The following is a 72,089-nucleotide window of genomic DNA, read 5'->3' on the forward strand; positions in this document are numbered from 1 at the left end:
TACTCATTTGCTCATCTCCTTGGCTAGACTACTTCTAATCCTCACTAAGTAATCCCCTAAATCAAGATGGTGTACAACCCTCTCTATTTCTGGATACCAGGAGTACTCAGGCTTAAGACTTAGTCCAGGGTCAGGATAAACTTGACTGTTTTTCATGTCAATTCAACTGATTCTCACAGACTTATCCTTCCTAAATTGAATTCTAACTGTCAATTTCACCACTAGAATCTTCCACTTCTGCCACCAGTTCCTTAACTGAGAACAAAAAAATTTTAACTGAAATTATTTAGAAGAAAGTTTATTAGGTCACCAGAGGGAAGACTCTGTAAAAGTTACAAGTTATATTAAATAAGATAAATAAATATTAAATATAAAAAATCAAAGGAATAAATTACTTGACCAGCAAAGAACCAATTTCCAAATGGGTGATCAAGGAATTTTTGCCTATTTTTATCTCATCTTCTTGTTCCAGAATATCAGGGCAATTTTCCTTAATAATTTCTTATAGTCAAGAATTTCAAGGGAACTAATGAAAAAAGATCAAATGAAGGTGGCCTAGCTGTACCAGATCTAAAGCTATATTATAAAGTAGCGGTCATCAAAAACATTTTGTACTGGCTAAGAAATAGACTAGTTGGATCAGTGGAATAGGTTAGGCTCATAAAATAATAACTATAACAATCTAGTGTTTGACAAACCCAAAAAACCCAGCTTTAGGGATAAGAATTCACTAGTTGACAAAAAACTGCTAGGAAAATTGGAAACTAGTATGGCAGAAATTAGGCATTGACTCACACTTAACACCATATGCCAAGATAAGGTCAAAATAGGTTCATGATCTAGACATAAAGAATGAGATTATAAATAAATTGGAAGAACATAGGATAGTTTACCTCTCAGACCTGTGGAGGAGGAAGGAATTTGTGACCAAAGAAGAATTAGAGATCATAATTGATCACAAAATAGATAACTTTGTACAAAAAATTTTTAAGTTAATATAATCAAACAGAACTAATGCAGACAAGATTAGAAGGGAAGCAATAAACTGGGAAAACATTTTTACATACAAAGGTTCTGACAAAGGCCTCATTTCCAAAATACTTAGAGAATTTACTTAAATTTTCAAGAAATCAAGTCATTGACAAATGGTCAAAAGATGTGAACAGACAATTTTCAGATGAAAAAATTGAAACTATTTCTAGTCATATGAAAAGGTGCTCCAAATCACTACTGATCAGAGAAATGCAAATTAAGACAACTCTGAGACACTAACACACATCTCTCAGATTGGTCAAGATGGTAGGAAAAGATAATGGCAAATGTTGGAGGGGATCTGGAAAAACTGGGATACTGATGCATTGTTGGTGGAATTGTGAATGAATCCAATCACTCTGGAGAACAATTTGAAACTATGCTCAAAAAGTTATCAAACTGTGCATACTCTTTCATCTCTCAGTGTTACTACTAGGCTTATATCCCAAAATATCTTAAAGAAGGGGAAGGGACCCACATGAGCAAAACTGTTTGTAGAAGCCCTTTTTGTAGTGGTTAGAAACTAGAAACTGAATGGGTGACCATAAATTGGAGAATGGCTGAATAAATTGGGGTATATGAATGTTCCAACAAAATGATTTCAGGGAGTCCTGGAGAGACTTACATGAAATGATGCTAAGTGAAATAAGCAGAACCAGAAGATCATTATGCATGGCAACAACAAGATTATATGATGATCAACTCTGATGGATACGACTCTCTTTAACAATGAGATTATCCAAATCAGTTCCAATTGTTCAGTAATGAACAGAACCAGCTACACGCAGCAAAAGAACTATGGAAAATGAATGTGGACCACAACATAGCATTTCTACTCCTTGTATTATTGTCTGCTTGCATTTTTGTTTCCCTTCTCAGGTTTTTTTCTTTCTTTCTAGATCCTATTTTTCTTGTGCAGAAAGATAATTATAAATATAAATACATATATTGGATTTTACATATGTTTTAACATATTTAACATGTATTGAACTACCTACCATCTAGGGGAGGGGGTTGGAGAAGGAGAGGAAAAGTTGGAACAGAAGGTTTTGCAAGGGTCGATATTGAAAAAATACAGCTATTTTGTAAATAAAAAGCTATAATAATAATAATAATAAAAAGAAGTGGAAGGAAAAAGGGAAATAAAATATCTCTCTGTCTCTGTCTCTCTATCTTAGCCCATCTGTCTTGGTCTGTCTCTGTCTTTGCCTTTTTCTGTGTTTCTCCTATCATCTCTCTCTCTTTGCCTTCAAATACAAATTGTGCTGAAGGACATGGTAATTTTTAATTTTTGATGGCCTAATTCTAGTCACTCAATGATGCTCAAGAATAGAATAGAGAGAGCATAAATGAGAGGAAGAAGGGCTGGATGGAAATCAGAGGTCCTGGGGTCAAACTCTAACTCTGATACTTCCTACTTGCATGATCCAGACACTTCAAATAAATTCGCTTTCTAATCCCCCAGAAAATGTCAAGGCTACAGTATAAGCCAAGTCAAGGAAAATCACTAAATAATTGCCAAAAGATCTCTAGAGTTTGGAGTTCCACGCTTTCTGATCCAAAGTCTTTTCTTTCTGTTCTTCCCAAAGATGGAACTTGGAAAAGTCCCAGAGAAAATGTAGCCCTGAAGGGAGGCTAATGCTAGTTCATCTCAGACTTCTCAATAGGCAAATACAACCAGTCACAAAATCTCTGAGAATCATCTCTTCTTTCTTTTGAGCTACTGAATTCTGCTCTACTCATAGAATATAGCTTGTTCTTTGATGCAGGCACTCTAATTTCTTCTTCATTAATGGAAAGTTGTCTTTTTTCATTTTTGAGACTACCAAATTGATTTTCCTCTTTCCTGTTTCTAAACAAATTAACTAAAGGGAAATCTATTTTGTGCGTTTGTCATAAAATCAACTCTTGGTTTTATCTTAATTCAATAGTTTTTTCTTTTTACTGTCAATTTCATTAGTCTCTCCTTTTATTTTTAGAATTTCAAGTTTGATATTTGGAGGTTTTTAATTTGCTCTTTTTCTAGCTTTTTTAGTTGCAAGCCCAATTCATTAACCTTTTCTTTCCCTATTTTATGCAAGGAAGCGTCTAAAGATATAAAATTTCCCCTCAGATACAATAAACTGGGAAGACATTTTTACATTCAAAGGATCTTTCCCTAACAATCAGTATCTGGTAAACTCTTGCCATGGTAGAGGGAATAAAATATTCAACCAACAATTTCATTCTTTTGCAAGAGTGGCTGCTTCATAAAGCCATCACTCACTTTTCCTGATAATTCATCTAATAGATGAATATCTGGACACCTGAAAGTATTGCTATTATCTTCACCATTGTGCCTTTCAATTTGGGCTTTTCTCTGGAGACAAGATTGAATACAAACTTCCTTTTTTTTTTTTTTTTTTTGGTAGAACATTTATTTCTTTTTTAACTTTTTTACTATAGCTTTTCATTGGCAAAACATATGCATAGCTAATTTTTCAACATTGACCCTTGCAAAAACGTCTGTTCCAACTTTTTCCCCTCCTTCCCTCCACCCCCTCTCCTAGATGACAAGTAGTCCCATACATGTTTTTTTTTAAATTTTTATTTAATAATTACTTTATATTGACAGAATCCATGCCAGGGTAATTTTTTTTTTACAACATTATCCCTTGCACTCGTTTCTGTTCCGATTTTTTCCCCTCCCTCCACCCCCTCCCCTAGATGGCAAGCAGTCCTTTATATGTTGGATATGTTGCAGTATATCCTAGATACAATATATGTTTACAGAACCGAACAGTTCTCTTGTTGCATAGGGAGAATTGGATTCAGAAGGTATAAATAACCCGGGAAGAAAAACAAAAATGCAGATAGTTCACATTCGTTTCCCAGTGTTCTTTCTTTGGGTGTAGCTGCTTTTGTCCATCATTTATCAAGTGAAACTCAGTTAGATCTCTTTGTCAAAGAAATCCACTTCTATCAAAATATGTCCTCATACAATATCGTTGTCGAAGTGTATAATGATCTTGTGGTTCTGCTCATTTCACTTAGCATCAGTTCATGTAAGTCTCGCCAGTCCTCTCTGTATTCATCCTGCTGGTCATTTCTTACAGAACAATAATATTCCATAACATTCATATACCACAATTTACCCAGCCATTCTCCAATTGATGGGCATCCATTCATTTTCCAGTTTCTAGCCACTACAAATAGGGCTAGTCCCATACATGTTAAATAAAACATTTATTTCTTATATGAGACACTAAACACAACTTGTTTTGTCACTGAGAAATCATCGCAATTGGCATTTCTAATTTCCTCCTCCAGACATCTTGCTTCATTGAAGGAAAATAAGATTGTCTATATTTTATAATCAGTAAAATTTTTACAAAAGAATTACAAGGAAAACATTTAAAAATTGAAGTTAAAATCACAAAAGAGATAATATTTGTTTTCTGAGAAATTTCTCCTCCAGTGCCCAACTCACTTGAGGAAAATCCTGTCTATCTCATGCTTCAAAAGAAAAAAGAAAATGGTGATAGTGGATATAGTAGAGATATGAAGGAGTACTTCTATAGAAGTTTACCAGTCCACTAGGAATGGAACATCTTTATCTTCTGTGCAATTAATTCTGACCAAAGCTAAATAACATTAAGATATTAAGTAACATTACACTGAAGTGAGAAAATGCTATGACAGAGTACAAGTAAACTCTTCTGCACTCAAGTCCAGTATATAAGAACTCCTGCTTTTAAGAACCATATGAACAAAACAACTCATTTAAAAATTCAATTGGCCAAATGCAAAAAAAGGTAACTGACGAAAATAATTCACTAAAATCAGAATTGAACAAATGGAAGTGAATGATTCAATGAGATATCAAGAATCAAACAAAACCAAAAAAAAAAAAAAAGAAAAAATAGAAGAAAATGTAAAATATCTCAGTGGAAAAACAACTGACCTGGAAAATAGAACTAGGAGAAACTATGCGTTTTTCTATGACATCTATGATACCTGCAGTCTTTAAGCCAACAAATTCAGAGTAACCCCTCCATCTCTTTCATGAAAGCCTTATACACATCGTCCTTGGTCTGGACTGAAACAGGAGCAGAGGGGCCAGATTGAGGGACAGTTTTGGCAAGGGGTATAGTAAAATCCTTTTCCGATTTCCTTTGGGGAACAGCAGCAGTAGCTCTTTTGTTTTCTCGTTGAATCCTCAGTGCAGTAGGCACAAATCTGATCATTTCTACCTTGGGATTGGTGATTTGTGGCTTGGCACTGATGATAGCTGTGACTTTCTTCTCAATGGGACCTGCAGTGGTATCATGCATTTTAGGTCTCTGGATCAAATTAGGTGGAGGGCTTAAAATCTGTGCATTGGGCAAGGGAGCTGGTAGAAAAAGCCCAGGTGGAGCTGGTCCAATTTGGGGTGCAAAAGGTGGGTTTGTCCTCCCAGGAGGAGGTGGAGGGCTGGCGAGAGGTGCTGGGGGACATAGCCTTGGTGGTCCCCCTTGAGGAGAAGGGCCAGAAAGTAAAAGCTTGGGTGAAGGAGCTCTAAACCCTGGCATTCCAAGTGGTTTTAAGAAGGGAGTAGCTCTTGGGGGTGGACCAGCAGGGAGCCCAGGAGCTGGTAGTAATGGTGGAACAGGGTGGAGTCCTGGTATGGCAGGCAACTGTCTTTGGGCAGGAAGAACAGACTGTGGAGGTGGTTGCTGTTTCTGAAAAGCAGGAGAGGAGAATGTCCCATCAGGAAGAGATACTTCCTTGTGCTGCTGCTCTCTTGTGTCCTTTAAGTCCTCAGAATCCTCCTGGTCATCATCCTCTGAAAATACCTGAGCTTCTTGCCCCTCCTCAGGAATTTCCTGACCTGCTATTCTAAGCATGGTAGCTTGAAGAGGTGTTATTTGCTTCATGTTTTTCTTTTTCTTTCCCAATTCTCCAGGAACACCAGCAAATCTTACATTGAGAACTGAGTTTTTTTCCTCACTGTTCTCTCTCTCTTCATTATCAGCCATGAACTCTTCTTCCCAGGAGACATCTGACTTGTTGATGTTCCTGTCACAACTGCTGTCATCATGCTTATCTTGATCCATGTCTTGAGGACAATCTTCTTTTTCAAGGGTGCTGAAAGCATTGTCATCACAACCTCCTTGAGCAAGTTCTGGACTATCCTCCTGCTGCTGAGGAGGAACAACTTCTAGAGCAAAGCCCACTTTATGGCCATACATCTGCAGCACTTGGAAAGGAGGTGGCCCAGGGGGTGGGCCCGGAGGAATTCTGCCAGGAGGTAAAGGAGGAACACCATGTCCAGGCAAAGGAAGCAGAGAAATTGCCCTGGTGGGAGGTCCATAGGCAGAGAGATTTTTGAGAACAGTCAGTGACTGTGCACCAGGCAATGGTATTCCTTGGAGAGAGATGTTAGAAGGAACATGAGGCATGTCAGGCAGTGGGATGCTTTCCACTTCAACGTCCTGAGCCTTCTTTACAGCAGCAAAGTATTGACTGAGCTGGGCCCTCTTCTGCTCACACTGCACCTCTAACTTTCCAAGTTCTTTGGCAATACCTGGATTTTCCTTTTCATAGAGTCGGACAATTCTCTGAAAAGTTTCCTGAAGTTTTTTGCGTTTCCTTTTGATCACGTTTTCATGTAGCTGTGGCTGCTGTACTGGATTGAACTCCATCTCATCCAGTTTCTCCATGTCCCAGATAATTTTTTGGGGATCCTTCATCTTCAGTACTGCAGCTCGTACCATCATTCGTTGTTTCTTATTCTTTTTTAATTCCCTCTTCCGAGCTTCCTTTCGAGCCTGATCAGTGGGGTTCATGAATTTCCCACTCTTGGTGGGAGATGCAAATCTTCTCTCCATTTCCACAGCTTCTATAGCTCAGTCAGAGAAGGAGGGACAGAAACTTTTTCATCAAACCAATGCTCCAAAAGTATTATCAGTAAAGGCTAGATGCTCATCAGACTGAAAAACATCCACCTTTCTGCTGCTCTTTGGAGCCAGTGAGGGCCACAGGCCTGTCTTAGCAAGCTGGAAAGCCCTCCTTGATCTCTTCTGAGGGAGATGGGAGACCTTCCCCTTAGCCTGTTGCTGTGGGCTTTAGCTACTGCCCAGCCTCTGGAGATGCACCTCCTCCCTCAAGTCACTTCCCTTTTATAGGCACCTGGCAGATTTCACAAAGCTCATGGAGCTCCTGCAACCAGAGAGCCAGGCTAGGATCTGGAGAAACTTCCCAGCACTTGGTATTTATATCTCCCATGGTGAGTTAGCAAGTTTCAAGGAGGTAATTTTAATTTGATTGTGAGTTTACACCTTGGGAGGTTGAATCAAATAAAGGGTTCTCTTTCAGAAAAAAAAAAAAGGTTTTTTTCTCTGTTGGTGAAGTTTTAACAACTACTTTAAGGAAATGAGGTTAAGTGCCAATTTAATGTCACTTGGGAAGAGATTTTCTGGGGGAAGGGGGGTGGGTACTCCATGGTATCCCAAGGTTAAAGTTTGTAGATGAAGTTTAAATTACACCATTGTGATCATCTTTACTTCTCACTTCCCTCTAGTATCTCTCACATCAGGGCAAGGTATTTAAAGTTCCAAAAGTCCTGGTGTGTGTTTGTTTTTTGAGTTTTTATTTTTTAAGAAACTTTGATCCAGTCTTTCCTATTATAACCTGAAATACTCACTTAAGGATTTCAGTCATTTCATTTCAAAAGGAATTTTACCAGTGTAAAATCTAGTCTTATAATTAATGTTAGCAAAACTTGTGTGAGAAATACAGCTTCTAGGTAGGTACATTATTAGGTGTTAACTCTCCTGATTCTAAAAGAAAAGATAGGAGTGTGAGCTGGACTTTTAAGTTGGAAAAGTGTTTCTGTTAGTAGGCAGTCAAGCATTTGTAAATTGTTAATACACTTGGAAATCAAAAGGTGTCCTCCAAAAATTACTTAAGTTTACAAGTGATTTCATTTAAGATAAAGACAATCCCCTAATTAGCATCATTTACAGAAAGCAGTAGCTAAAGCTTCACCCAAAAGGCAACTTGCTCTTTTTACTGAGAGGGAAATCCCTTACCAGATTCCACTTCCAAAACTGTAAAGTCATAATCCAAAGAGAATCTCTTTCCATTTATACTTATTCCTTTTCAAATATTAAAACCTAGGGGAGTCTCACCCTGTTTCTACAGTTCTCCTCCTCTAGCAAATTTTGGTCCAATGCTAAAGAAAAAGACAAATCACAGACCAAAAAGTGCATGTAGAAATCAAATCAAAAATCTCAGTGGGAAAATGTGCTTTCCAGGACCAGGAGCTTTTATGAGTGTTGATAATCTCCCAGCTGACTTGTTTTCTTTAAGCTCTACCTACAAGAATCATCAACTGCTACCCCGAAGATAAATTCCCAGGAAAACCAGAATAGGGAATTGGAGAAGCAAAGTAGCAGTGGTTCAAATATTAAGGATCCTTTTTAGAATGCTTTTTCCACATCCTCACCAAGAGATCATTGAGGGTCTACTCCAGCAGTTTTGTTCATATATCATTACCTCCAAATGTTTTAGAAGCTTTTTACTTCAAGCCTACATCTGTTTTCCTATTCAGTGCTCCTAATCTGGGGCTGATCATAATGAGTCTAATCTCATCCAATTGACAGGTCCATAGATACATCAAGATGAGAACTATGCTTACACTAATTAGTCCTTTTTTTCCCATCTCCAGGACTTGACAGTGAACTGCAGTCCCTAACAGAAAATAGTCTTCCAGGCTGGTCTTCTGGTACTTCTGGCCTAGAATTTTAAATTGTACCACCTAACTATCTCCTGATAAAATCTCAGTGCCCTGCCTGGGTACTATGTAAGGCCATCACCACACAGTTTAGAAACTCCAGAAGCTTTATTAGGGTTCCTTGTTGTCGAATGCACAATCCATGGAAATGCCAGAAATCAGAGCAGCTGTTTTGGCTCTCATGGATCATGAAAATCGGGAGAAAGAAAGATAAAAAGACTCAGGTTCCTTCTAAAGCGAAGCCTAGTAATAGTGAAGATGAAGATCGTTGTCATTAACTGTACCCTTAAATGCTTTCTAACCCCAATGTTGCTAAGCAAACACAAATGAAAACAAAAAATAGATAAATCAGTCAGGGCATGAAGGGACTATGTGAAAGTTGGGTTCAAGGAGAAATTTTAACATTCTCAGACAAACTCTCTCTCCTCCTATCTGGCAGGTGGCTTATCATTCCTGCAGATCTGTTCCCATTCGTCTCAAGCATTTCTGCTCCCCAAACTTCCAGGCCACCCACCAGGCCAGTGAGCAAACTGAAGTGGGGGGTTGTGCCAAGACAGAATGACATGAATTACTGCAGACTGAGTGCAAATTAAGCAAATTAAGACAAGAATGCCTGGTAAAGGATATATATGTAGACATATCTATAGACATATATAGGAATACAGCAAGCAATGCACAGGCTAGGCAGATGTGACGTCATCACCAAGCAGGTGTGAATATCTGAGAGGTCACACCTTGTGTTGGGGAATACAAACTCTAGACAGAGATTAGATGATTCCTTAGTTTCCATAGAGTTTAAAATTAAATCAGAGAAATCAAACTTAAACCGGAGATATGAAATTGAAACCTAAAGGTTAGCCTGATGTGGAATAAAATTAACAAAACTTGTAGATATGAGTCATAAATTAGAAAAAGAAATACTTTATTAGATGTCATCAGGGATGAGGAGTCACACTCTTGAGGAAGAAACAGGTGCTCTGGATAGGCTGTAACTTTTGTAGTACCCAATCAAGGGAGAATCAGGGGAGCCACTTGAGTTTTGGGACAGGGTATAAAAAGTCATGTCTTATTAAGTTTACCCAATAGTTTAGATACTCATTCCTGCAAGAACACAAAATGAAATCCTTTTCTTGCTTTACAGTATGGGGGAGGGGGCTCTTCTTTGTAAGAAAATTGTCTCTTCCACTTTGGGAGTTTACCTGGGATCCAGACATCCTAAGTAAAAAGAACCTATATAATCAAAGGACATAGATTAGTCCCTTTGATATCAATGGTGTGGTAGATTGGCTCTATGTGTCTCAGCTCATTGATTGCTCAGGACCTTAGGACCATGTTGATGATCAAGGCACTTTATGAATCCAGAAAAAGGAAAGGAGACCATTGACTAGGAAACTGTGCACCAACGAATGGTGAGAAAAATTGCCTATTGCATGTTGCCATTGGAAGTCAGCATCTTATGAGGGAAGGGGGTCTGAGAGGTCTCAGACAAATAAAGAAGATGGAGAATAAGAAGAAATTAAAGGGTGCCAAGAACATTAAGAGGAGATAAGGATACCTCTGTGAATGACGATTTGCTCCAAATGGTCCAGAAGGGAAGATATTGAAGAAAACAACAAGGAGATACAGGCTGTATTAGATAAGAAAGATATGAGATTGAAAACTCAAACTTTTTTTTCTGTCAGCTAGAATGCAGGTGGCGCTTGGTGCCTCAAGCCAAAATGTATGTTTTTAAAGGTTCAATTTTCCAGAGATAAAAACTTAGCTTCCAGATTGTTTGCTTTAATTAGGTTTGCTATGCAAGACAATAGGCAAAGACTATAGTAATTTATTGTTTAATAAACTTATCGACTCCAACTTCTGGGATAAGAACTCACTATTTGACAAGAACTGTTGAGGAAACAGGATAATAAAAGTAGGCATAGACTAATATCTCACTCCCTATACCAAGATAAAGTCAAAATGGTGATAATATTAAAAATTAGGAGAGCTAAGGATAGTTTACCTGACAGATCTTTGGAGAAGGGAGGAATTTATGATCAAACAAGAAATAAAGATTATGAAATGCCAAATGGTTAATTTTGATCACATTAAATTTTTTTTAATTGCACAACCAAACACAATGCAACCAAGAATCTTACAGAAGCAGAAATCTGGGGAACAAATTTTATAGCCACTGTTTCTGAAAAAGGTCTTATTTCTCAAATATATAGAGAACCAAGTCATATTTATAAGAATACAAGTCACTTCCCAATTGATATGTAGTCAAAGAAATGAAAAGAATTTTCAGATGAAGAAATTAAACACATCTATAGTCATGTAAAAATGCTCTAAGTCAGTATGCCTTAGAGAAATGCAAATTAAAATAACTCTCAGGGGCCAACTCCACATCACACAGGGGTCACAGACTGGCGAAGATGACAGGAAACAATAATGAAATCTTGGAGGGAATGTGGGAAAACTGGTTGACAAATGTATTGTTAGTGGAGTTGTAAATTGATCCAGCCATTCTGGAGAACAATTATGCCTAAAGGGCTATAAAACTGTTCATATCTTTTGATCCAGCACTGCCACTATTGGGTCTGTAACCCAAATAGATCATAAAAGAAGGAAAAGGACTCACATTAAAAAAAAAAGATATATTAGTTTGTTTTTTTTTTATGGTGGCAAGGAATTGGAAATTGAATGAATGTCCATCAATTGGGGGAATGGCTGAATAAAATACAAAATATGAGTGTAATGGAATATTATTGTTCCCTAAGAAATGATGAGCAAGTTGGTTACAGAAAAGCCAGGAAAGAGATGAACTAATGCTGAATGAAATGAGCAGAACCAACAGAACATTGTGCACAGCACAGCAATATTGGATATAATCATCTCTGTTAGACTTAGTTCTTCCCAGCATTGCAGTGATTCAAGACAATTCCAATAAAATTGTGATCAAAATTCTATTCTCTTTCAGAGAAAGAATTATGGGTACTGCATGGGAATTGAAGTATATTCTTTTCAACTATTTTTTCTCTCATGGTTTTCCCTTTTGCTTTGATTTTTTTCTTTCCCAACATATCTAATATGGAACATATTTAAAATAATTGTACATATATAACCTGTATGATATTGTTTGCTGTTTTGAGGGAGGGGAAGTAAGGGTGGAAAGGAAAAAAAATTGAAACTTTAAAACTTACACAAATGTTGAAAACCATCTTTACCTGTAATTGACAAAGTAAAACACTATTGAAAAGTGAGGAGATAGAAAATAAAAGTGAGCCTCAAACTTTTCTTTCCAATAATTTATCAACAAATTGCAGGTGAGATAGGAAAAAATTCAATGTAATCTGTGGTATGTTCTTTGAAAGAATTCAGGATTCAGGCTTTATCCAATCCAGTAAAGGCATTTATTGAAATTGATTCAGAATCACACACTTGGGTGGGGGGAGAATATGCATCTTTTAGGAAGTTACTAGGAGTTAGTTATTAGCAGCCAACAACCCAGTAAAGCAAAACAAGATATTTAAGCAAATAGGTTATATCACCAGATAAGTGGATTTTAGGATTATAAGAGGAGTTTGCTAACATGGAAAGGTCTTAAAAATCTTGGGGAAACTAACCATGTGGTTACCCAGAATGCATACAGAAAAGCCCTAGTAGTGGGAAAGTATCAATATATAATAATGATATTATGATTAGCCTGCCTTCAACCTAAGTTCCAATAGACAGCAAATAAGAAGAGTGGACAAGTGCTATGTTGGTCAAATTAAGAAAAATCAATTAAAATGAGTGTTTTGAGGTGTTTACATCATGCTTTCTTATTGATTTCTATGGTATGTCTCCTCTCCATGGGTGACTGAACTATGGACTGGGTGGACCTGAATTTGTACCTGTCACCTAGTGACTGAAGATTTCTATGAGGTTTTGGCAGGGGGTGAGAGGAGCAGGTTTGAAGTGGGGCAATAATCAGAATCTTATCAAAAGAATCCATTAGTAATTGTTGCCTTTGTGCTTCAACTGTTAGAAAATAACCCTTGGTGCTTGAGTTTTGGGGGTTGCTTGTTTATGTTTTTTGAAGTCAAAACATGATACAACAATTAACAGTCTACAGTCAACAGTCTGACATCATAATTGATGTAAGAAGCAGTTTTTGAAAGAAACAAATCAATTTGGTAGAAAACTTCCCCAAACTCGATTCTTTCTCTCTCCATCATTCCTGGTAGCAATTCCCCAGGAGACCACAGGACTGTTTCTTCTTGGGCTATAACTCCACAGAGGGCAGTTATCACAGGACATTGTACTCCATGCATCTTGATGGATGTGCAGAGAAATGCTTTTGGCAAAGGATCATTAATCTCATCAAACCCTGAATATATTTTCCTTGTATCTCATCTTTTAGAATATGTGCAACATGCTTGGAAAGATCTTTTCATGACCAGTTCTGGCAAGGATGCCCACCATACTGACTCCAATTGGCCAGGGGGCATTTCCAATGGTCATCTGAAGATAAGCCTCGTTGGCCTTCACTTATTCTCTCTACGACATGAATTTAATAATTTCTATTTTTGATTCTTTGACATCTGCAGGAAGAGTCTTGTTGCAGCTTCCTGAAAATAGCCTCAGAGAAGATTGTCTTGTTTTTGACACAGTTTGCCCTTCCCACTGCATTGTACACGCTTGGGAGTTCAAACTCCAAGGAGAAACTTAAGGAACTTGGTCATGACACCCATGGCTTTATAATCATCCCTCCTTCCTAAGAACTGCCCCAGGGCAAATTAACTTGCAGTCCCAAGGAGAAGCGTTTTCTTCATGGACTTTTGGATCATTCTGTGTGTCTTCTGGTGCTTCACCAGCACCAGTTTCCTGCAAGTGCTGTTACTCAACTTCATCCAAAGTTGCCTTCAAGTGGTTGCTCAAATCCTTGTTAACCTCAGGCACGAGAATTTCTCTCTGTCTTCACAGCTGCACCATAGTCCCTTTCTCCAAACTATCTCACAGATTCTCCTTTGTCTCTCAAACGCCACACGATCTCTTGCCTGGAAAGATTCACTGGCAACTTTTCCCCTGTCGGGTCTAGTTATACCACAGGAGAGAAGGAAGTTAGTGCTCTCTTATCCGTCTCCCAGCCGCTTGCTGAGCTTTGAAGCACTAGAAAGCTTCTCCTTTCCGGGACCCACGGAGGGATCTCGAGCCACCGCATTCAATCTGGAGCCCAAAAACGCTCAGCTTGCCTCGTCCCCAGCAATGACCCGGAAAGGTCCGAGGCCCAGCTGTGCCTGGAGTTCAGTGTTGTCCTTGATGCTGGGAGATGAGCCACCTCCAGAGCCACCCTTGGGGCCGATGGCAGTTTCGGAGGCCTCTTTCTTCTCTCTCCTTTTTTGCTCCGCAGGCTCTTCCTGACCCTGCTGGATTCCGTGCCGGCTCCTGTTGCGATCATCGACTTCGCTCGGGATGTGACCGCTTCCCATACCGGCCGGGAACTCTGGCTGGGGTCCTCATCGCTCCCGCTGCCCAAGCCGTCGCTGCAGTGTTTGCCCTTCTTTTAAAAAAAAAGATCTACGAGGGCATGACCTATAAAATGAGATCTTCTGTCTCTTAAGGTTGTCAGACAGGTCTTCAACATGGGGGGTGTGGAGGGGGGTGGAGGGGAGAGAAAGAGGGGGAGGAAAAGTGGAGACATGATTTTAAATTTTAAAATTATTAATGTAATTTTAATTTTGAGGACTTATTACTAAAATTTGTACTCAAGGCTTTCACACACACACACACACACACACACACACACACACACACATTCTCTATCTATCCAGATAGATAAATGTAGATATATCCTAGTTCTCAGAGACAGCAGTCTAATCTTGTTGCTTTCTCAAAGTTTACTACTCCATTAAAAAAAAAAAAAAAACCTCTACATCTTTGCCCTACATCCTCTTTTAAGAATTTCTATGATCTTCATATCCTCATAAAATATAAGATGTTTTAAGGACCTAATCTTATACATGAATATTACAATTAGCACACAAATAGCATGCTTAAGAACTCATGCTTAGATGAAAAAGATGTTGAGCTGATCACAAATTCAGATAAAAATAGTAATATCTTACTATAATATATGCAAATATGAAACTCAGATGTTTTAGATTTAATCTATTAACTAGTAGATTTAATATTACAACAAAAACTTGTTCAATTTACTCAATTATTAGGAACTTGAAAAAATCATAGTAAAACAATCATATTCTTGAATTTCACATATAACAGGAATACATGATGGCTACTTCAAACTTTGATTAGATTATATCTAATATTATCTGTATGCAGATTAGATATGTTCAAATGGTCCTTCAAGGAGCTTTTTAGTATGTTATTGATAAAATCATTCCATGTTGCAAATTTATTTGTATACTTTCCATTAGTAAATATTCTATCTTGATACAATATAGTCTTTCTGAAATTAACATGAATTTCTCCAAAATGTTTATCCCTTAATGGAATTAAAAACCTTCTCAAATCTCTCCAAAACTCCAAACTCTTGATTTGCAAACCCTCTGGTTCGACTTTCAGTGTAAACAGACTCCAACTTTAACTTTGCACCATTTTTTCCTCTTCAAAATGGGTAGGCTTTAGTCAAAGATCAGTGGAAGTTCTTTCTCTGGAAGTGTAAAGAATCTTCCTTTATAAATGTTTTATAATTGATTTGAATATTCATACTGCTCAGAATAGCTTAGTCATTCACAGATACTCTTAAAGATACTCCTTTTTAACTACATACAATGGTTTATATATTTGCCATTTTTCATTTTTCATTATTTCATGCAAGTTTTTGCATGTTTTTTCCCTTAAAAATCAACCTTCTTGTCATTTCTTACAGCACAGTAGTATTCCATCACAATCATTAAAAAAATCTTATTCAGTCATTCCCCAATTAACGGGCATCCCCTCAATTTCCAGTTCTTTACCACCACAAAAGGAACTGCAATAAATATTTTAAAAGATATATAAGTTCTTTCCCTTTCCCTCAGATCACATGGAGAAACATAACTACCAATGATATTGCTGGATCAAAGTTTTATACCTCTTTAGGCATAGATAGTTGCATCAGTTCATAATTTCACCAATATCACTTTAGCATCCCAACTTTTCATCAACTCCTCCAATATTGGTTTTTTACCTTCTATCACGTAGTCAATTTGATAGAAGTAAAATAATATTTCAAAATTCTTTTAATTTTCATTTCTTTAATCAACAATGGTATACATTTCCATTAAAAAACATGAGTTTGGGGAAGTTCCTTGAAACTGATCTTTGATAATAGCTCTTATAGGTTAAATTTTCTATCCAGTCCAGGTTTGATTGACAGAAGGTTCTGAAAATCTACAAGTTTGTTGAATGTCCATTTTTTTTTCCCTCATCAAGTGTTATAAATAAATTTGCTGGATATATTTTCGTTGGCAAGCCTACTTGTTTTGATTACTGGTAAATGTGACTCTAGGGCCTGGGATCTTTTATTGTGGTTGGTAGTAAGGCCTGCCCAATTCTAATTGTATCTCCAGCCTATTTAAATTGGTTTTTTTCTTGTTTCTTGCAAGTTTTTCTCTGATCTGGGGGGTTTAAAATTTGGCAATAATATCTCTATGTGTTTTCCAGAAAGGATCAATTTGAGGTGGTGATCAGTGGATTTTTTTTCTATTTCTACTTTCCCCTCATTCTGTGCTTCCATGCTGGACTTCCCTATGAGGACATTGCCTTTAAGATTATCAACAGGGAGTGTGAGTATTCACAGAGACATGGCTTTTGCTGTCAGTTTGTCAATGGCATCTCTCAGCTTTGGTTCCACTTTAAGCGCTACTGCTATAGGTGGTAAGAGTACTCCTATCCAAAATCTGTTTCACTAGGTTTCTTTTCTCTTTTTGACATTTTAATTTTGTTTTACTGGTTACTATTGAAGCTTTGTATCGTTCAAAACATATGCATGGACAATTCTTCAACATTAGCCCTTGAAAAACCTTGTATTCAAGTCCCTCTCCCCCTCCCGTTTACTCCCTTACCCTGCTTCCCCCTACACCCTCCCCTAGATGGCAAGTAGTCCAATATATGTGAAACATGGTAGAAATATAGGTCAAGTCCAATACATGCATACACATACAATTATCGTGCTGCACAAGAAAAATTAAATCAAACCAAAATTTTTTTAAGCCAAATATAATGCAAGCAAACAAAAGCAAAAAACAGTGAAAATGCTTTGTTGTGAACCATACTCATTTCCCACAATCACAATAGTTCTCTTCATTATTGAAGAATTGGAAGTGGTTTGAGTCATCTCATTGCTGAAGAGAGCACCTGCACTGGGAATAAAAAAAAGACAAAAGAAAATCCATGCCTTTAAGGAGTGTATAGTCCGTTGTGGGGAAAAGGTACAAACAACCATGTACAAATAAACTCAACATAAGATAAACTGGATAACTGGGAAACGATTAACCTTAAAGGGGAACCAGGAAATACCTCCTGGAGAAGAGATGGTCTTTAATAAAGTCTTAATAAAGCCAAGGGAGGCGGGACATAGAAATAAGTAAGGATTACAGGTGTGCAGCAACTGAAAATGGCCAGAAGCTGGGAGATTTGTATCCTGGGAAGAACAATCAGCAGGACAGTATCATTGGATCACTGGATTGCAGGATACATATTAGTGGTGAGGGAAAACGGCTTAAAGGAAAAGGCTGGTATGAGGTGGGGGCGGGGGGAGGAGAATGTCGGGGAGAGATAAGGAATTGGAGGTTAGGAAAAGCTTTAAATGTCAAACAATTGATATTTAATCATAGAAGTGATAAAGAAACATTAGAATGTATTTAGGGGAGGGGTAAGAAAAGGACTCTTATTCTTCTAAATTGATGGCTAGTAAAAGTGATCGATTGTTATCATTAAATCTATCCTTGAATGCTTTCTAACCACAATGTTGTTAAGCAAACACAAATGAAAGCAAAAAGTAGACAAATCAATCAGTGTATGAAGGAACTATATGAAAGTTGGGTTCAAGGAAAAATTTTTAACATTCTCAGACAAACTCTCTCTCCTCCTATCTGGGCAGGTGGCTTATTGTTCCCGCAGATCCCTTCCCATTTGTCTCAGGCATTTCTGCTGCCCAAACTTCCAGGCCACCCACCAGGCCAATGAGGAAACTGAAGTGAGGATTTGTACCAGGTCAGAATAAAATGAATTACTACAGCCTGAGTGCAAATTAAACAAAGGAAGGCAAGAATGCCTGGGAAAAGACAATTTGGAATATAGCAAGCTATGCAGAAGCTAGGCAGGTGTGACTTCATCACCAAGCAGGTTTGATTCCCTAAGAGGTCTAGTAAGTGGGAGGAAAATGAGGCCTCAGGGGTTGTGAATTTTCTAAGTCACACAGGTGACAAAGCTCAGATGAACTAGGACACCATAACATTAAAGCCAGCATTCTTTGGCCTGTCCTACATGGTCCTCCTGGCTCTAAATGATTCTGGGTAAATCCTTTAACTTTCAGGATTCCCAATCCAAGATCAGAAGCAGGTGCTGTTGGAGGGCATTTCCTCACTGGTCATGATCTCCCAGTTTATGTCCAGATAGAAAACTATGTGATAGGCATTGGGGATGGATAAAAAATAAAGGCATAACTCCTAACCTCATGGAACCTTTAATTAAAGAGTGAGTGGAATGCATGGAAATATGACCCATTCAATAGACTGGCAAAACTATTTCATAATTACAGTGCAGAACTGAATTAGAGCATGAAACATACACAGAAGGCATTTGAAATAATGGAAAAGAAGTATCTGAAATTTTGAAATAGAATGGAGTTCTATTCTTACTTCACACATTTATTAGTTGTTTGAAACTGGGCAAGTAACAACTTCTGCATGCCTCAGATTGCTCATTTATAAAATGAGAATAAATGGGAATAACAGAGCCTCCCTCCCAGCATCATTGAGAGGATAAAATGGTCTATTTGGGGTTTTTTTGATATTTTTAAAATACAATAAAATATGTTTATGAAACAAAAATAGTTTCCCCCAAATATTGTCTTCATTATAAATTGAGAAGCAGTTTAAAAAATTGCTATTTCCTTTTTTAAAAATGATAACATTTTATTGACAGTACTTATGGATGGGTAATTATTTCACAACATTATCCCTTGCACTCACTTCTGTTCTGATTTTTCCCTCCGCCCCCTCCCCTAGATGGCAGGCAATCTTATACATGTTAAATATGTTATAGTATATCCTAGATACAATATATGTGTGCAGAACCATATAGTTCTTTTTATTGCACAGGAAGAATTGGATTCAGAAGGTAAAAATAACCTGGGAAGAAAAACAAAAATGAAAACAGTTTACATTCATTTCCCAGTGTTCCTTCTCTGGATGTAGCTGCTTCTGTCCATCATTGATCAATTGGAACTGAATTAGATCTTCTCTTTGTCGAAGATATCCACTATATAAGAATTGATCCTCATACAGTATTGTTGTTGAAGTGTTTAATGATCTCCTGGTTCTGCTTATTTCGCTTAGCCTCAGTTCACGTAAGTCTCTCCAAGCCTCTCTGTATTCATCCTGTTGGTCATTTCTTACACAGCAACAATACTCCTTAACATTCATATACCACAATTTACCCCACCATTCTTCAATCGATGGGCATCCAAAATGATCTATTTGTAAAGTGCTTTGCAAACCTTAAAGCACCATACAATGTTATTATTATTGTTCTTGGTAGCATTGTAATCCAAATCTTGCATTTTTACCATCCTGATGAGAACAAAAATCCTTCTAGATGACTGAACTCTCTCACTAGGTTCTCTCACTTGGACAAGAAAGAGAACATTTTTCAGGGATGAAAAGCTCCAGCCCAGTGAGTGCATATGGTGCATTCCACATCTAAGGTTCATATTTGTGGCAAGGTCCAGGAGTAGCTGTCCCTCCAAGCAAAGTACGTCCAGCCCTGTAGCTAACATTGCTTGGCTTTCTTCACAATGATGCCCTCAGCTGAGATGACTGTAGTTTTGTATCCACTAGCTCTGATTGTCACTGTGGCAATGGCTGGTAAGGGAGTTGTTAGAGTAAGGATGGTAGGCTGGGCTGTCCTGGTCCCTGGGGTAGCACAATCCCACTTGCTCTTTCTCTTCTGAGCAGCTGGAGCCCCGGTACTGGCCATGACTGGGGCATTGCTTGTGGTGCCCTTCTTGGGGCCTCTCTCAAACTCATTTTTTGTTCTCTCCTTCTTGGCTTTTTCCAATTTGTCCATCTCAATCTTCTGTGCCTTAGCTAGTGCCTCATAATAGGAATCCTCAGACCATCCAGAGGGATCAAAAATATCCTTGGGATAATTGGTGCCAAGTTCATCAATAGAACAGTACTGGATAAGCTTCTCATAGATACAGGGATTCCGAAATTCCTTCTTCCTCTGAATGAGGTCATTCATATCCTTCTTTTCCTTTATTTTCTGCTCATATAGTTTTTTTATCTTGTCCTGGAGGTGACTTGAGCACTTGCCAGGTGGCTCTGGGGGGATATTAATCTCATCGGGAGACAGGTTCTTGACGCTCTCCAGGAAAGATGCAAACAGCTCCTGGGGATCTCTCTTTTCCAGGTCTCTAAACTCCTTTAGAGCATCAGCCTGCGGCTTTTTGGTCTTCGAATCGGCACCTTCCGAGTGTCCGATGTTTTCTTCATCCCCTTCTTGGTAACTGTCTTGATCTCCCTCAAGTTGAGGAAAATCATCTGCGTAGGCTTCGGACACCAAGCCCCCTTTTTTCTCTGCTCCGGTCACCCTTCCAGCCACTTCCATTCCAGCCTCGCTGTCTGACTGGGACTCTGAATCCTCCGTGTAATCCACCAGCGACAACAGAACGTTCTTCTGGCCAGACATCTTCCTTCCTTCTTTACGGCCTCGAGCCCGTGCTTTCCCGAAGGACGCTGGGGCACTGCTCACTACTGAAGGAGTGCGAGTCTCTGGCAGGGAGTTAGCCGTCACCCTCGCTTTCTTACTTTCTGCCTTCCTCCCAGTGCCTGCGCTCCCAAAGGACGCTGGGACGCTCCTTCCTTCTGCTCCCTGTCCCTGCCCTATGGTGAAATTAGACCACCCTCGATTCCTTACTTCCCGCCTCACTGATTTTTTTTTTTCCTTTGAGTCCCTCTTCCCAGCCTTGTTCTTTAAAAAAGTTTTTTAATGGCTCCTTATTCTCCGAATGAAACAGAGAAAGTGTGAACTCTAAAGGCTAGAGATGACCATCAGACATTTTCAACAGACTGTGAAACATCCACCTTTCTGCTGCTCTTTGGAGCCAGTGAGGGCCACAGGGCCTGCCTTAGCAACTGGAAAGCCCTACTTGGTCTCTTCTGAGGGAAATAGGGAGACCTTCCCCTTAGCCTGTTGCTCTGGGCCTTGGCTGCTCCTGCTCCAAAGTCTCTGGAGATGCACCTCCTCCCTCAAGTCACTTCCCTTTCACAGGTACCTGGCAGACTTCACAAAGCTCATTGATCTCCTGCACCCAGAGAGCCAGGCTAGGATCCGGAAAAGCTTCCCAGCACTTGGTATTTATAGCTCCCATGGTGAGTTAGCACGTTTCAAGGGGGTAATTTTAATTTGATTTTCTGTCTTTTGATTGTGAGTTTACACCTTGGGAGGTTGAATCAAATAAAGAGTTCTCTTTCAGAAAAAAAAAAAAGTGAGTTAACAAGTTTAAAGGAGGTAATTTTAATTTGACTGACTTTCTGTTTCTTGATTGTGAGTTTACACCTTTGGAGGTGGAATCAAGTAAAGGGTTCTCCCAATTAAAAAAAAGTTTTTCCCCCTTTGGGTAGAGTTTTACAACAACTTTAAGGAAAGAAGTTAATGCGACTTAGGAAAAAATTTTGTTTTTATTTGGGGTTTTGGGGGGGTAGGGGAGGAACATTAGATAGCATTCCAAAGATAGTTTCTACATGAAGTTTAAATTACATCTTGGGGATCATCATTGCTTCTCACTTCTCCCCAGTACATCTCACACCAGGGCAATGTGTTTAAAGCTCCAAAACCTATGTGGGTTCTTTTGAATTTTTGTTTTTTTAAGAAAATTTGGTCCAGGCTTTCCTATCATAACTTCAAATACTATCACTTTAGGATTTCACTAATTTCATTTCAAAATGTATTTTACCATTGTCAAATCTAGTCTTACAAGTAATGTGAGTGAAAATTGTGAAACACACTTGTCTTGATCTGTATGTTATTAGGTGTTAACTCTCCAGATTCTAAAAGGAAAGAAAGGAAGATGAGTATGACTTTTAATTTGTAAAAACCTGTTTCTATTAAGTAGGCAGTCATGCCTAATTTTGGCAAAATGTTAACACACTTGAGTTATTTTTGGAAGGCATATTTTTATTCCCAAGTCTTCAGGGGATTGCATTTTAGGTAGTCTCATTTACATAAAGTAGGTGCTAAGCTCCATCCCAAAAGGAACTTGTTCTTTTTGCTGAGAGAGAAACTTATTATTTTATTCCAAAAGCTGTAAAGTCATAATCAAAAGAAAATCTCTTTCTACTAAAAATTACTCCATTTCAGGATCTCACCCTGCTTTTTCATTTACCCTTATCTATCAAATTTTGGTCCAATCCTAAAAGAGAAGTCACAGACCAAAAAAGCATGTAGAAATCCAAATTGAGATGCAAAAGCTCTGTTGGAAAATGTGCTCCCCAGAACTACATGGTGTCCTCTGGCTTTGATCATAATGAGTGTAACATGTCATCCAATGGACAGGCCTACAAATATTTCAAGATAAGTGGGAGAGTGACCCTTACTCAAAATTAAAATCAGACTCTTAAAGTTAAAAAAAAAAAAAGGATTTATTATGATTTCTCTAGATAGGGCAACTCCCAATAGACAAGGTATTATTTTTTTAAATAACTTTTTATTGACAGAACCTATGCCAGGGTAATTTTTTTTTTTACAATATTATCCCTTGCACTCAATTCTGTTCTGATTTTTCCCCTCCCTCCTTCCACCCCCTCCCCCAGATGGCAAGCAGTCCTTTACATGTTAAATAGGTTACAATATATCCTAGATACAATATATGTGTGCAGACGGAACAGTTGTTGTCTTGTTGCACAGGGAGAATTGGATTCAGAAGGTATAAATAACCTGGGAAGAAAAACAAAAATGCAAGTAGTTTATATTCATTTCCCAGTGTTCTTTCTTTAGGTGCAGCTGTTTCTCAGACAAGGTATTAGTAGAAAAGCGCAAATGCAAACTGCAAGACACCAGAGTATATAGATCCTAAGCAGGACACCACCACCCCCTCTGACATTTTTTCCCATTGCCTGGCAGAGTTCCAATTTGCTCAGAAACTGAATATTGACCCCAGGACACACTTAACCTATTAGGTACTTAAATGCTAATGAAAATGTGTGAAGGGCCAGAACAGGAAGGAAATGTTTGTTCATCTGAGATAATTGAATACCTGCAGCTTTTAGCTACTGCACATCCCCAAGTCACAATTAGGGCACAGATCAAGGCCACATCCTCATGAGAGGTCTTCACTCAGTTTATCCCGTTTAATCCCTCCTATTTCTTTATTAACCTTTGAAGACCTCTCCTCTCATAACATTCTTGATACATTTCCTCCAGAGGAACTGCTAAAAAGGGAACTTTGGGAGGGACTAGAACTTCCAGGCTGGCTAGATGCCGAAGAGCTAGACTTAGAGAGCCAGTGCTGGAGGTGGAAGTGGAGAGACCTGGAGATACTGCTACCACGGGAGGCACTGCACCTCTTATGAGCTTTGTCTCTTCCACAATCCTTTTCACTTGACATTTTGATGGACCCTTTCTCTTTAGATCTGGTACAGCTAGACCACCTTCATTTGCTTTTCTTTTTTCATTAATTCCCTTGAAATTCTGGATCTTTTGTTCTTCCAGATAAATTTTTTGAGGTCATTAAAATAGTTTCTTGGGAGTCTGATTGGTATACACTAAATAAATAGATTAGGTAGTATTCTCATCTTTATATTTGCTCTATCCAAGAGCACTTGATATTTTTTCAATTTTTTGGATCCGACTTTAATTGTGTAGCAAGTGTTTTGTAGTTTTGCTCTTGTAGTTAGTTCCTGACTGTAGACAATTATTTTAAATGGAATTTGTCTTTGTATCTCTTGCTGTTGGGTTTTGTTAGGGATGTATAAAAATGCTGATGATGTATGTGGATTTATTTTATATCTTGCAGCTTTGCTCAAGTTGTGGATTATTTCTAATAGTTTTTTGGTTGATTCTCTAGGATTCTCTAAGTATTCCATCATATCATCTGCAAAGAGTGATAATTTGGTTTCCTCATTACCTGTTCTAATTTCTTTAATCTCTTTTCCTTTTCTTATTGCCAAGGCTAACATTCCTAATACAATATTGAAAAGTAATGGTGATAGTGGGCAAACTTGATTCACCCCTGATCTTAATGGGAATGGTTTCAATTTATGCCCATCACATATGATGGTTGCTAATGGTTTAAATAGATGCTACTGACTATTTTAAGGAAAAAGTCCATTTATTCCTATACTCTCTAGTGTTTTGAATAAGAATGGATGTTGGATTTTATCAATTTTTTTTCCTGCATATATTGAGATAATCATATTGTTTTTGTTACTTTGGTTATTGATATAACTCTAAAACCTGACATCCCAAGTGGTTTTAAGAAGGGAGTAGCTCCTGGGGGTGAACCAGGAGGAAGCCCAGGAGTTGGTAGTAATGGTGGAGCAAGGTAGAGTCCTGGTATGGCAGGAAGAACAGCCTGTGGAAGTGGTTGCTGTTTCTGAGAAGCAGGAGAGGAGAATGCCCCACCAGGAAGAGATACTTCCTTGTGCTGCTGCTCTCTTGTGTCCTTTAAGTCCTCAGAATCCTCCTGGTCATCATCCTCTGAAAATACCCCAGCCTCTTGCCTCTCTTCAGGAATTTCCTGACCTGCTATTCTAAGCATGGTAGCTTGAAGAGGTGTTATTTGCTTCATGTTTTTCTTTTTCTTTCCCGATTCTCCAGGAACACCAGCAAATCTTACATTGTGAACTGAGGTTTTTTCCTCACTGTTCTCTCTCTTCATCAGCCATGAACTCTTCTTCCCAGGAAACATCTGACTTGTTGATGTTCCTGTCACAACTGCTGTCATCATGCTTATCTTGATCCATGTCTTGAGAACAATCTTCTTTTTCAATGGTGCTGAAAGCATCGTCATCACGACCTCCTTGAGCAAGTTCTGGACTATCCTGCTGCTGAGGAGGAACAAGTTCTAGAGCAAAACCCACTTTATGGCCATACATCTGCAGCACTTGGAAAGGAGGTGGCCCAGGGGGTGGGCCCGGAGGAATTCTGCCAGGAGGTAAAGGAGGAACACCATGTCCAGGCAAAGGAAGCAGAGAAATTGCCCTGGTGGGAGGTCCATAGGCAGAGAGATTTTTGAGAACAGTTGGTGACTGTGCACCAGGCAATGGTATTCCTTGGAGAGAGATGTTAGAAGGAGCATGAGACATGTCAGGCAGTGGGATGCTTTCCACTTCAACGTCCTGAGCCTTCTTTACAGCAGCAAAGTATTGACTGAGCTGGGCCCTCTTCTGCTCACACTGCACCTCTAACTTTCCAAGTTCTTTGGCGATACCTGGATTTTCCTTTTCATAGAGTCGGACAATTCTCTGAAAAGTTTCCTGAAGTTTTTTGCGTTTCCTTTTGATCACGTTTTCATGTAGCTGTGGCTGCTGTACTGGATTGAACTCCATCTTATCCAGTTTCTCCATGTCCCAGATAATTTTTTTGGGATCCTTAATCTTCAGTACTGCAGCTCATGCCATCATTCGTTGTTTCTTATTCTTTTTTAATTCCCCTCTTCCGAGCTTCCTTTCCAGCCTGGTCAGTGGGATTCATGAATTTCCCACTCTTGGTGGGAGATGCAGATCTTCTCTCCATTTCTACAGCTTCTATGGCTCAGTCAGGGAAGAAGGGACAGAAACTTTTTCATCAAACCAATGCTCCAAAAGTATTATCAGTAAAGGCTAGATGCTCATCAGACTGAAAAACATCCACCTTTCTGCTGCTCTTTGGAGCCAGTGAGGGCCACAGGCTTGCCTTAGCAAGCTGGAAAGCCCTCCTTGGTCTCTTCTGAGGGAAATGGGAGACCTTCCCCTTAGCCTGTTGCTGTGGGCTTTAGCTACTGCCCAGCCTCTGGAGATGTACCTCCTCCCTCAAGTCACTTCCCTTTTATAGGCACCTGGCAGATTTCACAAAGCTCATGGAGCTCCAGCAACCAGAGAGCCAGGCTAGGATCTGGAGAAACTTCCCAGCACTTGGTATTTACATCTCCCATGGTGAGTTAGCAAGTTTCAAGGAGGTAATTTTAATTTGATTTTCTGTCTTTTGATTGTGAGTTTACACCGTGGGAGGTTGAATCAAATAAAGGGTTCTCTGTTAGGATTCTTACAAAGTGCTAAATTGGTTGTCCAGTTTAGCATGGTACTTAACAGTTCTCCAATTCAGAGTTCACACCTTTCACACCTTTAAGAGTTCACAATTTTAAGAGCATATAAGAGGAGGAGCCCACTAGAGGAGATTCACAAGTCTAAGAGGAACTCCCACAAGCCCAGAGAGAACCCACAATCCCTCTCTGAGAGGAGGAGTTAGATTCATTCCATATTCCACCATTCTGCTGGCTGGAGGCTTTGGATTCAGAGTTGAGTTAGAGGCAGAAACTGGAAGAGCTAAAAAAAACTAGCAACAGGAGCTCTTGGAACCAAGGAAAGAAACTAAGAAAACTAACCGGCTCTTAGGGAAGAGGCAATAAAGGATACAAACTTTTAACAGCTAGGGCTGCATTTGAGGTGATTATTACTCTGAACTGAAACGAAGGCTACTTCCAGAAGTTCCCCAAGAAACCTGCTCCCAGAGAACATTATATTTTTAGAGAAGAGAACATTACAGTTCTCTTTCAGGGGAAAAAAAAATTCCTCTTTTGATGGAGTTTTAACAACTACTTTAAGAAAATGAGGTTAAGTGCCAATTTAGTGCCACTTGAGAAAAGATTTTCTTGGGGCAGGTCCATAGTATCCCAAAGTTAAAGTTTGTAGATGAAGTCTAAATTACTCCTGGGCAACCATCTTTACTTCTCACTTCCCCCTAGTATCTCTCACATCAGGGCAAGGTATTTAAAGTTCCAAAAGTCCTGCTATGTGTTTGTTTTTTGAGTTTTTATTTTTCAAGAAACTTTGATCCAGTCTTTCCTATCATAGCCTTAAATACTCACTTAAGGATTTCAGTCATTGCATTTCAAAATGAATTTTATCATTGTAAAATCTAGTCTTATATGTAATGTTATGAAAACTTGTGTGATAAATACAGTTGTCTTGGTCTGTACATTAGGTGTTAACTCTCCAGATTCCAAAAGAGAAGATAGGAGTATGAGCAAGACTTTTAATTTGGAAAAGTGTTTCTTTTAAGTAGGCAGCCAAGCCTTTGTAAACTGTTAATACACTTGGAAATCAAAATGTGTCCTTCAAAAATTACTTAAATTTACAAGTGACTCTGTTTAAGATAAAAGCAATCCCCTAATTAGCATCATTATACAAAGCAGTAGTCAAAGCTCCACCCAAAAGGCAACTTGCTCTTTTTCCTGAGAAGGAAACCTCTTTATCAGATTCAACTTCTAAAACTGTAAAGTCATAATCAAAAGACAATCTCTTTCTACTTATACTTACTCCTTTTCAAATATTAAAACCTAGAGGAGTCTGACCCTGCTCCTCTTCTAGCAAACTTTGGTCCAATGCTAAAGAAAAAGACAAATCACAGACCAAAAAGTGCATGTAGAAATCAAAGATGAGATGTAAAAGCTCTGTTGGAAAATGTGGATTCGCACTCTTTGGAGAGAAACAGGTGCTCTGGATCAGCTGTAACCTTGGTAGTACAGCGGAATCAGGGGAGCCACTTGAGTTTTGGGGACAGGATATAAAAAGGTATGTCTTATGAAGTGTACCCAATAGCTTAGACACCCATTTGTTGGAATCTTTACAAACTGCTAACTAATTAGAGTTGATCTAATCTTACAAGAAGATGTTTTGGGCAGAACCTGAAACAAGGTACTAAGTAGAACTAATTAGTACAATGCTTGTGTTTGCACCTTTACTCATTGGAGTTCACACGTATGCCAGCTTCGCAAAGTAAACTTGGTAACTTTGTGAGTTCACACCTCCCTTGAAGCTCTTTGGGCCAGAGAGCACTATGGGAGAAAACCCATAATCCCATTCTCTCAGAAGATTCACATATAAAGCCAGTGAAGAGAGAGCTATTCCAGAATATATTTTCTACTTGGCTGGCTGGTCGCAGAAGAGAGTTCAGCTGGACTGGAGAAGAGCACTCTGGTGCAGACAGAGAGCACTTTGAGAGATTTCAGCGGAATTACGCCAGAAGCCCTCTCTCCAAAGCAAGGCAGAATATTTTCCACTTGGCTGGCTGGTGGCAGAAGAAGAGTTTTCAGAGGAAGAAGCTACGAGTCGAGTTCAGTGGACAACCAGATTCATCTTAATCTCACACCACTGTGGTTGGTGGCTGGGCTCCTGCACTTCCCCCACTGAGACCAAGCTGGTCTGAAAGACTCATCAGACAGCTAGCCGAGCCCCAAGTGAAGGAGACAAGAGATGCATTCCATCTCTGTGCTGGTTGGAGGCTGAAGAAAGCAGAGGCAGAGGCTAAAGGACAGAATCTTTGGATTTGGAGACATTCGGAGGGCTCTAAGCTAAACCGGCTGTGTTCTAAGAAGAACAAGAACTCCAACATTTGAACTCTTACATTTTGGCACCCGGACAGGGACTTCCAAGATGGCGACGTCTCTGGGCTCCAACACCTACAACAGGCAGAACTGGGAGGATGCGGACTTCCCTATTCTGTGTCAGATGTGCCTTGGAGAAAATCCTTACATCCGGATGACCAAAGAAAAATATGGAAAAGAATGCAAAATTTGTGCCAGGCCGTTCACAGTGTTCCGCTGGTGCCCCGGTGTTCGCATGCGTTTTAAGAAGACTGAAGTGTGCCAAACCTGCAGCAAGCTAAAAAATGTATGTCAGACTTGCCTTTTGGACCTAGAATATGGCTTACCTATTCAGGTCCGTGATGCAGGACTATCCTTTAAGGACGACATGCCTAAATCTGATGTGAACAAAGAATATTATACCCAGAATGTTGAGCGAGAGATTTCTAACTCTGACGGAACTCGGCCAGTTGGTGTTCTTGGAAAAGCTACAGCTCCAAGTGACATGCTGCTTAAATTGGCTCGGACGACCCCTTATTATAAACGGAATCGTCCTCACATTTGTTCCTTCTGGGTGAAAGGAAAATGTAAAAGAGGAGAGGAGTGTCCATACAGACACGAGAAGCCTACAGACCCTGATGATCCTCTTGCTGATCAGAACATCAAAGATCGATATTATGGCATTAATGATCCTGTGGCAGATAAGCTTCTAAAACGGGCTTCAACAATGCCTCGCCTGGACCCTCCAGATGATAAGACCATAACCACTCTGTATGTTGGTGGTCTGGGAGATACAATTAGTGAGACGGATCTCAGAAATTACTTTTACCAGTTTGGTGAGATCCGAACAATAACAGTTGTACAGAGACAACAATGCGCTTTCATCCAGTTTGCTACAAGGCAAGCTGCAGAGATGGCTGCGGAGAAGTCCTTCAATAAACTGATTGTAAATGGGTGCAGGCTTAATGTGAAATGGGGAAGATCTCAAGCAGCCAGAGGAAAAGAAAAAGAAAAAGAAGGAACCACAGACTCTGGACAGGAACAGATTTCACCTCTCCAGGGGCTTAATTCCAGCCTATGGGTCCCTTGCCTCTGGACATAGTAGGCTTGACCATTTCACCTCCTGAGGGTGCTTACAAAACAGTGGCCATCCACACACTGATGTGGGAAAGTGGGGAATTTGTAGCTAATATCCCAGTCACTAACACAGGTAGAGAACCTGTGATTTATCAACCAGGAGAAGTAGTAGCATCAGGCTTACTGTTACATACCCCTGATAGACAATCTGATGATGGTTGCCCAGATGCTGACTTCAAGCAGCAGAGTCCAGGAATATTTTGGACTGCAGCTGTGACAGATGACCGACCTATGCTCACTATTTATGTGAATGGAATACCACGAAAAGGATTGGTAGACACAGGTGCAGATCATACTGTAATTAGAGGTGCCAGCCGGCCCAATCACTGGCCAAAGATTAAGGCAGACACCTATATGTCTGGTGTAGGAGGATCAATAGCAGCAGAAGTTAGTGCTGCCCCTATGAAATGGACATTTGAAAATGAAACAGGAGTTTTTACTCCTTTTGTGGTTGAAAAAATCCCCATCAATCTGTGGGGAAGAGACATTTTGCAGCAGATAGGATTATAATTAAGTACTTCGGCTTTTTAGGCAGGGCTGCTGTTGAAGGCCTGCCAGCACTCTCACCAGTTCCTATTCAGTGGAAAACTGATACACCAGTGTGGGTAGAACAGTGGCCCTTAACAAGAGACTTTAGAAATTCAGAACTCTGATGTCCTCAACCAACAGAAAAGCAATCAGGATTACAGTTGGGAAGAATACAGGCCTTTTAAGACAACAAGGCAATATCCAGTGCAAATGGCTCCAATGTAATTACCAGATGATGAGGAGAAATCCCAAATTTGGTAAAGAGAAGGGAATTAGGTTAACTACTTGGGGAAGAGGATCTGCTTATATTTCCACAGATGGGGAAAGAATCAGATGGCTGACAAGGAGACTGTTAAAAAGACTTTTAAAATCTTCAAGAATCATTGGATTCCTTAAGATGAAAAATTGTTGATGAGACTTTTTGCAATACTTCAGAGCTTACAGGAATTATTAGATTCCTGACACATGAACTAATGGACAATGGATTCCTTATGGACTATTTCTAGGACTTATGGACATGTGTAAATTTTCAGGAGGATTCATGTTATTTGTTACATTACTACTAGCCTGTGTTATATTGCTATGTGCTTATGTAAATTATGTATAATGCCTCCCATATTGATGGATTTATGTATACCATGTATATCTGTTACAAAGTTCTGGCCCATATTGATGGATTTATGTATACCATGTATATCTGTTACAAAGTTCTGGCCCATATTGATGGATTTATATGTACTTGTTTCTAGGGAGCCCCTTCAGAAACCCGCACTTCCTATTTCCTTTGGTGTTTTCATCTCCCTTCCTGAGGTGTCAGGGAAGGCGTGATCACCTTTTTTGAGGGGTTCTCACCTCCTTGAGAAATCAGGGAGGTCATGACCACCCTATGTTCTAAAACAAAAGGAAGGGGGAAATGTTGGAATCTTTACAAACTGCTAACTCATTAGAGTTGATCTAATCTTACAAGAAGATGTTTTGGGCAGAACCTGAAACAAGGTACTAAGTAGAACTAATTTGTACAGTGCTTGTGTTTGCACCTTTACTCATTGGAGTTCACAAGTATGCCAGCTTCACAAAGTAAACTTTGTAACTTTGGGAATTCACACCTCCCTTGAAGCTCTTAGGGCCAGAGAGCACTATGGGAGAAAACCCATAATCCCTCTCTCTCATATCCCACAATTCATCCCTCTTGTATAAAAGAAACAGACAGAGGCTCTCGGTGAGATTTCAGCGGAATTACGCCAGAAGCTCTCTCTCCGAGGCAAGGCAGAATATTTTCCACTTGGCTGGCTGGTGGCAGAAGAAGAGTTTTCAGAGGAAGAAGCTACGAGTCGAGAGTTCAGTGGACAAACAGATTCATCTTCATCTCACACCACTGTGGTAGGTGGCTGGGCTCCTGCACTTCCCCCACTGAGACCAAGCTGGTCTGAAAGACTCATCAGAAAGCTAGCCGAGCCCCAAGTGAAGGAGACGAGATGCATTCCATCTCTGTGCTGGTTGGAGGCTGAAGAAAGCAGAGGCAGAGGCTAAAGGACAGAACCTTTGGATTTGGAGACATTCGGAGGGCTCTAAGCTAAACCAGTTGTGTTCTGAGAAGAACAAGAACTCCAACATTTGAACTCTTACACCCATTCCTGCAAGAACACAAAATGAAATCCTTTCCTTGCTTCATGGGATGGGGGGAGGGGGCTCTTTAGCATTCTTTGTAAGAAATTTGTAAGAAAATTGTCTCTTACACTTTGGGGCTTTATCTGGGATCCAGACATCCCTAGTAAAAAGAGCCTATATAATCAAAGGACATAGATTAGTCCTTTTGATATCAATGGTGTGGTAGATTGGCTCTATGTGTCCCAGCTCATTGATTGCTCAGGACTTTAGGACCATGTTGATGATCAAGGCAGTTTATGAATCCAGAAAAAGGAAAGGAGACTATTGACTAGGATACCGTGCACCAACCAATGGTGAGAAAAATTGACTATTGCATATTGCCATTGGTAGTCAGCATCTTATGAGGGAAGGGAGTCTGAGAGGTTTCAGACAAATAAAGAAGATGGAGAATAAGAAGAAATTAAAGGGTGCCAAGAACATTAAGAGGAGATAAGGATGCCTCTGTGAGTGCCAACTTGCTCCAAATAGTCCAGAAGGGAAGATATTGAAGAAAGCAACAGGAGATACAGGCTGTATTAGATAAGAAATATATGAGATTGAAAACTCAAACTTTATGGCAGAAATTAGGCATGGACCCACACTTAACACCATATACCAAGATAAGATCAAAATGGGTCCATGACCTAGGCATAAAGAACGGGATTATAAATAAATTAGAGGAACATAGAATAGTTTATCTCTCAGACTTGTGGAGGAGAAAGAAATTTGTGACCAAAGATGAACTAGAGACCATTACTGATCACAAAATAGAAAATTTTGATTACATCAAATTAAAAAGCCTTTGTACAAACAAAACTAATGCAAACAAGATTAGAAGGGAAGCAACAAACTGGGAAAACATCTTCACAGTTAAAGGTTCTGATAAAGGCCTCATTTCTAAAATATATAGAGAACTGACTCTAATTTATAAGAAATCAAGCCATTCTCCAATTGATAAATGGTCAAAGGATATGAACAGACAATTTTCAGAGGATGAAATTGAAACTATTACCACTCATATGAAAGAGTGTTCCAAATCATTATTGATCAGAGAAATGCAAATTAAGACAACTCTGAGATACCACTACACACCTGTCAGATTGGCTAAGATGACAGGAAAAAATAATGATGAATGTTGGAGGGGATGCGGGAAAACTGGGACACTAATGCATTGTTGGTGGAGTTGTGAACGAATCCAACCATTCTGGAGAGCAATCTGGAATTATGCCCAAAAAATTATCAAATTGTGCATACCCTTTGATCCCACAGTGTTTCTATTGGGCTTATATCCCAAAGAAATACTAAAGAAAGGAAAGGGACCTGTATGTGCCAAAATGTTTGTAGCAGCCCTATTTGTAGTGGCTAGAAACTGGAAAATGATTGGATGCCCATCAATTGGAGAATGGCTGGGTAAATTGTGGTATATGAATGTTATGGAATATTATTGTTCTGTAAGAAATGACCAGCAGGATAAATACAGAGAGGACTGGCGAGACTTACATGAACTGATGCTAAGTGAAATGAGCAGAACCAGGAGATCATTATACACTTCGACAACGATATTGTATGAGGACATATTTTGATGGAAGTGGATTTCTTTGACAAAGAGATCTAACTGAATTTCAATTGATAAATGACGGACAAAAGCAGCTACACCCAAAGAAAGAACACTGGGAAACGAATGTGAACTATCTGCATTTTAGTTTTTCTTCCCGGGTTATTTATACCTTCTGAATCCAATTCTCCCTATGCAACAAGAGAACTGTTCGGTTCTGCAAACATATATTGTATCTAGGATATACTGCAACATATCCAACATATAAAGGACTGCTTGCCATCTAGGGGAGGGGGTGGAGGGAGGGAGGGGAAAAAAATCAGAACAGAAACGAGTGCAAGGGATAATGTTGTAAAAAAAAAATTACCCTGGCATGGATTCTGTCAATATAAAGTAATTATTAAATAAAAATTAAAAAAAAAAAAAAAAAAAGAAAACTCAAACTTTTTGTTCTCTATTTCTGTCAGCTAGAATGCAGGTGGCTCTTAGTGCTTCAAGCCAAAATCAATGTTCAGTTAAAACTTAGCTTCCAGATTATTTGCTTTAATTAGATTTGCTACACAAGACACAATAGGCAAAGACTATAGTAATTTATTGTTTAATAAACCTATTGACTCCAACTTCTAGGATAAGAACTCACTATTTGACAAGAACTGTTGAGGAAACAGGATAATAAAAGTAGGCATAGACCAACATCTCGCTCTCTATACCAAGATAAAGTCAAAACTGTGATAATATTAAAAATTAGGAGAGCTAAGGATAGTTTAGCTGACAGATCTTTGGAGAAGGGAGGAATTTATGCTCAAACAAGAAATAAAGATTATGAAATGCAAATGATTAATTTTGATCACATTAAATTTTTTTTTAATTGCACAACCAAACCCAATGCAGCCAAGAATCTTAGGGAAGCAGAAATCTGGGGAACAATTTCTATATCGTCACTGTTTCTGTAAAAGGTCTTATTTCTCAAATATATAGAGAACCGAGTCATATTTATAAGAATTCAAGACACTTTCCAATCGATATGTAGTCGAAGAAATGAAAAGAATTTTCAGATGAAGAAATTAAACACATCTATAGTCATATAAAAATGCTCTAAGTCAGTATGCATTAGAGAAATGCAAATTAAAATAACTCTCAGGGGCCACTCCACATCACACAGGGGTCACAGATTGGCAAAGATGACAGGAAACAATGAAATCTTGGAGGGAATGTGGGAATACTGGTTGACAAATGTATTGTTAGTGGAGTTGTAAATTGATCCACCTATTCTAGAAAGCAATTATGCCTAAAGGGCTATAAAACTATACATATCCTTTGATCCAGCAGTAGCACTACTGGGTCTGTAACCCAAAGAGATAATAAAAGAATGAAAAGGACTCACATTTAAAAAAAAAAAAAAAAAGATTAATATTAGCTTTTTTGTGGTGGCAAGGAATTGGAAATTGAATGAGTACCCATCAATTGGGGGGTGGGGGGAGATGGCTGAATAAAATATAATATGAGTGTAATGGAATTTTATTGTTCTCTAAGAAATGATGAGCAAATTGGTTACAGAAAAGCCAGGAAAGAGATTAATTAATGCTGAATGAAGTGAGCAGAACCATCAGAACATTATACACAGCAATATTGGATATGATCATCTCTGTTAGACTTAGTTATTCCCAGCATTTCAGTGATCCAAGACAATTCCAATAAAATTGTGATCAAAAATTCTATTCTCTTTCAGAGAAAGACTGTATGGGAATTGAAGCATACTATTTTCAACTATTTTTTCTCTCATGGTTTTTCCCCTTTACTTTGATTTTTTCCTTTCCCGACATAACTAATGTGAAACATACTTAAAATAATTGTACACGTATAACCAATATGATATTGCTTGCTATCTCTGGTGGGGGGCGAAGTAAGGGTGGAAAGGAGAAAAAATTTGAAACTAAAAATCTTACAAAAATGAATGTTGAAAACCATCTTTACCTGTAATTGAAAAAATAAAACATTATTGAAAAGTGAGGGGGTGGAAAATAAATAAAAGTGAGCCTCAAACTTTTCTTTCCAATCATTTATCAACAAATCATAGGTGAGATAGGAAAAACTTCTAGGTAATCTGTGGTATACTCTTTGAAAGAATTCAGGACTCGGGCTTTATCCAATTCAGTAAAAGCATTGATTAAAATTGATTCAGAATCACACACTTGGGTGGGGGGAGAATATGCATCTTTTAGGAAGTTACTGGGAGTTATCTGCAGTCAACAACCCAGTAAAGCAAAACAAGATATTTAAACAATTGGATTATATCACCAGATAAGTGGATTTTAAGACTATAGGAGGAGTTTGTTAACATGGAGAAGTCTTAAGTGTTGGTGAAAGTACCCATGTGGTTACCCAGAATATATACAGAAACGTCCTACTAGTGGGAAAGTAGCAATATATAATAATGATATTATGATTAGCCTGCCTTCAACCTAAGTTCCAATAGACAGCAAATAAGGAGAGTGGACAAATGCTATGTTGGTCAAATTAAGAAAAATCAATTAAAATGAGTGTTTTGAGGTGTTTATTTACAATCATGCTTTCTTATTGTTTTCTATGGTATGTCTCCTCTCCATGGGTGACTGAACTATGGACTGGATGGACCTGAATTTGTACCTGTCACCTAGTGACTGAAGATTTCTGTGAGGTTTTGGCAGGGGGCGAGAGGAACAGGTTTGGAGTGGGGCAATAATCAGAATCTTATCAAAAGAATCCATTAGTAATTGTTGCCTTTGTGCTTCAACTGTTAGAAAATAACCCTTGGTGCTTGAGTTTTGGGGATTGCTTGTTTATGTTTTTTGAAGTCAAAACATGATACAACAATTAACAGTCTACAGCCAACAGTCTTACATCATAATTGATGTAAGAAGCAGTTTTTGAAAGAAACAAATCAATTTGGTAGAAAACTTCCCCAAACTCGATTCTTTCTCTCTCCATCATTCCCGGTAGCAATTCCCCAGGAGACCACAGGACTGTTTCTTCTTGGGCTATAGCTGCAAAGAGAGTAGTAATCATAGCACATTGTACTCCATGCATTTTGATGGATGTGCAGAGAAGTGCTTTTGGCAAAGGGTCATTAATCTCATCAAACCCCGAATATATTTTCCTTGTATCTCATCTTTTAGAACATGTGCAACATGCTTGGAAATATCTTTTCATGACCAGTTCTGGCAAGGATGCCCACCATACTGACTTCAATGGCCATCTGAAGATAAAGATGCCCGTTGGCCTTCACCTATTCTCTCTGCGACATGAATGTAATAATTTCTATTATTGATTCTTTAACATCTGCAGGAAGATGCCTGTTGCAGCTTCCTGAAAAATAGCCTCAGAGAAGATTCTGTCTTGTTTTTGACACAGTTTGCCCTTTCCACAGCATTGTACACGCTTGGGATTTCAAACTCCAAGAAGAAACTTAAGGAACTCTGTCATGATACCCATGGCTTTATAATCATCCCTCCTTCCTAAGAACTGCCCCAATGCAAATTAACTTGCAGTCCCAAGGAGAAGCGTTTTCTTCATGGACTTTTGGATCATTCTGTATGTCTTCTCCTGGTGCTTCACCAGCACCAGTTTCCTGCAAGTGCTGTTACTCAACTTCATCCAAAGTTGCCTTCAAGTGGTTGCTCAAATCCTTGTTAACCTCAGGCACGAGAATTTCTGAATTCACTGCTGCACCATAATCCCTTTCTCCTGACTATCTCACAGATTCTCCTTTTCGTCTCAAATGCCACATGATCTCTTGCCTGGAAAGATTCACTGGCAACTTTTCCCCTATCAGGTCTAGTTATACCACAGGAGAGAAGGAAATTAGTGCTCTCTTATTTGTCTGCCAGCCGCTTGCTGAGCTCTGCAGCACCAGAAAGCTTCTCCTTTCCCAGATCCACGGAGGGATCTCGATCCATCCCATTCAATCTGGAGCCCAGAAATGCTCAGACAGAATAAGGGGTTCCAAAGCTGAAGCACTAGTGAGAGGGGGTGGGGTACAAAATAAATCCACAAAAGTCATCAGCATTCTTATACATCACTAACAAAACCCAACAGAGTTATGAAGAAAAATTCCATTTAAAGTAACTACTGATTGTATAAAATATTTAGGAATCTATCTGCCAAGGGAAAAATCAGAAACTTTATGAGCAAAACTACAAAACTCTTTCCACACAAATTAAGTCTGATCTAACCAACTGGAAAAATATTAAGTGCTCTTGGATTGGGTGAGCAAATATAATAAAGATGACAATACTACCAAAACTAAACTATTTATTTAGCGCTATACCAATCAGACTCCCAAAAAACTATTTTAATGACCTAGAAAAAATAACAACAAAGTTCATATGGAAAAACAAAAGGTCAAGCATTTCAAGGGAATTAATGGAAAAAAAAAATCAAATGAAGGTGACCTAGATGTACCAGATCTAAAATTATATTATAAAGTAGAGGTTACCAAAGCCATCTGGTACTGGTTAAGAAATAGACTAATCAATGGAATAGGTTAGGTTCAAAGGACAAAACATCCAATAACTTTAATAATTTAGTGTTTGACAAACCCAAAACCCCAGTTTTGGGGATAAGAACGCATTATTTGACAAAAATTGCTGGGAAAATTAGAAATTAGTATGGCAGAAACTAGACATTGACCCACACTTAACACCGTACACCAAGATAAGGTCAAAATGGGTTCATGACTTAGACATAAAGAATGAGATTATAAATAAATTGAAAGAGCATAAGATAGTTTATCTCTCAGACCTGTGGAAGAGGAAAGAATTTATGACCAAAGAAGAACTAGAGATCACTATTGACTACAAAATAGAAAATTTTGATTATATCAAATTGAAAAGTTTTTGTATAAACAAAACTAATGCAGACAAGATTAGAGGGGAAGCAATAACCTGGGAAAACATTTTTACAGTCAAAGATTCTGATTTCCAAAATACATAGTGAATTGACTCTATAAGAAATCAAGCCATTCTCCAATTGATAAATGGTCAAAGGATATGAACAGACAATTCTCAGACGAAGAAATTGAAACTATTTATAGACATATGAAAATATGCTCCAAATCATTATTAATCAGAGAAATGCAAATTAAGATGACTCTGAGATACCACTACACACCTGTCAGATTGGCTAGAATGACAGGGAAAGATAATGCAGAATGTTGGAGGGGATGTGGGAAAACAGGGACAATGATACATTGTTGGTGGACTTGTAAATACATCCAGCCATTCTGGAGTGCAATTTGGAACTATGCTCAAAAAGTTATCAAACTGTGCATATCCTTTGATGCAGCAGTGTTTCTTCTGGGCTTATACCCCAAAGAGATATAAAGAAGGGAAAGGGACCAGTATGTGCCAAAATGTTTGTAGCAGCTATTTTTGTAGTGGCTAGAAGCTGGAAAACGAATGGATGCCCATCAATTGGAGAATGGTTGAGTAAACTGTGGTATATGAATGTTATGGAATATTGTTGTTCTGTAAGAAATGACCAGCAGGATGAATACAGAGAGGATTGGCAAGACTTACATGAACTGATGCTAAGTGAAATGAGCAGAACCAGCAGATTATATACTTCAACGATACCATATAAAAATGTATTCTGATGGAAGTGGATTTCTTTGACAAAGATCTAATTCAGTTTCAGTTGATCAAGGATGGACAGAAGCAGCTACACTCGAAGAAAGAACACTGGGAAATGAATGTAAACTGCTTGCATTTTTGTTTTTCTTCCCGAGTTATTTTTACCTTCTGAATCAATTCTTCCTGTGCAACAAGAGAACTGTTCAGTTCTGCACACCTATATTGTATCTAGGATACACTGTGACATATTTAACTTGTATAGGATTGCTTGCCATCTGGGGGAGAGGGTGAAGGGGAAAAGTCGGAACAAAAGTGAGTGCAAGGGATAATGTTGTAAAAAAAATTACCCAGGCATGGGCTCTGTCAATAAAAAGTTATAATAAGAGAGAGAGAGAGAGAGAGAGAGAGAGAGAGAGAGAGAGAGAGAGAGAGAGAGAGAGAGAGAGAAAGAAAGGGAGTGGGGTAGAAGTGCCTAAGGCAAAGTGAATAGGAGCTAGGGGTTCCCATTCTTTCAGGTCTTTTGAGAAAAATATACCAGTTTCCCCAATGTTCTATCTCTTCCCCCTCCTTTTTTCCCCCCTCACAGAAAGGAATTATCAAATGATCATCCCATATATAAATCCCAAGAATGAATCAAAATCCCTATACATAATAGACTAGTACAGTGAATTTCCTAAAAATCCCTCAAACAGTAATAGTTACACAGTTTTAATAAATCCCATCCCAAATCTTAAACACACAGTAATAGGTGACTCAGACTAGTTTAACAGTCATCCATCAACCATTCCCAAAGTCCTCCATATCAGTCCAAAGTGCGCTAGAAGCAGGGTCCATGGTTTCATTTAAAAACTGCTGCAGGCTAAGAAATGGTCAGAGGCTCTCATTCCATGCAGAGAGTGTGTGATGCTGTGCTGACAATCAAAGCTGGTCAAATTCCCAGAAACAAGCCAATATCTGTGATTTGACACAGATCTAACAAATAAAGGTTAGAACAGTCTGAGATAGAAAGACTGGTCCACAAGACTGCTACAAAATGTGAAAAGATGATTGCTTTGGACTGACAATCAGCTGTAGTCTCACGTCTTAACAGTAGTTAGGTCTCACAGACCACCGTTAATTGTCTTCTCATCATTTAGAAAACAACAAAAACAAAAAATAAATACCAAACAACAAACAGATGACCAGGCTAAATACTTATTTGCCTAAGCATTTAGGATACAATGATTACATATAATCAGACTGAAAATAGCAAGGTATGACAATTGAATTGCATTAACAATTCTATTGATCATTGCTGTGACCATAGAGATCAGTTACAGGAGGAAAAATTGCAAAACATAATTATAAAATAACATAAAAAGTCAAAACTCAACCTTCAGCACATACAGGATAAAATAACTTTAACGCAGTTTTTATTGTAATCAATTGTTCCACTGTCAGAAAGTGGAGCTTTAAAACTTCCAAAAAGCATTAACTAATTAACTATAAGCCCAAGAAATTTTACCTCCAATAGTAGGTTCCATTAATCAAATTTCTAGTAAATCCTAAACAAATATTTATTATAACCTTATAGTGATAACAGTAAGAAATTTGTCCCAATAAGTTCACAACTTAAACAGTTATCCAAGTAGATGTTTCATAAGTGATTATACATACAAATCAGTTTGCTTTTAAAATACCCAATACATAGAAAAATATCCCAAATTTCATATTTTCCATAACAGAAACATAAAAGTAAGCCTATCCCTTTAAATCAGTTTACTACACTGGCAATAACTTGATTTTTTTTAAAATGGCTGGAACACACTTAGAGGGGCGAGAGGATGAGAGGATTCCATGTGGCCACCCTTCCCCCACTCCTGTACTCCTAGACAAAAATTTCCTCAGGTTTCCCACTCAATTTCTTATATAGGAATCCTTCTCAAGATGTAGCCCATCAGGTTCTTCCCAAGTCTACCAGATTCCCAACTTTCTCCTCCTTTCATGCTACATACTTAAACAATCTCCAACAACTTTCCTAACTAGACATTTCACTGCGAAAATAGCAGGAAGTAGTGGGGGGGGGGGGAAGGAAGGGGAGGAGGAGGAGATGAGTTGAATCTTTACCTTTGAAGACAAAGGATCCTTTTCCCATTTCTCTCCCTCACCTCGTTCTGCTGCCAAAAAGCTCTTACTTCCTAAAACCATACAAAGCTTTAATTGTTCCTATAAATCAATCCTTTCTAAATCACCTGCATTCCTCTTTCCTTTTTACTTCAAAACCTGCAAGATTCACACTATATAGCAAATAGCTCAAAACACCACAACACCTACAAAAATCCAGCAGAGCTGGATTTAAAGTATAACTTACATTAACAAATAAACAGAATCAAACCAAAATCTCTCTCTCTCTCTCTCTTTTTTTTTTTTTTTTGCCCAAATGTTTGAGAATAATTGCCGAATGCAATTAGCATCTCACTTTTATCTGTCCAGGCAGAGCTTGAATTTTATTGCTCTTTCCCTTCCTTTCTAAATCAGGCTACTTTTTTTTCCTTCTTTAGTAATAAAGGTATCAATATTTAAACAAATTCCAAGATCTTATCCTCAGAATAAACAGATCTAGCATGCAAAGGCAATAGCAAAATTATTTCTCAAAATTTTCAGAATCATCCCAAAGTTCCTAATCAATTGTTTTTCTTCCTAAGTGTCAATCAGATAAGGTTTTATTGCCCTCTACTCTAGCAGGCTCTGCTTTAAGGGAAAAAACCTCCCTGTCAGTGTAAAATAGCCAAGTTCCATTTACTTTATCAGACCAGAGACACCCAGGCATCCTGTGGAGGTCAACAAGGGCATTCAGCACTGCATCCAGCTTAGCCACTTGCTACACATACAGGACTACTCACCAGACCAGACAAGTGACTGCAGGATAATTAGGCAGCTGCAGGGGGTCCCTCAAAATCTTATTAACCAGAACTGGCTTTTAACCCAGTTTTATATGATGCTCTGTGCCAATTTTGAACCGAATTAAAAAACTTGGGTCTCACTTGCCTGGTCCACAGAAAGATTTCTGGAAACTGGGGCCAAGGAATGTCTCTTGGTGGCCACCCCCTAGAATCCATAACCTCTTTCACCCTTCAGGGAAAGGGACTGACCATCAGACCGAGCCAAAGACTTATCTCGGTGGAACCTCCAAGTGAGATAGCCAAGGCGTTTGTAATTTAGAAATCATTTATTACCGGCCAGGACAGAACTCTCAGTAGAGTGCCCTCCTGAACAGAAGTAGAAACAGGCTTATAAGCATCCTCGTTCAGCCTTATGGTTACAAAGACTCGACTTTCCACTTACAAGGGGAAAAATAGGGGGCTTACAGGATGTCTGACATTGTTAGGCAAGCATTCTGTCTGAATATAGTTGAGCAAGCACTTTGTAAAAAGATTTCCTTTAATTTAGTTTAAGCAACATTTTCCTATAAGCTTGAGGCCTCTTGACCCAGGGATGAGGGGGCCATTCTTTTGTCCATTTCAAATGCAATTTTAATTTTGAGGACTTACTACTAAAATTTGTATTCAAGGCTTTTGGAAGTATACACACACACACACACACACACACACACACACACACACACACATACACACACACACAGATATTCTCTATCTATACACATAGATATGTGAAAGATGTAGAAGACCCTTACCCAAAATGACTACTCAGAGATCACTTAGTAGAAGGCAGAAAAGTGATTTATTGAAAACCTCCAGAGGATGCCATCCCATCACGAGATAAGAAAGAGAAAGCTCGCAGTAGGAGATCTAAAGAAATAGTAAAGATACATAGCTTTTATACAAGAAATTACATCACAAGTAAGAGAGCATTGAGAAAGGGAGGGGGAGGCATCTAATTGGTTGTTGCTATTTGGGGAGATTGGAATGGAAGGTTTCAGTTTCTCTGAAATCTCCTGATTTCTAGGAAACAGAAAATCAGGCCTTCAGGCTTAATCAAGCAGACAGTGGTCCAGCTGATAGACTAAATATCGATAAATGTCAAATACCAATAAATGTCATCAGCTCAGGTTAAGTAAATATGTTTCTAGCTGGCCAAGGCTCAAGTAGATATGAGCCTGCACATATTATACAGGTCATAGGGGAAACACAGAAATAATGAAAATAAAATACAGAAAAAGAATTCATACATTCTCGTAAGTTCTTCACTTTATTCCCTACAGATAGATAAATGTAGATATATTCTAGTTCTCAGAGAAAGCAGTCTAATCGTGTTACTTTCTCAAAGTTTACTACTCCATAAAAAACAAACAAACAAACTTCTACATCTTTACCCTACATCCTCTTTTAAGAATTTCTATGATCCTCATAAAATATAAGATGTTTTAAGGACCTAATCTTTACATGAATATTACAATTAGCAAGCTTAAGAACTCATATTTAGATGAAAAAGATATTGAGTTGAACACAAATTCAGATAAAAAATAGTAATATCTTACTATAATACATGCAAATATGAAACTCATGTTTTAGATTTAATCTATTAACTAGCAGATTTAATATTACAACAAAAACTTGTTCAATTTACCTACTCTGAAATTATTAGGAACTTGAAATAATCACAGTAAAACAATCATTCTTGAATTTCACATATATCAGGAATACATGATGGCTACTTCAAACTTTGATTAGATTATAACTAAGATTATCTGTATGCAGAATAGATATGTTCAAATGGTCCTTTAAGGAGCTTTTTAGTATGTTATTGCTAAAATCATTTCATGTTGCAAATTTATTTATATAGTTTCCATTAGTAAATATTCTATCTTGATACAATATAGTCTCTGAAATTAATATGAATTTCTCCAAAAAGTTTATCCTTTAATGGAATTAAAAACCTTCTCAAATCTCTCCAAAACTCCAAACTCTTGACTTGCAAACCCTCTGCTCCCACTGTCAATGTAAACAGACTCCAACTTTAACTTTGCACCCATTCTCTCATTTTTTCCTCTTCAAAATGGTTAGGCTTTAGTCAAAGATCAGTGGAAGTTCTTTCTCTGGAGGTGTACAGAATCTTCCTTTATAAATCCTTTGTAATTGATTTGAATATTCATATTGCTCAGAATAGCTTAGTCATTCACAGATACTCTTAAAGATACTCCTTTTTAACTACATACAATGGTTTATATATTTGCCATTTTTCATTTTTCATTATTTCATGCAAGTTTTTGCATGTTTTTTCCCTTAAAAATCAACCTTCTTGTCATTTCTTACAGCACAGTAGTATTCCATCACAATCATTAAAAAAATCTTATTCAGTCATTCCCCAATTAACGGGCATCCCCTCAATTTCCAGTTCTTTACCACCACAAAAGGAACTGCTATAAATATTTTAAAAGATATATAAGTTCTTTCCCTTTCCCCCAGATCACACGGAGAAACATTACTACTAATGGTATTGCTGGATCAAAGTTTTATACCTCTTTGGGCATAGTTCCAAATAACTCCCCAAAATGGTTGCATTAGTTCATAATTTCACCAATATCACTTTAGCATCCCAACTTTTCATCAACTCCTCCAATATTGGTTTTTTACCTTCTATCATGTAGCCAATTTGATAGAAGTAAAATAATATTTCAAAATTCTTTTAATCTTCATTTCTTTAATCAACAATGGTATACATTTCCATTAAAAAACATAAGTTTGGGGAAGTTCCTTGAAAGTTATCTTTGATAATAGCTCTTATTGGTTAAATTTTCTATCCAGTCCAAGTTTGATTGACAGAAAGTTCTGAAAATCTACAAGTTTGTTCAATGTCCATTCTTTTTCCTCATCGGCTGTTATAAATAATTTTGCTGTATATATTTTCGTTGGCAAGCCTAGTTGTTTTGATTGCTGGTAGATGTGATTCTAGGACCTGGGATCTTTTATTGTGGCTGGTAGTAAGGCCTGTCCAATTCTAATTGTATTGCCAGCATATTTGAATTGTTTTTTTTTTTCTTGTTTCTTGCAAGTTTTTCTCTGATCTGGGGGGTTCAAAATCTGGCAATAATATCTCTATATGTTTTCCAGAAAGGATCAATTTGAGGTGGTAATCAGTGGATTTTTTTCTATTTCTACTTTCCCCTCCTCCGCTTAGTATTCACAGAGACATGGCTTTTGCTGTCAGTTTGTCAATGGCATCTTTCAGCTTTGGTTCCACTTTAAGCACTACCGCTATAGGTAGTAGGAGTGTTCCTATCCAGAATCTGTTTCACTAGGTTTCTTTTCTCTTTTTGACATTTTAATTTTGCTTTAATTAAAGCTTTGTATTGTTCAAAACATATGCATGGACAATTCTTCACCATTAGCCCTTGCAAAACCTTGTGTTCCAGCTCCTTCTCTCCCATCCTGCTTCCCCCTACACTCTCCCCTAGATGGCAAGTAGTCCAATATATGTTAAACACGGTAGAAATATAGGTCAAGTCCAATATATTCATACACATGCAATTATCGTGCTGCACAAGAAAAATCAAATCAAACCAGTTTTTTTTAAAGCCAAATATAATGCAAGAAAACAAAAACAAAACAGCGAAACTGCTTTGTTGACAACCACATTCATTTCCCACAATCCTCTCTCAGGGTATAGATGGTTCTTTTCATCACTGAAGAACTGGAAGTGGTTCGAATCATCTCATTGAAGACAGCACCTACTATACAGATTATTGCCATAAGCACTGGGAATTTTAAAAAAAGAAAAAAGAAAATCCCTGCCTTTAAGGAGTGTATAGTCCTTTGTGGGGAAAAGGTGCAAACAACCATGTACAAATAAATTCAATATAAGATAAATTGGGTAACTGGGAAGGGATTGACATTAAAGGAGAACCAGGAAATACCTCCTGGAGAAGAGATGGTCTTTAACAAAGCCTTGAAAAAAACCAGAGGAGCCACGAAATAGAAATAAGTAAGGATTACAGGTGTGCAGCAAATGAAAATGCCCAGAAGCTGGGAGATTTGTGTCCTGGAAAGAACAATCAGCAGGCCAGTATCATTGGATCACTGGATTGCAGGATACATATTAGTGGTGAGGGAAAATGGCTTAAAGGAAAAGATTGGTATAAGGTGGCAGGAAAATGGGGGAGAGGGGGAATTGGAGATTAAGAAAAGCTTTAAATGTCAAACAATTATATATTTAATTGTAGAAGTGATAAAGAACCATTACTATTTAGGGGAGGGGTAAGAAAAGGACTTCTAAATTGAAGGCTAGTAAAAGTGATCAAGATTGTTCCATTAAATTTACTTAGCAATATTATGGTTAGAAAGCATTGAAGGGTAAACACAAATGAAAGCAAAAAGTAGACAAATGAGTCAGTGTATGAAGTATGACTATGTGAAAGTTGGGTTTAAGGAGAAATTTTAACATTCTCAAACTCTCTCTCCTATCTGGGCAGGTGGCTTATTGTTCCTGCAGATCCCCTCCCATTTGTCTCAGGCATTTCTGCTGCCCAAACTTCTAGGCCAGCCACCAGGCCAATAAGGAAACTGAAGTGAGGATTTGTACCAGGTCAGAATAACATGAATTACTGCAGCCTGAGTGCAAATTAAACAAAGGAAGGCAAGAATGTCCAGGAAAGGACAGCTTGGAATAGAGCAAGCTATGCAGAAGCCAGGCAGGTGTGATTTCATCACCAGGCAGGATTGATTCCCTAAGAGGTCCAGTAAGTAGGAGGAAAAAGAGGCCTCAGAGGTTGTGAATTTTCTAAAGTCACACAGGTGACAAAGCTCAGATGAACTCAGGCAGTATAACATTAAAGCCAGCATTCTTTGGCCTGTCCTACATGGTCCTCCTGGCTCTAAATGATTCTGGGTAAATCCTTTAACTTTCAATATTCCCAATCTAAGAGCAGAAACAGGTGCTGTTGGAGGGCATTTCCATACTGGTCATTATCTCCCAGTTTATGTCCAGACAGAAAACTATGTAATAGGCATTGGGGATGGATAAAAAGATAAAGGCGTAAGTCCTCCCCTCATGGAACCCTTAATCAAAGGTTAAGTTGGAATGCATGGAGATATGACATTCAATAGACTGGCAAAACTATTTAATAACTACAGTGCAGAACCGAATTAGATCATGAAACACACACAAAAGGCATTTGAAATAATGGAAAAGAAGTACCTGAAATTTTGAAACAGAATGGCATTCTACTCTTACTTAACACATTTACTAGTTGTTTGAAACTGGGCAAGTCACTTAACTTCTGCATGCCTCAGATTGCTCATTTATAAAATGGGAATAAATGGGAATAACAGAGCTTCCCTCCCAGCATCATTGAGAGATAAAATGGTCTATTTGAGTTTTTAATTTTTTTTTTACATTTTTAACATACAATAAAACATGTTCTACCCAAAATTAAGGAGCTTGTTCCTTGAGGGAACAATATCATTAATCAGTCATGCCTTTCAGAGATTGACTGACCTTAATAGGCGTTGTGCCTTTATAGAAAATAGACAGAAAAATTAACTTATTAATGACAATTTGATATTAATTTCTTTCAGGAGCTGTATCTTTTTTTATAGAGCTATCAAAGGACACTAGGCTTACTGATTCAATATAACTGTAATTTTTGTAGGAGCATAAATTAATCTCAGATTTTGGCCCTGTCCTTTCAATTTTCATAGACAGTCAACAAGAAAGTTTTCTTTATGTATTTTCCACCTAAATAGTTCATGGAATAGTCTGTATCAAACAGTGGGGCAGCATAATGGGGGTACAGAAGGAGATCAAAAAGAAGGCAAAGGGTATGAAGTAGATGAATGTTTCTAGCTGGACTGCTTGCCTCAGCACAGGAACTTCAGAACTAGTGAAAGGAAGGGCAGGTTAACTTGAACAGCAGCAGAGCATGTTGAAAGATTCTAGAAGTATAAAATCAATAGCTCCTGGAACTTAGAGGTCCAAGGACATGCTAGAAAGTACAGTACTGCCTCAGCAGGTGATGATATCATTGAGTGGGGTAGGGGTTACACTCTAGGGATCGTGGATCTCATAGTCCTACAGCAAACAAATAAAATCCCCTTTTCTTTTCACCAATTTCTTCATTGATAAAATAGAGACTGTAAGATCCTACAGCCAATATAAGAAGGATTTTCAGGCATTTAATATCTATTAAAATATGGGTTCCTTAAGAAGAGGAATGCTTTTCTTTTCATCACCAGTGTTAAGCAAGGTACACTGTACATAGTATATCCCTAAAAGTGTCTTATTCATTCACTCATGAGCTGTGAGACCCGGTGACTTATCTAGATACTAAGTAATCTATTGCTTCTTGACTTTCTAACATCCACTTTTGCTATATTTCTTAGGCTTTTCATCAGGAATTTTTTTTATAAGACTACCAGCACTTTCACTATACTAGATAGTGTTTTCCTCCTGTGAACAAAATTTGTATTGCCAGCTCTGAGGGTTTTATTGTTTTTCAAGTGTTCATTACCACCCTTAGCTACTATGAGTTCCCGAGTTCAAATCTGACCTCAGATACTTAACACTTCTTAGCTGTATGAAGCTGGACAACAATTACTTCACCAAAAAAACAAAACACAACAAAACAAAAGCAGGTGAGAGACTTTCACTGACAAAGAAAAGCCAAATCCTTAAGTGTAAAGCAGAATTTTTCCTTTTTCAACTATTGTTCTGTTTGTTGTTGTTGTCTATATGTGTTTCTTTGGCACTAAATCTAGATCTCTGGCTATCTTGCTCCTGTGTGGGTGGGTGTATGTGGGAGAGACAGAAACAGACCAGCAGAGTGTGCTTCTCTCACTTTGCAAGTCTCCCTATGTGTCTTTTTCATGGTGTTGCTGTGTGTTCCTTTCTTGCTGTGTACATCTCTCTTGCTCTGTGAGGCTTTCCTTTTGTATCTCTTTCTTACTGACTTCTAATACCTTAGTCATTTTTCTTAAGACAGATAACTGATGTACACTCTCTTCATTCAGGATACTGATAACACTTCCTCCCATGACTTCACCAACCTCTGTAGAGCAGGCTTGCCTGCCCAATGTTTCCTTAAACCTGGAAAGTTTACAAACATGCTTTATTAAATGTCATAAGTGACATTGCCATAGAAGCAGTAAACATATGACTACTTCACAATGGCCATTCCCTTTGTAACATCTAAAAAAACCTATATTTAAGCAGACAAAATAGGAAGCAGAATTTGCCATATCACGAGTGGCAAATATGAAATAGAGCTGGAAGAGCAATAGGGTGATTATCAAGGAAAGGATTTTGGAAGAATCCATTAAAAAATATGCCATGAGGCCCGAGTTTGACATTGATTGGCAGGTTAAATCCATAGAGGAGTTTAACAGACTAACTAGAGTTAGAAAGAGTAAGAAGAAAGACACCATAAAGGGAAGGCAATGTAAGGGTGAGAGAGTAATCTCATAGTGATCTCAGTTCTGAAAAGGACTTGGCTAAGATCTTGATTATGAGAGATCTTTTGTAGGGAAAATACAGCCTTAGGGGCTTTTCAGAAAACTATAAAAGTAAAGGCAGGAAATTAGAGGGAGGAATCAAGAAACGAGATGAAATGCATCTGGTAGACCAAGTCGTAGACCTGTCTAAAAATAGGCTAATCAGTATCTCAAAAAGTTGTAAGATACAGAGGGAGATACCACTACATATTTCCCAGCTTGGCCAAGATGACAGGAAAAGATGATGAATGTTGGAGGGGATATAGGAAAACTGGCACACCGATACATTGTTAGTGGAATTGTGAACGAATCCAACCATTCTGGAGAGCAATTTGGAACTATGTTCAAAAAGTTATCAAACTGTGCATACCCTTTGATCCAGCAGTGTTACTACTGGGCTTATATCCCAAAGAGATCTTAAAGGAGGGAAAGGGACCTATATGTGTAAGAATGTTTGTGGCAGCCCTCTTTGTAATGGCTAGAAAGTGGAAACTGAGTGGATGCCCATCAATTGGGGAATGACTGAATAAGTTATGGTATATGAATGCTTTGGAATATTGTTGTTCTGTAAGAAATGGCCAATAGGATGATTTCAGAAAGGCCTGGAGAGACTGACAGGAACTGATGCTGAGTGAAATGAGCAGAATCAGAAGATACAGAGCAACAAAAAAAATTATATGATGATCAATTCGGATAGAACTGGCTCTCTTCAACAATGAGATGATTCAAACCAATTCCAATTGTTCAGTAAAAAAGAAAATCAGCTACACTCAGAGAGAATGATGGGAAATGAGTGTGGAGCACAACATAGCATTTCCACTCTGTTATTGTTTGCTTGCATTTTTGTTTTCTCAGGTTTTTTTTTCCTTCTTTCTAGATCCAATTTTTCTGTGTAGCAAGGTAACTATATGAATATGTATATGTAATTTGGATTTAACATTTAATATGTATTGGACTGCCTGCCTTCCAGGGGAGGGGGTGGAGAAGAGGGGAAAAGTTGGAACAGAAGGTTTTGCAGGGTCAGTGTTGAAAAATTATCCATGCCTATGTTTTGTAAATAAATATATATGTATAAATTATATACAAATATTATATATACATATGTATATGTACATATATAATATAAATAATAAAAAAATTTTTAAATGCACAGAGGTTAGGGGATGGATAGACAATGGAGGTTGATAAAGAGTTCCATCCTCACAATCACTCTATACAACCTGATTGGGCTTTTTCCTGACATGGGAAGAGAATAAGTCCAAATCAGAAAGACATTTAAAAAAAGAGAAAGAATGACAGTTTCCCACCTCTGAGGAGCTCCTAAATCTTTCTAGATGACAGAAGAAGTACACCTAAGAAATAACTATCACTACCATTCAAGAAATCAATACCAAGTTATTTAATTGATCTTTCAGTCCCATTACCACTCCCATAATAATGGCTACTAAAAATTACTTCCTTTTCTCTCTCATAAGGATAGCATAAAGATCAAATGAAATAACAGATCTAGGAGAGCCATGAGAGATTATATAGTTCAACTTCAGGGACAAATGACTTTCCTAATCTGGGTCTTAAAGACAGATAAAAATATGTCTGAACATATTAGATATTCCTCCAAGCTTTGTCTCAACTGAATATCTGATTTTTAAAAATGCCATCTTTGCAAACAATTCCTAAGAGAGAGACTTGTCTGAAGTCACAAAGACAGGAAGCAGCAAAGTAATGAATGATTCCCATTTGGCTCTTAGACTCCAATCCCAGCACATTTCAATACCTGATCCTTCTTTATGAATGGAATATTGAAAGAAAAAGGCCAAAGGAAGAATTGAAGTAAAATTATGTGATGTTTTCTTAAAGCACACAAGCAAAATCCATGAGATCATATCTGATGAGATGTTTTTTGATCCATCTATTGATTTATGCAATAACTAAACTAAATATCTAATTACCCAGAGAATACATAGTCTTCACATTGCAAAGAATAATGTAAATTCATTGGCAATCCAGCCAAAACTCCTGTAGTAATTTTTAAGGTCCAACAAAACAAGAGCTGTTTCTTTTTTAAACTCTCTTTCCGGCCCTGTGAAGGACAAATGCTTATTGAAGTGAATATGAATTGAGAACAGATTTGACACTAGCCATGAAATCTTTCCTGAGCACTAAACTAGCAACTATTCATTGCAATTCACCTGGGAAAATAGTAAGGGAAATGAACTAGGGTATGTGTGCTTAAACATTAGTTTCTTCCCTTTTTCCTTTTTTCTTTTTTTACATAGTTTTTCAATTAATAAAAATCATTTTTCTTTCTACCATACCCCATTGTACTACAAAATACTTGTAAAATACACAGTCAACCAAAACAAATTCTTAAAATGGCATATCCAAAAATATGTGTTCTCTGCTACATATTTAATCTATTAACTTCTTGAAAAGAAATAACATTCTTCATTGTAGATCCACTAGAATAATTTTTGGTCATTATGTTGGTCAGAGTTCTTGTCTTTCAAAGTTGTTAATTTTTCACATTATCATTATCTTGGTTCTGCTCACTTCATTCTGCATCAGTTTATATAAGACTTTCTAGGTTTCTCTCTAATCCTACTTTTCACCATTTCTTGACACAATAGTATTCCATTTTACCCATATGCCATAATTTGTCCTACCATTGCCCCAAATCATAATAATTTAGTTTCTTTTTTTAATTTTTTATTATAGCATTTTAATTTTCAAAATACATACATGGATAATTTTTCAACATTAACCCTTGCAAAATCTTGTATTCCAATTCCATTCCTTTCCCCCACATAGATAGTAAGTAAACCAATATATGTTAAACATGGTAAAAATATGTTAAATCCAATATATAAATACATATTTACACAATATTTTGCTGCATCTATTTATTGCTTTCTTGGCAATTTTCATTTCAATGAAAATGTTTCATTTCATCTCATTCTCCAGCCCATCCCTCCCGACCCCCAAGCTAAACTTTTCAGTTTCAGCAACAATTAATGCCCAAAGAGGGACATGAGGTAGAGGACCTCAAAGGACAGTACAGAGTGAGACATGGAGGAATCAGGATTTCCCTGTGAGCCCGAGGTGTGTCCTCTTAGGAGGAAGATAAAGGAAGAGCTAGATATAAACCAGTCATCACGGGTACATTTTCAGACAAAAAGAAAGCACTATGGTAGAGGAGGGGAAAAGGTAGTTTCACTTTTCACTACAGTCCAAGTAGAAGTAGAGGAACCTTTCCAGTTCATCAGGCAAATAACCTAGGGAAGATAAGCCAAGTTTACATCAAAAACTCAGAACAAACCAGAAAAACTTACTTGAAAGTACTCCAAAAAGTGATAAAAAAAAAAAAGATGATCTCACTACTTTGCAATTCCAGCTGGAGCAGTTTCTAAAAATAACATACTTCTTCTCCTTGGTTCCCTAAGGAGGGTACCTTGGAATTGAGAGATGGAAAGGAATTAGGGAACAAATGACAGTGTATTACAAGCAAGCACATTTTCCTCTGCATGCCTTTGTGTTATACAACATCATTGAAACATGCATGATATCAACTACTACCCTTAAGGAAATCAAACAGTTTTTTTGCCATGACCCAGTATGGAGAACAAGTGGAAGAAGAGGTTGAATCTTTAGAGTAATGAGAAAAAAACAGGGTCCCAAGCAGCTGTGATATGAAATAAGTCTCATAAGGAGGAACCTGACAAAGAATGGCCATGGCCCGCATCATGACTTAATTATCCCTGTCAGCCAATGTGTCCACCACACTCAAATGCACCTTGATACAGCCCCCTCCCTCAGTAGGCAATTCATTCCCCACTAGAAAAAGCATTACAAAAGGCAAGAGAAAAAGATATTGTATTGTAATGGGCTGAAGCTCTTGAGTCACACTGAGGTCCCAAGCAGTTGGGGCTAATTAGCAATTGGACAATACCCTATGAATATATGCTTGGAGAAAGATTGGCCCCACCCACGCTCTGTGCAAGTTTGATATGTTGTACAGGAGATTGAGAGGAGGATTTGGCAGGTAGAGTGTGAGAGCCAGAGGCACTGCTAGCTGGATTCATATCTCTATTGCTCTCACATCGTATCGCCATTCCCCTTCACCTCTGCAAAGAATAAAAATCAAGGATTTCCCCTTATTTGGATTCTGGCTGATTTTAATATACTCTGGGGTGCTAAACGCAGTCATCACATTTGGTGCCCATAATGGGACCAAGGACCCTACTTTCACTGAAGAAGTCCAGGAATATAGGTGACCAGGATATAGGTGAGTATTTTAAGAGACAAACAGGGAACTTACTTCGTTAAGGCTAAACTAGTAACCTTTTCTGGCTGAAATGGGGCAGATGTTAGGAAAAGATTCTTCTCCATCCCCACCCCCACCCTGAAGTGACACTATAGAAAGCATGCTTAAGTTGATTGAGGAACAAGGCTTAATTATAACTTGGGAATAGATTGCTAGACTTCTGGGTACATTAAAACACACCTTCCCTTGGTTCTTAGAGGAAGAGCAAATCTCTCCAGACAATTGAAGATTAATAGGACAACAACCCTATACATATTACAACAAAAAAAAGGTCCTTCTTAAATTTCCATGGAAGCATTCTATATATACAACATAACACAGTTGGCCTTAAAGAATCCTGCAAGTTATAGAAAAAAGAAAAGTTCTAGGAATAGCCAGATGAGGAAGTATGAGGAAAATGAGGAAAACAATGAACAACTTAATGACCATATCCCCACAGAGCATAAAGATTTAAATGAGGCTCAAGGGTGTGGTGACTTTCCATAATAGGAGACAGCTTCAACACAGCCTATGGAGCAGATAATTGACTCTTCTCCTCCATCAACTCCACCTTCTGGGATGGAGGGAGGAGGAGTAGTGGGAGGGGCAGTGACACCACCAGCACCTCCCCCCCAGCATCCAACCATTCTTATGAGTAGATTGCAAAGGGTACTACTCAAAGCCACTGAGGAAGGGAAGGCTGTAAATGAGTTAAGACCACAGATTTATCCTGTGATTCAACAGTTTAACTCTTCAGGTCAAGAAAGTAGAAAATAATGCTCCTTTTGATATAGAAATCCTCAAAGACCTGAAAAAGGCTTGCATTCTTTATAGGGCTACATCAGCTTATGTTAAGATGTTATTACAGAATTTGGCTTATGAAATCTTAACCCCTAGTCACTGGAAATCTATAGCAAGGACATGCTTAAAACCTGGACAAAACTTGTTGTGGCTTTCTGAATATAGTAAGCTCTGTAGGATACAAGCCCAACAAAATAGTCAAAATGGAGTTCATACTCCAATCACCTATGACCAACTAACAGGTGTAGGTTCTTATGTAGACATCGCAGTACAGATTAATTATTCCATAGCAGTATATGAGCAAATTGCTGCTGCTATCAAAGCATGGACCTTTCTCCTCAATAAAAACAACAAGAGTGAGGCCTTCACAAAAATAACACAAGGGCCAAATGAACCCTTTGCTGATTTTGTGGGACGTTTGCAGACAGCTATCACACAAACTAATGGTGAAAATGCAGTAACAGACATTTTGATAAGGCAACTTGCTAAGGAAAATGCTAATGAGGTTTGCAGAAGAATTATACTAGGATTATGCAAGGATGTTCCTTTAGAGGAGATCATAAGATGCTGTGCCACAGTGGACATAAATGCCTTTTACAGCTAGGCTATGATGCAGACTTCTCAAGATCCCAATATGGGAAGACAGGGTCCCTTTTGGCAAGGGACTTCCAGTGATACTCGTCAATGCTTTCAGTGTGGTAAAATAGGGCACCTGAAAGCTCAATGTTGGTATAGACACAGAATGAGAAAACAGGGTGTGAGAACAAGACCTAATACCCCATGTCCAAAATGCAAGAGAGGCTTCCAGAATGTAGACTGATTCAGGGAAACGGGATGAGGAGCCCAGCTCCAAGGCCCCAGGCAAAAAACACTTGGGGCATGATGGCAGCCAATGGTGCACCCAGAGAGTGCCTAAAAGTCCAGTACCCCAGATATGACCAATCAGCCAGGAAGCAACTTGATGGGAGAAAGGGATTACAGTGGGGGAGAATGGGATTACAGTGGGGGAGAATAGACTTGTATGCAGCTGGGACAACTGAGATAACCCCTGGAGAAGTAAAATCTGTTCCTCTCTAGCTATGGATCCCTTGCCTCCTGGCACAGTAGGCTTGACCATTTCACCTCCTGAGAATACATACAAAACAGTGTCCATCCACACCCTGATGTGGGAAACTGGGGAATGTGTAGATAATATCCCAGTCACTAAATCAGGTAGACAATGTATGACTTATCACCCAGGAGAAGTAGTAGCATCAGGTTTACTGATACAGACTCCTAATAAGCAATCTGGAGATAGTTGCCCAGATTCTGACTCCAAGCAACAAAATCCAGGAATATATTAGACAGACAACAGCTGTAACAGCTGACTGACCTATGCTTATGATCTATATAAATGGCACACTGTTGGAAGGATTCGTAGACACTGGTGCAGATCATACAGTCATTAGAGGTGCCAACTGGACCAGTCACTGGACAAAGATTAAAGCAGACACCTACATGTCTGGCGTGGGAGGAATAATAGCAGCTGAAGTTAGGGGACTTCACTATGAAGATGGACTATGAGATGAACTTTTGAAGGCAAAACAGGAGTTTTTACTCTTTTTATAGTTGAAAAATCCCCATCAATCTGTGGGGAAGAGACATTTTACAACAATTAGGGTTAAAAATGAATACTTCAGTTTTTTAGGCAGGGCTCCTGTTGAAGGCCTGCCAACACTTTCACCTGTTTTTATCCAATGGAAAATCGATACACCAGTGTGGATATAACAGTGGCCCCTCGGTAGCAATAAAATTCAGGCCTTATTAGATATAATACAGGAGCAACTTGACCAAGGACATTTACAACCTTCTCTAAGTCCTTGGAATTCCCCAGTATTTGTTGTAAAAAAAAAAAAAAAAAAGGAATCTGGAAAATGGAGGATGTTGACTGATTTAAGAAAGGTAAATGAACAGATGGAGGCTATGGGAACTCTTCAGCCTGGACTTCTATCTCCCACTCAATTGCCTAGAGAATGGCCTCTTTGGGTTATAGACATTAAGGATTGTTTCTATTCTATCCTTCTGGATAAGGAAGATATGAAAAAATTTGCCTTTTCAGTACCCAGCATTAACTCAGCTGAGCCATATAAGAGATATGAATGGACAGTTTTGCCACAGGGAATGAAAAACAGCCCTACTATGTGTCAAAAGTATGTCACTGTGCTCTTACTCCAGTAAGAAAAGCATTTCCAAAAGTAATGTTATTACATGTATGATATATTGGGATGTGCACCTGAGGAACAAATGTTAGAAGCATGTCTACAAAAGACCATAGAAACACTAAGGAACTACAAATTGTACATAGCTCCAGAAAAAATTCAAAGACATGCTCCTTTTCAATATTTAGGATATGAAGTATACCCTAAGTTGCTTACAGTACAAAAACTGTCCTTAAGAACAGAGAAGCTAAACACCTTAAATGATTTTCAGAAATTGATAGATAGTGCCCAGTAATAGGCTTATCAATTGCAACCATTATATGACATTTTAAGGGGAGACAGTGCTTTAAACACCATGCCAACTTACAAAGAAGCTCAAGAGGCTTTGAGAGAAGTTGAACTGGCTTTATCCAATGTGGTTGAAAGAGTTACTCAAAAACCCTTGGAAATAACAGTTTTTGCTATACAAAAGGCACCCAGAGCAGTTCTTCATCAAGGAAACAGTGTGATAGAGTGGGTGAACCTCCCAGAACAACCAAAACAAAGCCTTACTCCTTACCTACTGCTTGTGGCTAGAATTTTATTAAAGGCCATTAAGTGAGCAGTACAATTATCTGGGACAAGACCTGACAAGATATACACCTTTTATACTAATACACAAATTAATGTGTGCTGTGAGACCATCCCAGAGTGGCAAATTTTATTAGCCACGGCTCCAAATTTTGCACACGGGTCTCCATTAAAGATAACCCGACTATTACATAATTGGCGATGGATTCTTGAAGAAAAGGTTTCTAAAGTTCCTTTTAAAGGACCAACTATCTTTTCAGATGCATCCAAACATAATATTTGCACTGTATACTCTCATGACTTAACTATAAAGAGAGTAGTCAGAACTCCTTTTCAGTCCATTCAGCAGAATGAATTGTATGCAATCATTCTAACTCTTACTTATTATCCAGGAGATATATCTGATTCGGCCTATTCAGTAGGTGTGGTACAAAGAATTGCCACAGCCCTAATAAAATTTGTAGCCTCTAATACAGGAGTCCTCAAACTATGGCCCACAGGCCAGATGCGGCAGCTGAGGATGTTTATCCCCCTCACCCAGGGTTATGAAGTTTCTTTATTTAAAGGCCCATAAAACAAAGTTTTTGTTTTTACTATAGACTGGTCCTCCAACAGTCTGAGGGACAGTGAACTGGCCCCCTATTTTAAGTTTCAGGACCCCTGCTCTAATATATATCAGCTCTTTAAGAAACTTCAAGAGCAAGTGAGAAAGCATCCAGATAAGATTTATATTTTGCATGTCCACTCTCATAGTGGACTTCCAGGTCCTATTTTTGATGGTAATTCAAAGACAGATAGCCTTTTTTTTTTTTTTTTTTAAATTTTATTTTATTTAATAATAACTTTGTATTGACAGAATCCATGCCAGGATAATTTTTACACGACATTATCCCTTGCAATCACTTATGTTTCGTTTTTTCCCCTCCCTCCCTCCTCCCCCCCCCCAGGATGGCAAGCAGTCCTATATATGTTAAATATGTTGCAGTATATCCTAGATACAATACATATTTGCAGAACCGAACAGTGACAGATAGCCTTCTAACTAAGTTGGTCAATGCTCCTTTATTTCAAGAAGCCCAGGAATCACATTGTAAAAATCATCAGGCTGCTCGAGCTTTCTGTTTACAATTTGAAATAAGAGAGGAAGCTAGGAGCATAGTAAAAGCCTGTACAGCTTGCCTTCCTTTCCACACTCCTACACTGCCTCCAGGGAAGAACTCTCATGGTTTGAGACCTAGTGAAATTTGGCAAATGGATGTGACCCATTATAAGTTTTTTGGTCGCCTGTCTTTTATTCACGTTATAGTAGACACCTTTTCAGGATTCGCTTTTGCAATACCAGCAGCAAAAGAGACAGCCCAAGTGGTCACCAAGTTCTTTATTCAAGCATTTGCAATTATGGGTGTGCCATAAGCAATAAAAACAGATAATGGACCTGCATATACTTCTAAACATTTTGCACACTTTTGTGCACAATATAAGATTTTACACACCACTGGCATACCCTTTAATCCTCAAGGACAGGCAATAGTAGAGAGGAGAAACAGACATTAAGAAACTCCTCCAAAAATAAAAGAAAGGGGGAGCCACAGGTAACTCTAGATAACTTCTAAATCTAGTTCTTTATACTATTCTTGATTTTTGACAAAAATGCACTAGCTCCGGTAGACAGGTTTTATAACCAATCAGAAGGGCAGTGTTCAGTGTGAGCAGCTCCACTATCTTTAGATAATTGCCAGGTGATGTGGAGAGACCCAGAAAATGCTGAATGAAAGGGACCAGATAGGTTAACTACTTGGGGGAGAGGGTTTGCTTGTATCTATACAGGTGGAGAAGGAATCAGATGGGTGCCAATGAGCTGTATTCGCCTTGTCCATCAGAGACAGAGCAGACCCTTGAAACAAAAAAGAAGGCCCAAGAAACATGGGGTGGTAGCATTGTTGATTGTGCCCACCACTGAAAGAGCATGGCAGTTTTGGCGTTTGACTCATGGACATCGAAAATTGTTGGACTTCAAAACCCTCAGGAATCATTAGATTCTCTGAGACATAAGACTGTTGTAGGACTTGAAAGCCCTCAGGAATCATTGAATTTTCTGAGAAATAAGACTGCTGCGGGACTTCAAAATCTGCTGGAATCATTGGATTCCCTAATACATAAAAAGATTGTTTCAGGTGTTCAAAAACTTGGGGGGATCATTGGATTCCCTGACATGCGAAGCAATGGACAATAGATTGCTTTTGAACTATCTCTTGGCTGCTGAAGAAGGCGTATGTGTGACTGCTGTTTACTTCTAGGACTTCTGGAAATCTTTTACAACACCTTGTTGATTTTTTTTTTATTTGTTTGTTATACCGTTACACCACATCGAGTCCGCACTGGTTGTGGAGTCACCACTAATAGTTTCTGCGTGATTGCTATGTGCTTGTGTAATACCTCCCATGCTGATGGGTTTGTGCATACCTGTTTCTAATAAGACCCTTCAGCCCAGAAACCCACTAGCAATCCCCACTTCCCTTTGGTGCTTTTCATCTCCCTTCCTGAGATGTCAGGGAGGGTGTGATCATTTCCTTTTTAGTGCTTTCACTTGCCTTCCTGAGAAGTCAGGGAAGGTGTGATCACCTCCCCTTGGGAGCTCTCACCTCCCTGAGAGGTCAGGGATGGCATGACCACCTGTGTTCTAAAACAAAAGAAAGTGGAGATGTAATGGGCTGAAGCTCTTGAGTCACACTGAGGTCCCAAGCACTTGAGGCTAATTAGCAATTGGACAATACTCTGTGAATATATGCTTGGAGAAAGAATGGTCCTGCCCACTCTCTGCAAATTTGATGTGTTGTACAAGAGATTGAAAGGAGGATTTGGTGGATGGAATGTGAGTACCAGAGACACAGCTGGCCAGATTCGAGTGGCTATTATTCTTTGCAGAGGTGAAGGGGAATGGTGATACGAAGTGAGAGCAAAGATCAAGGATTTCCCCTTATTCTGACTCCAGTTGATTTTAATATACCCTGGGGGCTAAATGCAATTATCACATTGGATGAGGATTGGCTTTACATGTGCCTCCAAGTACTAGAGGCCAAATTCTAGTGATACTAAAAACCCCTGGATTTTCAGTTTAAAAAAAAAAAAAATAAAAAGAGAAGCTACAGAAAATGGACCCATATCACCTTATGTGATACCAATGTGATACACCAACTCAGAACTGCCCTGTCTTCTCATAATTGGATGAAATTTGCAAAATTGTATTTGATTCCAGGGAACCATATTTTATAGATGTCAGAATTCAGGTTTCAATGTAGGGAACAAGCCAGAGATAATGAACAGCAGGGTCTCTCCAGGACAGAGAATTACTCAAACTGCCCCAACGATTAAGGTTCACATTTAAAGCTTGTGAGCAAGTCAGGAAATGAGCCAAAAGAGCCTGGTGAAAGTTTCCTGGTGCTGATAAGGGTGTGTCTTTCACTATGATCAAGCAAGGAAATCTAGAGAATTCATATTTTTTAGGCTGCTTGACAAACAGTAGGCATAAAGGGGTGGGGGTGGGACTGCAGCTAAAACAGTGTTACAATCAGCATTGCAATTTTCCAAAGCTAATTGTTCAAAGTCTTGGCAGGTATTGCTAGGGAAGTCTCTGTAGAAGAAAAGATTAGACACTGTTTAGGTAGGAACACAAGCTTTTCATGTAGATCTCATGGCAGAAATTAACAGCCTTAGATATAACTGGGGCATCCAAAGAGGAAAAAAAAAATGGACAGGGCAGGACATCATAAGGTTCAATGTTGGGCCAGTTCAAAGAAGAGAAAACCTCCGGGGGGCCTTGTCCCAGCTGTGGTAAGGGCTTTCATCGAGCTGCAGACTGCCTGCTGGGAAACAGGAAAGGGGGGCCTGCCTCAGCCTCCAGAAAAACAATAAGGACCGCAATCATGTCATTACTCTCACCTCTCATGTCAGTCAGAAATAGTATACTCCATAGTTACTGTTCCATCAAAAGCTTCCCATGAGTATGGCATATCCCACTGCTTCTGTCTAGATACAGCAAAGACCCCCATTGCATCAGGATACTGTTGCTGCCATCCTTTCTCCTTCTGCCACTTAATTTTCAGGTTTTGCTATGTTGTCCACAGTATACACTGCAGAGGAAACTTGCCATATTATCAATGCACACCATTATGGAATCAGGGACCACGGTGTCTGTCAGAGACTTTGCTGTCATTCTTTTCATGATACGGATGCTCAGTGGGGAAAACACTTGCAGCCTTGAACGAGAAGAGGAATCCCATGTTTATTGGATTAGAGGGGTTCAATAGAAATATCTCCCATTCAGGATAAAGTTAGAAGGAAGTTGGTGTGAGGGCCTTATAGATACAAGAGCTAACAAAACCATTATAAGACTCAGTGGCCCCCAGAATGCCTTGTGGAATCTTCTATTACTAACATGTAAGGGATTAAGGGTCAGCCCTTGATTGTGTCCATACCTTGGAGGACAAAAATATTTTGAAAACTAGGGGTTACCACTGGCTCTCTGAGCGCAAGCTTACTAAATATCAAGCCTTACTGATAGACACAACTGAAGTGACTCTTAAGTCCTGCCACACTGCTCCTAGAAAATCCAATGACAGACTCATGAGAACATGAGTGTGAGGCGATCACAGACTCAGTTTACTGCAGCTGCCCCGATTTGAAGGAGGATCCTCTGGAAAATCCTGATGAGGATTCACACATAGCTCTAGCTTCACAAAGGAAGGAGTTGGGAAGGCAGAATATGCTGTGGTTGGTCTTCACCATACTCTAGAAGCACAGGCTTTGCCCCAAGGCACTTCTGCTCAGAAGGCAGAACTGGTAGCTCTCATAAGAGCCCTCCTCTGGAGGAAGGGACAAGGCTCAATATTTATATTGATTTTAAATATGCCTCCCATATCTTTCATGCCCGTGGTACAATATGAATAGAAGGATTGCTAACTTCTAAGAACTCCCTCTCAAGCACTGCCCCGAGATTGTGAAGCTGCTGGAAACTGTACATGCTCCCAAAGTTGCAATTGTATTCTGGGAAGGGCATCAGACCAATGACTCTATGGAGGCAAAAGGAAACCAATTAGCAGATGCTGCGGCTAAAGCTGCTCCTGAAGGGTCAGCAATTGTGACTCCTTTGGTCCCTCATCCTAGGCCAGACCTTACCTCTCATTCAAGCAGGGGAAAAGACTGAGTCTAAGGGGTATGCTGTGTCCCCCACTAGATGATACACTAACAGGACAGCCATCATTTGGACGTTAGTGCTAGCCTTTCCCCAAGCTATCCACCCGGAAGGAGGGCACTCGGCACACTCCCTCTTCCAAGGGCCTGGCCTCTCAGAAACGATTTCCCAAGGCAGGGGCAAGATCGTGAATTTTGTCTGCGACCTTTACTCCTTAACAAAGGTACCTTTTGGCAGCGAGAACTCCTCATTGTGATCCTTCACAATCTTTGCACCTCATCTTCGCTCTCCTGAACCTCATCAGGCGACTACATTAGTAGTACCTGGGTTAATCTGAGCTCCGTCACCTGTGTGTGACCATGGAAAATCCCCTTCTTCCTTCATAAACTGAGGGAACTGAGCCACCCACGGCCCCAGTGTTATCCTCTCCTCACATCCCGGTGACTTCCTGTCAGCCACAGAAACACGTATACAATCCCCTGTTGTACAGATGCCAAAGAAGGTCACAGAGAAAGGGAGGAGACAAGCGTTGCTATTGCGCCCACACTGTCCGGGCCCTGAGCTAAGTAGTTTACAAGAGTCACTTCCTTTAATCCAATCCATTAAAATTTGATTGGAACTTTCAAAGGACTTTCTGCTTTAGAGAGAGAATAAGGAGCCATTAAAGCTTTTAAAGAACAAAAGGACAACGTTGGAAGGAGAGCTTCAAAAAAAAAAAAAATCAGTGAGGGAGGAGGTAAGGAATCAAGGAAGATCAAAGAAGACTTCTTACTTTACTACAGGGCGGAGCGGCAGGAAGAAGAAGGACGGAAACAGCATCCCAGCATCCTTTGGGAGCGCAGCCGCTGGGAGGACTGAAAAAAGTAAAGAAGCGAGCATGATGTCTAACTTCCTGCAGGGGGCGCTCACTGTCAGTGAGCGGTGTCCCAGCATCCTTTGGGAGCGCAGCCGCTGGGAGGACTGAAAAAAGTAAAGAAGCGAGAGTGAAGTCTAACTTCCTGCAGGGGGCGCTCACTGTCAGTGAGCGGTGTCCCAGCATCCTTTGGGAGCGCAGCCGCTGGGAAGACTGAAAAAAGTAAAGAAGCGAGAGTGAAGTCTAACTTCCTGCAGGGGGCGCTCACTGTCAGTAGTGAGCGGTGTCCCAGCATCCTTCAGGAGAGCACGCCCTGGGAGGCGGGGCCAGAAGGAAAGCAAGAAGCAACCTCTCAGAAGTCATTGGGAGCCCAGGCACTGGGAGAAAGGCAGGAAGTAAGAAAGCGGGGGTGGTGGCTAACTTCCTGCCAGAGCCCCTCACTCCCTCAGAAATGGGGAAAAGCCACAGGCTGATGCTCCAAAGGAGTTTTCAGAACTGGAAAAAGAGATCCTCAGGAGCTGTTTGCCTCTTTCTTGGCAAGCGTCAGGAGCCTGTCTCCCGATGAGATGAACATCCCCTCCCCCAGAACCATCTGACAAGTGCTCAAGTCACCTCCAGGACAAAATAGGAAAACTATGAGCGGAAAATAAAGGATTGTTACGAATTACCTCATTCAGAGGAAGAAGGAATTTCAGAATCCCCGTATCTGTGAGAAGCTTATTCCGAACTATTATCCCAAGAATATTTCAATCCCTATGGATGGTCAGAGGATTCCTACTATGAGGCACTAGCTAACGCACAGAAGACCGAGATGTTCAAATTGGAAAAAAGCCGAGAAGGAGAGAACAAAAAATGAGTTTGAGAGAGGCCCCAAGAAGGGCACCACAAGCAATGCCCCAGTCACGGCCAGCACCGGGGCTCCAGCTGCTCAGAAGAGAAAGAGCAAGTGGGATTGTGCTACCCCAGGGACCAGGACAGCCCAGCCTACCATCCTTACTCTAACAACTCCCTTACCGGCCATTGCCACAGTGACAACCAGTGCTAGTGGCTCCAAAACTACGGTCATCTCAACTGAGAGCATCATTGTGAAGAAAGCCAAGCAATGTTAGCTAGAGAACTGGACATACTTTCTGTGGAAGGACAGCTACTCCAGGACCTTGCCACTACTATGAACGATGTAGAATGCACCACATGCGCCGTCCAGACTGAAGCTTTCCATCCCTGAAAAACATCCTCTTTCTTTTCCTAGTGAGAGAACCTGTGGTTCAGTCAGGGCAGGGCAGGTACTATAGGGCAGAGTGGCAGGGAGCAGAAGGAAGGAAATGGTATCCCAGCATCCTTTGGGAGCGCAGGCGCTGGGAAGACCCAAAAAGTAAAGAAGCGAGAGTGAAGTCTAACTTCTTCAGGAGGCTCTCACTATAAGCCGTGCTCCAGCATCCTTCAGGAGAGCACGCCCTGGGAGGCGGGGTCAGAAGGAAAGCAAGAAGCAACTCTCAGAAGTCATTGGGAGTCCAGGCACTGGAGAAAGGCAGGAAGTAAGAAAGTGAGGGTGGTGGCTAACTTCCTGCCAGAGCCTCATATTCCCTCAGTAGTATGCTCGAGGGCAGAAGGAAGGAAGACAGCATGATGACAGCAATTGTGACAGGGACATTGACAAGTCAGATGATCCCTGGAAAGGGGAAAAGTTCATCCATGGTGATGATGAGAGAACTGTTAGGAAAAAACTCAGCTCTCACTGTAAGTCTTGCTGGTATTCCTAGAAAATCAGGAAAGAAAAAGGAAAACATGAAGCAATTCATAGGTCTTCAAGGTACCATGCTTAGAATGGCAGGTCAGGAAATTCCTGAAGAGGGGCAAGAAGTTCAGGTATTTTCAGAGGATGATGACCAGGAGGATTCTGAGGACTTAAAGGACACAAGACAACAGCACAAGGAAATACCTCTTCCTGATGGGACATTCTCCCCTCCTGTTTCTCAGAAACAGCAACCACCTCCACAGTCTGCTCTTCCTGCCCAAAGACAATTTCCTGTCATACTAGGAGCTACTCCCTTCTTAAGACCACTTGGAATGCCAGGGTTTAGAGAGCCTTCACCCAAGCTTTTACTTTCTGGTCCTTCCCTTCCAAAGCTATGTTCCCCAGCACCTCTAGCCAGCCCTCTACTTCCTCTTGGGAGGATAAACCCACCTTTTGCAATCCAACTTGGACCCGCTCCACTTGGGCCTTTTCCATCAGCTCCCTTGCCCAAAGCACAGAATTTAAATGCTCCACCTAATTTAATCCAGAGACCTAAAATACATGATACCACTGCAGGTCCCATTGAGAAGAAAGTCACAGCTATCATCAGTGCCAACCCACAAATCACCAATCCCCAAGGCAGAAATGATCAGATTTGTGCCCACTACACTGAGGGTTCAACAAGAAAACAAAGGAGTACTGCTGCTGTTCCCCAAAGGAAATCGGAAAAGGATTTTACTATACCTCTTGCCAAAACTGTCTCTCAATCTGGTCTCTGCTCCTGTTTTAATACAGGCCAGGGATGATACTTATAAAGCTTCCATGAAAGAGATGGAGGGGTTACTCTGAATCTGTTAGTTTAAAAACCGCAGGTATCAGAGACTGTTATCGTAGGAAATATGGTTCTTAAAAGCAGGAGTTTTTATATACTAGACCCAAGTACAGAAGAGTTCACCTATATTGTCATAGCATTTTCTCACTTCAGCATAATGTTACTTAATATCTTATTGTTATTTAGCTTTGATCAGAATTAATTATACAGAAGATAAAGATGTTCCATACCGAGTAGACTGGTAAAGTTCTATAGAAGTATTCCTTCATATCTACTATCATCCACTATCACCATTTTTTTTTTCCTTTTGAAGGATGAGATAGACAGGATTTTCCTAAAGTGAGTTGGGTCAGTTGGAGGAGAAATTTCTCAGAAAACAAATGTTCTCCAGACAATTCTCAGACGAAGAAATTGAAACTATTTGTAGACATATGAAAATATGCTCCAAATCATTATTAATCAGAGAAATGCAAATTAAGACAATTCTGAGATACCACTATACACCTGTCAGATTGGCTAGAATGACAGGGAAAGATAATGTAGAATGTTGGAGGGGATGTGGGAAAACAGGGACACTGATACATTGTTGGTGGAATTGTGAACACATCCAGCCATTCTGGAGAACAATTTGGAACTATGCTCAAAAAGTTATCGAACTGTGCATACCCTTTGATCCAGCAGTGTTTCTATTGGGCTTATACCCCAAAGAGATATTAAAGAAAGGAAAGGGACCTGTATGTGCCAAAATGTTTGTGGCAGCCCTGTTTGTAGTGGCTAGAAGCTGGAAAATGAAAGGATGCCCATCAATTGGAGAATGGTTGAGTAAATTGTGGTATATGAATGTTATGGAATATTATTGTTCTGTAAGGAATGACCAGCAGGATGAATACAGAGAGGACTGGCGAGACTTACATGAACTGATGCTAAGTGGAATGAGCAGAACCAGGAGATCATTATATACCTCAACAACGATACTGTTTGAGGATGTATTCTGATGGAAGTGGATCTCTTCGATAAAGAGAGCTGTAATTGATCAAAGATGGACAGAAGCAGCTACACCCAAAGAAAGAACACTGGGAAATGAATATAAACTGCTTGCATTTCTGTTTTTCTTCCCGGGTTATTTATACCTTCTGAATTCAATTCTCCCTGTGCAACAAGAAAAACTGTTCAATTCTGTACACATATATTGTATCTAGGAAATATTGTAACCTATTCAACATGTAAAGGACTGCTTGCCATCTGGGGGAGGGGGTGGAGGGAGGGAGGGGAAAAATCGGAACAGAAGTGAATGCAAGGGATAATGCTGTAAAAAATTACCCTGGCATGGGGTCTATCAATAAAAAGTTATTTAAAAAAAACCAAACAAACAAATTTTTTCTTTTGTGATTTTAACTTCATTTTTTATACACTCCTTGTATTTCTTTTGTAAAAATCCTATTGATTGTAAAATATAGACAATCTTATTTTCTTTCAATGAAGCAGGATGTCTGGGGGAGGAATCTTGACATGTGTTAACTGAGATGACTCCTCGGTGACAAAACAAGTTGTGTTGAGCCTTATATAAAAAATAAATTTTCTACAAAAAACGAAGTTTGTATTCAATCTTGTCGCGAGAAAAACCCAAATTAAAAGGCACAATGGTGAAGGTAATATTGATACTTTCAGATGTCCAGTTATTCATCTATTAGATGAAAAGCCTGGAAAAGTGGGTGATGGCTTTATGAAGCAGCCACTCTTGTGCAAGAACCAAATTGTTGCTTGAATATATTATTCCCTCTAACATGGCAAGAGTTTGCCAGACATTCATTTTAGGGGAAAGGATTGGTATAGAAGATAATATTTGTCACCTAATTTTACCACTGAACATAGCCGAGTCTCCATATGCCTTAGTATTACTATTAGTCTTTCCCTTAGATCCATGTGGCATTATTTTTGGAACAATTATGCCTTTTCTTGGTGTAAGCAAAACTATACCACAGGCTTTTGAAGTTATCCATTCATTAGTTCTGGAAAGCATAGCTTCTAGAGTATAGTGTCCCAACTTTGCTCTCTCAGAACTAGATAAATCAAAACACAAAATAAAGTTTCAGAGGTAAATCAAAACTAGAAAAGTTAAGTATGATAAATCTTTGGAGAAAATTAATTGAAGACAGAGGACTGCACTTTCTTCTCGGCAGTTCATGGAACCTATACAATTGACCATGTATTAGGATAGAAAGACCTCAAAACCAAATGCAGAAAGGCAGAAATAATAAATGCATTCTTTTTCAGATGTTGCAATAAAAATTACATTCAATAAAAGACCAGGGGAAAATACACTAAAAAGTAATTGGAAACTAAATAATCTCATCCTAAAGAATGAATGGGGGGAAACAGCAAATCATAGACACAATAAGTGCTTGAGGAAAGCCTGATTAAAATGCATGGCCTTTCCTTATAATGGAGGGATCCCAAGTCAGAGATTCTCTCATTTTGTATCAAAGTCTTGGGGTTCTGCAGTGATTGGAGGTGTCTTCTGAAACAATTCAGGCTCTTTCCAAATCAAGTAAAGGCATTGATCTTATGCAATCAGCAATTTTCTTTCAAAAGAGATAACAGTGTAGCAAAGCAAGACAAGAATATTTATAGAATAAAAAAGCCTGATTACATCCAAGTATGTAGATTTGGAAGTTATCGAAGTGGTTTATTAACATAGGCAAGTTCTAATGACTTGGTGAAACTCTGCTTGAAGTTACCCAGAATTCATACAGAAAACTCCACTCAGGGGAGGTCAGTAATGTATGGCAATGATACTGTAACAACAAAGAAGGATAGTAGGCAGATGCCACAATGGGGAAAGGCTCTTTTGTTGTCTGCGGTAGTGATCCAGCATTCTGCTAACATCCTGTTGGTGCTACATTCTTATTAATTGATTTCTGTACTATATCTAAACCAAATGGTATGATCGCAGGGCATTTTAATTTCATTTAAATGCTCCTATGCTGTTCCCTTATTGGGGTACTGTCCAGTGGGAAGACTGGGGACTCAATCTTATCTTCTCAAATCTCTGGAAAAGTTTTCCACCAACTTTTAAATTAATAGAAGCTTACTGGCAATCTAGACAAGCAAGCCATGCCCCTCCCAGACCCTTTGCCTGGCTCTTAAAGGAGCCACAGCTTCCAGCTCTCTCAGGAAGCATGCTTGTCCCATACATTTAAATAAGACTTGGTTTCCCTGATTTCTATCTATCCTGCCTTAGAGCACTGCCTCCTGCCACAGCCTTTTACAAAGACCAGAGATTCCAAACTGCTCTAGGGATTTTTCCCCCCCTAGCCTCAGAACACTTGCTTAAACCTTCCTCAGTCCCATGTGGGGAGATGAATAGCCTAGCTGTGGAAAGCAGGCTATAAGTCCTCTCTTACTTTCCTACCCAACTTTATAGATGGGAATTTTTCCATCCTAACTCCTAATTTTCTCAGTCCCAAGCTCTTAGCATATTCTCTCCTATTTTTCTGGATTGCCTTCTATTCCCCTGCCAACAATTTTCTTTTTCTAGGCTCCAACTCTGGCCAGGTTGCAACTTCAAGAAAGACCTTTGGAATGATGGTTGGGGAAGAAAATTCCAAAACAAATTTAATTAAATTGTTGAGAGTGAAGATAGCTTCTTTCTTTTTGTTTTCTTATTTCCTGACTGCAGCAAAGAAATAAGGAGAGAGGGAGAGACAAACTATTTGAAAATGAAATGGACAAAGAACTGGCCTCCCCTCCCCTCCCTCAGTCTTAGGGCCTGGGGCTGGCAGAGAAGGGTCTGCTCAGCTAGATTAGGGGACTTCTTTTGTACTTCAAAGTGCCAGATCAACAATGCTTGCAAGGATATCTATCTGTTCCATGAGGATGGTCACCTAACTCTGATCTCTAGGTTAAAACATCTGCCTTTGCATCTTTTGTCCTGTAAAGTTGAGTCACTGTTTAATGTCAAAGGTGCCAGCAAGGGTGAACAAGAATGCTTATAAGGCTGTCCCTACTTCAGTTAGTCACGGAACCATGCCAGAATTCTTCTGGAGTTCCATCCTGGCCATGCAGACCATCTAGGCCAGTTACAAATAAATTATTTCTAAATTATGAATTACTATGGCCGTCTTGAATTTTATTGCCTGGGCTATTTCAGAAAACTACTTAACTACTTTCAATTCGGTGAATACCTTTAAAGGAAAGACCTTTCCTATTGCCTTTTCTCTAGTTTGCAGAATTCCCTTGTGGGAATTCCTGTGGTGTCTCTCTCTAGAATTATTCTCTATTCTATAGCTAGTGCTTGACAAATTCTCCGTTCCTCAAGAAGCATTTTGCTGCTCTGCTTCTTTAGAGGAGGACGAGGGGTATAGAATGTGGATATTGTCTAGAGTGAGGCGAGAAGCTATTAAATGGAGGACACTAAAGCTTTTTTCCTGGAAGTAAAGGATTTCATTCTTTCTAGTGACGGCTGATTTCCCATTTGGTGACCATTCATGAGGTTCTCCATCCCTCACCCCCTGTAAGCCACCATACCACCCTTCTATAGCAGGGGGACAGCTCGAATTCCCCAGGGGCACACAGGTGGAGCTGTCTAGAGCCTTGCACTCATCCAGATATGTGTCCAAGGGTGCTTGGACAAATTCCTGCGGGTTGACAAATGGCCCTCTTACTGAAGAGAGCTTTTGTCACATCTGTCTCTCTAGGGACGCCCAGAGAAGACCAGAGTTATAGAATTGGGAAAGCTTGGGACTCGTGTCCCTATCCCTAAAGACTCACCTTTAGGCTGTCTCTTGATGCAGACACATTCAGATTGAAAAAAATACCTCAACCTCAAAACTTGAACTCTGATTAGATTTGCTGAATAACAATATCCCTCCACACACCAACTCTCTGGAGCTCTTAAAGTGCCTTCTTTTTCTTTCAAATCCTGGGACTGAAACCGCCCTCAGTCTTCTGAGGCCCTCTTCTGCCCTCAGGCAAAAGCAGCTAGCCGAAACTCACCCAGCAAAAGTGAAGAAATAACTCCCAGCCTAAGAAACCTGGGACCCACTTCCCAAATTTCAGGGGTCCAAGGCCAAAACTATAGGAGCCCATTCTGAACCTCTGTGTTTCTCCCACTCTGCTGTTACAAACAGCTGGGGTTTTGGGGTTTTTTTTTTAAATCTCTCTCACTTGAACTATAACCTGAAGCTTCACAGCTCTTTTCACTCCCTCTGGCCCCTTCCACCCCTCCCCCATAAAGAGTGGTGATAGTAGCAGGGGGAAGGCTCAGGATCTTTGCCTAAACAATCATGGTGAGAATAAGGAACCAACTCTCTTTAAAACTTAACCCTGGGATAGCCATTAACCTCAAGGATTCAGAGCATTTTTTTTTTTAACTTTTTGCTCCTAACATTTTCTCCTGCTTTTCTTTGACAGTTAGATGGGCCATGAGTATTCTTAATGCAGCCCACAAACGGGACCTGATGCTTTTCCTGCAAAACAGCCCCATTCCTAAATGTTCTCATTTCACCCTGGAGGACACCCCACTTTTAATATGCTCGTGAGATCTGTTTTGTCTAGGCTTCAAACTGTAAATTTTCAACTTCCAGGCTGCTACACAGGAACTGATGGGGACACACAACACACAAACAAATGCCCTGCTGCCGTTTTCAGACCCCACACCTGGCATAAACCCCACAAAATTTCTATGACCCTTGTCAGCTTGAAGCAGCTACATGAAGTTGAGATCTTTGTCCTTTTTCCCTTAAACGAATTTAAGTTTTAACTGCTTGTGGGGGGAATGAAGCAGGTTGTGCTCCCTTTAAGAAAATGTATTTCCTATTGATTTGTGATTTCTTTCAGATTCCCAGTCCCTCCTGGCTGAGGCACATCCTCCCCAGACAAGTTGTCTTTCTGGGATGCCAGAGCTTTTGATTTAATTACAAATCCTGGCCAAAAATCATCCCTTTCAATTCCAATAGGAGATCTGGGCTTGTCCCAGCCCCCATTCTGACTTGCTTGGGTGGTGCAGCTTCCACTGGTTCTGATCTGCTTGGGGGGGAGGGGGATTCCCAATCCCCACCAAGACACCCAATATAATCAACTTCCATCAACTAAAGTCTTTTCATTTGGACCTTGGTAGCTCCCTTTGCTGTCAGGACGTTCTGTCCACTGAGAATTGCATTCTCA

At 39.3% G+C, this 72,089-nt stretch overlaps 4 protein-coding genes, 1 long non-coding RNA gene and 3 pseudogenes across 5 annotated transcripts; 2 read left to right on the plus strand and 6 right to left on the minus strand.

Moving 5' to 3' along the window:
• Positions 1-4,336: 4,336 nt before the first annotated feature.
• On the minus strand, positions 4,337-6,881 carry LOC127544248 (WW domain-binding protein 11-like). Its single transcript, XM_051970794.1, has one exon. It carries the CDS (start codon positions 6,879-6,881, stop codon positions 5,052-5,054), a length of 1,830 nt encoding a protein of 609 aa, XP_051826754.1. The 3' UTR covers positions 4,337-5,051.
• Positions 6,882-12,911: 6,030 nt separating this feature from the next.
• On the minus strand, positions 12,912-13,973 carry LOC127547313 (pre-mRNA-splicing factor 18-like; annotated as a pseudogene).
• Positions 13,974-19,750: 5,777 nt separating this feature from the next.
• On the minus strand, positions 19,751-20,671 carry LOC127547324 (SAP30-binding protein-like). The gene has a single exon (XM_051974148.1). It carries the CDS (start codon positions 20,669-20,671, stop codon positions 19,751-19,753), a length of 921 nt encoding a protein of 306 aa, XP_051830108.1.
• A 13-nt stretch (positions 20,672-20,684) lies between these two features.
• Positions 20,685-25,717, minus strand: LOC127547332 (WW domain-binding protein 11-like). The gene is given in 4 exon segments (XM_051974160.1): positions 20,685-20,754; positions 24,442-24,849; positions 24,851-25,632; positions 25,634-25,717. Coding segments are annotated over 4 exon segments (1,344 nt in total).
• A 2,894-nt stretch (positions 25,718-28,611) lies between these two features.
• LOC127547343 (pre-mRNA-splicing factor RBM22-like) lies at positions 28,612-29,646 on the plus strand. The gene has a single exon (XM_051974170.1). It carries the CDS (start codon positions 28,615-28,617, stop codon positions 29,644-29,646), a length of 1,032 nt encoding a protein of 343 aa, XP_051830130.1. The 5' UTR covers positions 28,612-28,614.
• Positions 29,647-36,452: 6,806 nt separating this feature from the next.
• On the minus strand, positions 36,453-37,351 carry LOC127547348 (pre-mRNA-splicing factor 18-like; annotated as a pseudogene).
• A 23,618-nt stretch (positions 37,352-60,969) lies between these two features.
• LOC127544252 (uncharacterized) lies at positions 60,970-62,979 on the minus strand. The gene is made up of 2 exons (XR_007949411.1): positions 62,732-62,979; positions 60,970-62,382 (listed from the first exon to the last, which is right to left on the minus strand). It is a non-coding gene; the product is annotated as an uncharacterized LOC127544252 (long non-coding RNA).
• A 402-nt stretch (positions 62,980-63,381) lies between these two features.
• LOC127547349 (SAP30-binding protein-like) lies at positions 63,382-64,466 on the plus strand (annotated as a pseudogene).
• Positions 64,467-72,089: the final 7,623 nt, after the last annotated feature.

The sequence above is a fragment of the Antechinus flavipes genome, chromosome 1 (genome assembly GCF_016432865.1).
Source record: "Antechinus flavipes isolate AdamAnt ecotype Samford, QLD, Australia chromosome 1, AdamAnt_v2, whole genome shotgun sequence".
In the NCBI taxonomy this organism is placed as follows: Eukaryota; Metazoa; Chordata; class Mammalia; order Dasyuromorphia; family Dasyuridae; genus Antechinus; species Antechinus flavipes.

Coding starts and splice junctions, on each gene's coding strand:
- LOC127544248 (XM_051970794.1), bottom strand. CDS start 6,881: ATGGAGAGAAGATTTGCATCTCCCACCAAGAGTGGGAAATTCATGAAC.
- LOC127547324 (XM_051974148.1), bottom strand. CDS start 20,671: ATGTCTGGCCAGAAGAACGTTCTGTTGTCGCTGGTGGATTACACGGAG.
- LOC127547343 (XM_051974170.1), top strand. CDS start 28,615: ATGGCGACGTCTCTGGGCTCCAACACCTACAACAGGCAGAACTGGGAG.